We start from the raw sequence: 72,089 nt of genomic DNA, 5'->3' as shown, positions 1-72,089 counted from the left end.
ATTAAAGTGCCTATTTTTGGATGAAAAATGTAATCAGTCATAGCTTAGAAATTGCAAATGCTATTAACAGACCATAAACCTAAGAGTACATTATGTCCTGAATTAAAGAACCTTAACAAATAAACAGAACGTTATTCAATTGAATTCACAAACGAATATTGTTAAATCAAAACAAACAACATAAACCTCTTTTGAGGCATGACCGTGGTTTTGTAGGAACAAACTATATATTGGAATGTGTTAGTACGACCGCAGTTACCCTTATTACAGGCCTAAATTAAATCTAAATGGAACATATAAATGTAATGAAGTACTTAATTAATTTTTTTCTCTTTCAGTTGATTGCATACATGTTATTTTTTTTGAAATCTACAAAAATGAAGATTCCTTAAGTATACACGAACATTGTTCACATTTATCTGTTATTCGATTTAAATATTTGAAATTCAGTAATACACTTACAAAATCGAAATTTATTTGTCCATATTCAAGCGGATTTAAACCTGACTAAAATGAGTTAATTTCATTTGCAAGCACTTGGTCGGTACCACTGCTGATATTAGTCTCCGAGGTTATCAGCAGCTTAGAAGTCAGTTGTTTGGTACTGACAGAAATTATATAGCTTATTCCTATTGAAAATCCCTCGATTGTCAATTAAGAAATTATTACAAAAACAAGCATTCCAACTCAATCAGGAAAAGTTGAATTTGGTTCTTCTGATTAGGTACTTGTTGATCTTATAGCTCCTTGCGATTCAGTTTATTGTCATAACATTGTTTTTAATGCCTAGGTATGAGCCCAGCTAATATAAATAAAATCTCCGGACTTATTTCTTTTATGTGTGGTCGGTGCAATTTGATTGGGGCTGGGCATTCCTGCTGAATATTAATCCAAAAATTGCTTCGGCAACACGTAACTTATGAACTTTTATTTCATGTAAGAGAAATTCTAAATATGCACTAACACACATGTAGACTCGGTAATAAATGCATGTTTCAGATTATATCAATGTTCAAACCTCATAAATCGAATGAGACGAATTGATATATTCAAAATAACAAATAAATCCCGTGGAAATCGCCTGATCTCTCACTAGTCGACAGGGAAAGAGTCTCCTGCTTTACATGCATAACCCGCCATGTTTGTCGTTGCATTATGTACAATGATGTAAGAGTGCGCAAGAATACTTTTCAGATTCGATACTGACTTAATCCTCATAGTTGAATAAAGGCAACAGTATTATACCGGTGTTCAAAATCATCAATCGATTGAGAGAAAATAATTCAGGGTAACAAACTAAATCCGAGGGAAACACATCAACTTTAAGAGGAAAACAAAGGAACAACAGGAAAATTCAAGTGTACCAAAATCAACCGACAGCATACATAGAAACGAACTATTTGATAACAACTGCCATATTCCGGACTTGGTACAAGAGCATTTGAAGTTCAATCATTGTTTACAATTAAACAAAATACCTTTAAGTAGATATAAGAAGCGCAAAAAAAGTATTTTATCCATTTCTCATCCCTAAGAATTGGTACGATCCATGACTAAATTCATTGCGGCCAAATATAATCGGATTTATTAAACCTGTACACATGTCATGTTGTTTAGAGCGTTTTTGTCATTAAGATATTTTCTAAGAAATTGTTCCTACACTTTCCTATATTCATATTCTGTAGTTGTTATTCTATTTACAATTCATTTGTTCAACTGACATTTCTTGGAAACAGCTCATATTTTGTATGCTCTCTTTCAGCTAATTATTACGTAAGTGATTTTTTTTTTCATAGTTGTTCTTATAAAATCTGGATTGAACATAAAACATATACGTCAAATATATATTAAAAAATATTTAGAACATAACTCAAACAAAACAGAGGATATAACAAATAATCGCTCTTAAACATATTTTCATAGTAAACAAAATGGATTCCTAACTTAGTCTAGTTCTTAATCTAAAACTTAAATATGATAAGAACATCTGGTATACTTGTCAGCTACACACAATCGTATAACCTTCAATATTAATCAACAGAAAAATATAAGAGGTTGAACATAGTACACATGAGGACCACGCCTATTGCATTTACACAGCTTGCACAATTATATAAGAGGTTGAACATAGCACACATGAGGATCATGCCTATTGCATTGACACAGCTTACACATCTATATAAGAGGTTGAACATAGTACACATGAGGACTACGCCTATTGTATTAACACAGCTTGAACATCTTTACATCTAGGTTATTAACTGTTTAAAAAAATTATCGTTTGAATTGATTTTAATTAGAATTGGATATGTCTTATTTGTGATTCTCTTTGCATGATTATTTTAAAGCGTGTTAAGGTTTAAGCTTTTAAAAATGTATGTTTATCTGTAAAATCATTTGCATGGATTAGCAATGTATAAGAACAACAACCATACATTTTGACCAACGCTAACGTCCACATCCCTCAAGTAAGGTGCATCGTTGTTAAATATGATTTACTAGTATATCAGACCTTTTAATTTTTCCTCTCAAATGTTTATTTTTTTGTAAAACTGTCTTTCATTTGATCTCGAGCTAAGGTAATGCAGTTTACTTTATAATTCAAATTTGACACATGGTTATCTTATCTCATTTAAAAATAAATACGGCAGTTGTATCTAAATCGATTGAGAGACATCAAATCCGGGTTACAAACTAAAACCGACGAAAATACATCAACTATAGGAGGAAATCAACGGAACCACTGCAACATTGAAGTGCAACAAAAAAAAAAAAAAAAAAAAAAAAAAAAAAACACACAACACCAACATACAAAGAAACCGACTTTTTGATGACAACTGCCATAAAATGTATGCCTGACTAGGACGAGCTCATTCGTGGCCTTGATATAGACATCTTAAAACAGAAAATCATTGTTCGAGTAATTGATAAAATTAATTCGAAAATTACAAAAGGCCAGTCTGCCTCCATTTTAACGATACGAAAAGTAGATGTAATTTTCATGTAATCCCAAAATAGAAAATTATATTATATTTAAATGTTAAATATAAAACAAAGTCAAACTAGTCAATATCAGCATGCCACCATTTATCGCCATTGAATAAAAGGCGCTGTGAGTTACGTAAATGGGATACTGAAGTCAATTCTTCATCAATAAATATATCATAAAATTTATCAATAATTCAATCAATGTACGTGGGACTACATAACATTAAATAAAAAATTGATACAGAATAAATCTAAAATAATAAACGATTCGGAAATGTGAATTTTTCGATTTCTTTTAAACATTAACCCATCCAAATAAAATACAAAGATTGACTAGCCAAAAATTAATCAAATATTTAATTTTAGATGATTGCTGTTGTTTATTATTTTTATTAAATGCGGAATTGTCGTATTAATTTTCAATAGAACTGGGAAGATATCGTATTAATAAAAATTTAAATCTTAACAGATTGCGTAATCCAAAACATCAGATTTTTTTTCAAAATTTTTTGTCCTTTTCAGTTATTTCAAACCTGAACATAATTAAATTTTCCGAGAAAAGTAAATAACATCTTCATTCATTTTTTAATCGTCAAGACACATGCTGATATTACTGTCATCAAGATTCGATCGTTGTAATAAGTTTAACATCGCAAACATGTATTGAACAATTTCAGTAGTAAACAAGTTTGTTTTCTTGATATAATATTGTTCCTAGTCTAGCAGACTTTCAAAGATAAGCTGGCTTTCGTTAGCTCTGTAAGGTAAACAATTATAGATACTTTTTACAGTCAACGAAGATTCCAGAAAGGGAGACGTTTTTCTTGAAACATTTGTATGATGTTGATAAACATGTTGGTTTTAATATTTGTTTGTAGGAATAGCTTTTACTTATCTCAATGTATAAATATACTATTTTTACTTTCCATACCTTGCACCACATTGCCGAAGAGAAAATATTACTGGAAATCGCAGGACCATGCACCATATCGTTGTTTTGAATATCTGATGGTATAGTTTATCCTACGCACAATGCATGTAAAAAACAAAAGAGGGGGGGGGGGGGGGGAGATACCAAAGGGACAGTCAATGGAATTTAACATTTGCTCCTCTGTGACGATCCAGGCATGGTCGTCGACATTTGCATCAGCTACTTTGTAACTATATACAATAAAACACATTTCTACGTGTACATCGAGTGTCCATCACATCCGCATGAACTGTTTTTAAACTATAATGTTTATTTTTTGTGCATAAAATGGTTGTAAAATCCCATGTGATCAAAACAAACATACCACTCATCCCAGATAAATCCCACGAAAGGCTTCTCAGACAAATCAAAACTTGAAAAGATTTATCGGAGAAACAATCATAGCCTTAATGTTAAATTTTCCTCAACACACAAGTGTTGCAGTATCTCAAAAGTGACGATAGGTAACCTAAGCATTTAAGAAAAAAAAACAACTTAGCTACGAATATGTTTGCCCAAAGATCGAAATTGCATGTGTCAAAATCGCTGAATTGGAAACACAGGTTCAAAAACTTATGGTTTCAAACAATGGACAACGTAGGAATTCTTTTCGAATGCGTTAATGCTATGTCATTGTGAATGAATCTCAAATAAAAATAATTAATTGGTCTATGAACACAGGGACTGCATCTAATTGTTGCTTAAAATGCTTAATATTGTGTTTTGCCCAACATAAAATGACTCAACCAAAACTGCTTCGGTTTAAGAATTAGATACTAACAATTCAATTAGAAACCCAATACATATTTCCATGACCCTTATTTTTTAAGGAACCCTGAACAACTGAAAATGAAGAACTAGTAAACATCAATAACATTATATTCTGTACAATATGAGGGTCCTCGAATTTCACGTGGTCTACGTTGTTCATCTACAGTATTTCTTACCTTAAAAATTAAAGATGGGAGTTCGAACACGCATTTGTCAAGTCGTTCGACATTGCTCTTGATTGACAGGTTCCTTCATAGTATTTTTTTCACATTTGGGTTTTTCCACCAATAGAAATTGATAACATTTACTAGGATACAAATGTTCAAGGGGTCGTTAATTCGTCATTATGTTACATTAAAAACCTTTCTGAATTTAGCCAGTTTGATAATTAATTTGACATTATAATTATCAAATCATTGAAATCATAAACACGACGTTTTATATCAATAGCAAACACAATGTGCAAATAAAAGTCAATAGCAAAGGGAACCGATCATAAAGAAATTGCATTGCATATATGTCACCAAGCAACTTCTATTTCATTCATAGTCGACTTTGGATGGATACTATTATCTATTAATGTCCATTATTTTCATTTAGCTATTTATCTGTTTTGTTTTGACATCGATCAGGGCTTCTGTCAATTGCCACTTCTAATCATTTTTCTAAATTTTTTTAAAATTGTTTTTTCACATGTTTGGTTTTGGGCGTTCTTGATGAAAGTAAATCCAGAAAAGCGCTGAAATAAATGAAAAGTAATAGCGTTGTAATCTAAATGTTGATAGTTTAATAGTTATCAAAAGTATCATGATATTCCATATGATTTTTTTCTTCATTTTATTACATATTCATTAAAAGTAAAACAAAACAAATACCGCACTTCCAGGAAAATTTAAAACGAAAAGTCCCTTAATAAATGTCGAAATCAAAAGCTCAAATTCTTCAAACGGATGGAAAACAATTGCCTTATTCCTAACCTAGAAAATAATCGTAGCCCTTATCCTTACGGCTAACAAACATTCAGCAGAATGTTTACGATTTTGCTGTTTTACTTTGAATAATGGATTCATTTAAAAACGAACAACAACCTTGGTTTAGTTTCACATGTGGAGACAAGTTGTATTTTTTACAATAAATTATTTTTAGCTGGTTAAAATCGATTTATAACTCACAAGTATAAAATGTATCGATGATAATGAGTGGGCAAGTTATGATGTTTTTTTTTACAAATAACTCCATAAACCTTTGCACAATTCATGAACAAGAATATTTTCAAAATTTTGTTAGACAGTACATTAGTATGAGAGATTCCTTGGCAACACGGTGCGTAGATATTAGTATATTAAAATGATTATTAAACAACAGGTAGTTTTGTTAGCTTCATTTTGGTATTTGCTAAAATAAGTTATGGGAAGAGGAAAAGATATTATATACGTATGGTCGGATATTATGGGTATTGGGGTCCGATCGATAAATAAATCGCTCATTTCAAAAGTAATTACATAGGATAGATCTATTATACACTGATGTTGACCCGACATGGAATTCTTAGAAATGTTTTTGTTAAAGGTAATCTTAGTATCACGTTGAACCATGCATTTAGAAAGTACAGCTCTATAAAGTTACTTACAAAAAATAGTACAACAAAACTACCAACAGTAAACATTGTAGACGTACCTTCCGAAATAAGGTAAATATAAAGCATCAATTATTTTCCCGTGCTATAGGCGCTGATTTCATCAATAATAACATAATAAATTTGATTTATATAAAAAAAAAGGAGATGAGGTTTTGACATTGAGACAACCATCCACCAAAGATCAAATGAAGAGGATGTCAGCAATATATGTAACTTTACGGCCTTCAACAATGAGGAAAAACAATACCGGAAAGTCGACAAAAAGGCCCTGACATAAAAAAAGATATATTACAATTCAATTAAGAAAACTAATGTTCTAATCAACCATAACACAATTCTCTCTTTTTTAATTGATCTATTTTCCGTATAATTAATTTTGTAACCAGAAGGTTTTTAAAAAATCAATATTCTTCTACTATAGCTAAGCCTTCAACTGATTAAACGACTTATTTGACAAAGTACATTAATAATTATCAATATTCGGTCAATCGCTTTTAATTACGTCGATGTCTAAGTGGCAAAACAGTTGTATACTATCACGTTTCTGTATAATATCAGGTTTCATGACTTACAGAATGCTGAACACCTACATAAATACAGTCTTATCTTCGACGTCATTTGGTCTCTTGTGGAGAGTTGTCTGAAATCATACCACATCTTCATTTTTATCATAGTCGTTTAATTTAAGTTGAATCTTAACACTCAATGACACGATCGGGGTATTGTTTGCCAAGAACTATAATTAAGAATATAATTCACTAATAAGGCTTTATATATCATTAATAAATGATTCCACATATTTTATTGCAATCTCTGACTTAAATATGGATTCGAATTAATTAATTAAAGTTTTAACAATATTTCTCGTAAAATGCGAATTATATGACTAAAATGACTTTGCATTATTCAATCGCAAGTTGTACTATAATTAAGAGATAACTGTATTGTATTTGAAGCTTTAAGGACGTCCATCGGTAGTTTTACTGTCGCAAATTTAGTTTACCTGGCGACGCGTAGCGGAGACAGGTAAACGTGTATTTGCGACAGTAAAACTACCGATGGGCGTCCACAAAGCTTCAAATACAATACAGTTATCTTTATGCTAATGCAAAACAAGTTCATAATTAAATTTCAATCATTATTTCAGTGTAAAATCTTCATCAAAGAAAATTCCGCGAAAAGATGTTATCTTCTTTAGTCCCTACACTAGGTGACGTCATAGGTATGCTTCCGGTGTCAAACATAAACACCGGGCGTTTTTTGGTTCTGTACCGCTTCAGAATGTAATAAAATTTGAGAAAAAGAAGATTTTTAGGTGCAACATGTGAGTTTTTTGGCTTATTATTGTAGAAATTACATGTCAATACATTCAGCAATTCAAAATGTCGGCTTCCTTAGTTACAGACAAGGATATAGAGAATTTTACGCTAACTGTCATCCAATCAAAACCATTGATACAAAATAATTGCATTAGAATAGAAAAATATAATGTAAATTTTTGAGTAAAATTTACGGAAGTAACACACACGAATTGTGAAAGAGATGAAATCAACTTTACAATTAAGACATTTTGGTTCAAGTGCATCCCCGTAAAAGACAACCCTTACCAAGCCAATTATGATAGGTAACACAAGCACTGGAACATCATATATATTAGAAGATAAATATTCATTTTTTTTTATTGTGCTTTTGTCCTTGCTGGAACTTTAACAATTGCAAAAATTGAAATCATATCTTATGTCTTAATGTTCAGTGTTCAACCGACCTGCACTTTAAATTTGTAGATAAAAGTCAGGATATGAAGTAGACTTAACTGCATATTTTGTATTGTTCATTTTATTGATTGATGATGGTTTTTGTCTAACGTCACTCTGCAATATCATAGTATCCAATTTGCATTGGTAGAGGAAACGGAGTAACCGAAGAGAATGACTTTTGGCTGATATATTTCAAGTTGAATTGGAAAACCTTGATTTTTTTTTGTCACACATAACATATCTATAGAAGAACAAGATATCAAAGAAATGTCTAAAGTCTGACTCCTTAAATTAAGTCAATTTCGTTCTCGAATTCGACATCAATAAATAAAATTTATCAACGAAATGTACTTACCATAATTAACGTGACGGGCAGCAAAATGTAAAACAGTATTTATTCTTTCTTTCCTACCCTCTGTTTTTGGTGAGGTATATGATGCCCCTCTGTAGTTTTCTATGTAATGTTTTGTGGAATTGTATGTAGTTTATTTATTTAAAATTAGTCCTGTCTGTCAGTTTCTCTTTGACATGAGTTATGAATAATTCTTTGGTATCTTTTTTAAAGAGTGTGTTAATAATACGTTAAGTGGACAATTAATATGTTTTAACATTCTTCTGTTGATGTTAAAATATTTCGCATTGCCATCGATGTGAAAATTGAACATTAGAATGACTTGAATTCGATACTTTTTACAGAGACAATAAATCACGATTATAAGTCGTTTTTCGTGTTATAGTGATTAACAATTTGTTTCGCATCTGATATATTATATGTATATATAATATGTTTACTTCTGTTTAGGACTGTCTGATTGAATTATCATATCTGGAAGGACATAACAATTTTACCAAAGCTTCAATGAACATCCTAGACAGATTTAACCGATAAGTGTATGATAACACACGAAGAAAATTTGCTTATGTTATTTGAAATCAATATTGAAACGTTAACTGTAAAAGATGATTAAACAAAAATGTAATAGGTTATTCCCCCCGCCAAATAAAAGGCAATAATAGTTATAATGCTAATAGCTTTTTACAGTAATTTTATGTGCCAAATTGTTTTTGTTAAAGTTAGCCTTGAAAAGTTTTAAATTTTATAATTTAAACAAAAAGAGACACTGCTTTCTTTTCGTTCTGATTCCTGTTTTCAAGAAAAGAAAGATTACGTTCTACTCAAAATAAAGAGGGCTATGAAAAAAATGTCGTCGTAAGGTCTCAAAACACATTACCTGACGTGTAACAGTTGTTCGAGGCAAAACATGTGCATTGCTGTTTTGGGAAGAATAATTATGTAACAGTATAATAACCCCAATCCCATTTGGTAGAAACTGCAAACTGGACGTTAAATACTAACCTTCATGTAGACAGAGAGAACCATAATCTCTCCATTTTTAGAACTATAGCAACAATTATTTGATTGGTCCATGAGAACGTCAATCTTTGAGAGACTTTCGTGTACACGTAATCAAACGTTTGTTTGGCTTTTTATCTGGTTCATTTTCTTTTGTCAAAAATAATTAGTTGGAAACTAGACATTGAATGTTGAATTTATAATATATCAGATATTACAGTTATAATGCTATATGTTATCCAGTAAACAAAAAATGTACTTTCACTATGAAAGATATTTATAGATTATCGTTGATTATCTCAACGACATTGATTTTCTCGCTTGAGCCGCGACGGCGAAAGCGAGAAAGTCAATCGAGTTGAGATGACCAATGATAATCTGTTTATCGCTATTTTACCTATGACGACGTGGTCAATTTCATGTCAATTTCGTTAGCAACGCCACGTGCCTGCTTAGTCTATAGCGATAATTTTCCATCTCAAGCGAGTACCATGATATGAAAAATTATCACAAAAAAAGATCAAGGAAAAAATGCACAAAATAGCTATAAACTATTTTATAGGATGTTTTTATGCACGAAGAAATTTTATTTATGGTATGTGATGATTTTTTGCAATCTGTTTATAAATCATATTATGTACAGTATGCATGTACTAAAGATCCTGTCTGTTACCTAAATCAGAGTAAGTTGACATGCAAGTAAATTTCTGAATCGCAAATCATTATTTATTGTCAACGGTCACGTAATTGTTATTCTTTGTTCAATCTAATTTACTTTTCTCCTTGACATTTTCTTAGATTCATTATAAATTACGTATCTAAAATCAGATAAGGCGAATACCACGAATGTCTTTCCTTTATATCTATCAAACAGAATCACTGCTAGCTATTCTGATGACTAAAGGATGAAAGTTTACTTCAAATAACGCTTTTTTGTACCATAGCATTACTCATTTTATAAGTCCTTCTTATAAGAGCATATATAACCTTTAAGTCTTAAACACTCAATCTTTTTTATAAGTCGTTATTGGCTTTTAACTAGCTGTCGGTTACTGAGAATACTCTCAGAACTGTACATAGTTTCTTTTGGTTGTGGGGAAATATAAGTATCGGTCCACGCCCACTCTGTGTTTTGGTTATTTATCCATCTGTTACAGTAACCCTTTACACTTATTTTTATAGTTTGTTCTTATGTTGTTCTAGTACACTAATGTCTCGGTTTAGGGGAGAGTTGACGCCTTCAAACAAGTTTAACCCCGCCACATATGTGCCTGTCCCAAATCTTGAGCCTTTAATTAATTGGTTGCCGTTTGGTGCTGTGTAACATATTTATTTTTCGTTCATAATTTTGTACATAAATTAGGTTGTTAATTTTCATGTTTAAATTGTTCTATAGTTGTCATTTATGTGTCTTTTATAACTGACTATGAGGCTTTGCTCATTTTTGAAGGCATTACGTTGTCATTTAGTTGTTCATTTCTGTGTCTTTTTGATTTTTGTGGAGAGCTGTTTCATTTGCATTAACCATACCTACATCTTCTTATATCTACATATATTTTGTGCAATCTCTTTTCTACTATAATCAAATACCAGTTCATGGGATAGGCAGCAATAGTATACCGTTGTTCAAAAGTCATAAATCGATTGAGAGAAAACAAATCCGGGCTATCAACTAAAACTGAAAGAAACACATCCATTATAAGAGGAAAACAATGAAACAACAGAACACTTAAGTGCAAAATAAAACAAACAACAATTCATTAAGGAGTGAATTATTAATAGTACACGAGAATTTTAAATAATACACAACTTCCAGCAACGAAAAAAAAATAATCACCGAAGGACAATTTTTTATTAAAAGTATACTGACAGAAAATGTCATCCCACTAATGAAACGTGTAAGTAATCTTAGTTACCTAGTAATCTTTTTTTAATGTTGTTCTTTTGTTCCCTGTATACCTCTTTGTTGACGTATGTTTTCGGCGACTTCATTAGTGTTTGCTAATGTTTGCCCTATCTTTGTCATCATCTGTTCTCTTTTCTTTTTGGTTTATTTTAGTCTAACGGCATCATTACTTTAATTCAAATTCCGTGAAATGTGAAAAGTAGCAATATGACTTAAAAACTTTGTTTGAATTCTTGGACTAAAACAACATTGTATCGAGAACAGTCTACAAGAGATAGGTTAATAAGTGGCAAAGAGCTTTGAACTAATGCAACAATTTTTATATATTTGACTTTTCATAAGCAAAATTTCTCTAACACACATAATGTCTTTTCATAAGTTGTAGATCTAGGTTGGTCTCCTCGATGATGTGTTTAACTGTAAAATATCGGAAACATAGTCGTCCTCTTACCATTCAAGTTTCTATTACTGATTACAAGTTTATGGCATATCAAATTTGAAATACAGATTTTTTCCATAAATATGTTTATTATTTATTATAACAAAAAAATAACAATATCACAATAAAATAACATAACAACGTTAATTACACCGTATTTTTATCTTATCCATTCTCGCTTGATGAAGAATGTGTACTTGTCCTTACGTCATTCACGCTTGATGAACAATTTGTTATTGTTCTTTCATCATTAATGTTTGATGAAGAATCTGTAATTGTCCTTCCATCATTCACGCTTGAAGAAGAATGTGTTCTTGTCCTATCGTCATTTACGCTTGAAGAAGAATGTGTCCTTGATCTAACGTCATTTTCGTCTTCTTTTAATCGGTTAAGCTCTAAAGAGTTATTGTGAGTATATTGTAGTTTCCAATGATTACTTGAAGTCGTGTCGGCCTGCTTGGTATTCTCAGAGTCATCGTGTTCATTGTTATTTGTATTCGCTGTAGCTTGCTGTACTGTATTCAAATCACTTGAACAGTTCATTTTCTCTGTAGCTTCTTGTTTTATTTCAGTGACATTATAATCACGGCTGGATTTTCCATTTATTATTGTTTCTTGTGAAAGATCTGAACTCTATAAACAAAATTATTCAAAGTTTAAAATGTATAATAGTTATTTATTTAAGTTATTGTCAGTAAATTTTGCCTGCTGCTACTGTTTTGAAAGCACTTGGTTCTAGTTCTTATTTTTGTAGATTATCATTTCATGTATAGTGAGGATAAGACACAACCAACCAAAACAATTCATCTCGTCGTACGAATTCTAACCGCTTAAAGATTTTGTATTTTTCATATCCGACATTGTTGCTGTGTGTCTGTTTTACTATTGGCTAGATATATAAGAAAAGGCAAGAGATCACACAAAAAAAAATGGAACCCCATTAGGAGCCTCTGGTCATTGTTAGTCCTGAATAATTTTTGATTTTAGTTCATTTATATTATTGGAGTTTAGAATTAAGTCCATTTTCACTGAATAAGTACACTCCGGGTGCGGGATTTTTTCTCTTTGTTGTAGACCCATTGGTGACCTTCGGCTTTTTTCTGCTCTTTAGTCGGGTTGCTGTCTCTTTGACATATCCCTTTTTTATATTCTCCATTTTATTGATTAACATGATCAACACTGGAAAAAATCAAACCTAAACAAATTTATCCAATTGATAATGAACCTTTACGCATTTAATATGCAAATCATGTTAATTCCGCCTACAAATAGATGAACTTACATTTCCTAATTCGGATTAATCTGAATTGTGTAGGACATCAACATTCATACAACATAATATCCTATTCAAAATGTGATGTGATAATTCTTATGTATTGTCTTATATAACTAATCCATTATCTACCTTTTGTATTTGAATAAGTTCTTCTGTAATGTTTCTGAAGTTTGGTCTGTCTTCAGGTTTGTCCATCCAGCATTCAAACATTAACGAATACCTGAAAATTTACGCACATTTGAAAAGTCTTTTATTAATTAATTAGATCTGTTTATCGCAAGCTTATATTTGTTCTGGCGACAATTTGTTTCGGGAGTTGCCGTATCAATATAGAATCTTTGAGGTTCTGTGTGTGCCTGTCAAAAAGTTAATTGGCTGGTGTTGTGTTTGTCATGTAGGGAATTGAATTAGCTGATGTCAATCAATATTCACATTTTTTTCGAAACTCTCACGGATTTAGTGCTTGCTAATTTTCTATTGTATTGTTGAAGAATATTTTATTGAATTTACTATGCATTTGTTTATTTTTGTTTGTGTAGTTTATTGGGTTTCCTACTCAATTACTAAGTCCCTCACCTCTCTCCATTCATTCGTACAACTGCTATATTTTTTGTCAGATTTTTATATCAGAAATATACCAAGAAGTTTGTTTCAATTCAAAATGTATTCACAAGCTTGAGATTTATCATTCAGGTCAGCAAGGTGTAGCCTTCATCAAAGTAGCAAACTGATCAAAGTACCACTAGTATGTCTGACGATTTTGCTGTCTTGCTGGCTTTTCTAAACATTTCATTTAATTTGATGCGATTGCCATACAAGTGAGAGGCTTAGTTAGCTATAAAACCAGTTGTAGTCCACGATTTTCTACATAAAGTGAATGCCTGTACCAAGTCAGGAATATGAAAGTTGTTATCCATTCGTTTGATATGTTTGAGCTTTTGAGTTTGTCATTTGATTATGAACTTTCCGTTTTGAACTTTCCTCGGAGTTCAATATTTTTATGATTTTACTTTTTACCAATAAAACTTACGTTTCTTGAGAACACTGATCAGGTTTATCCAGTCGGCCTCCTTTAGCAACAAACGTCATTACTTCATTATTGGACTTTCCAGGATATGGAATTCTGCCTAATGTAAACACTTCCCAAAGAACAATCCCGAATCCCCTATAATTAAACAGATATATCTTTTATCCCAAATTCATGTATTTGGTTTTGATGTTATATTTGTTATTCTCGTGGGATTTTGTCTGATGCTTGGTCCGTTTCTGTGTGTGTTAGTTACATTGTAGTGTTGTGTCGTTGTTCTCCTCTTATATTTATGCGTTTCCCTCAGTTTTAGTTTGTTACCCCGATTTTGTTTTTTGTCCATGGATTGATGAGTTTGAACAGCGGTATACTACTGTTGCCTTTATTTATCTACTGAACACAATTAAAACTATATATATGCCCATTTATCCAAACTGTATATGCTGACTTATGAATGTCGTTTATTTTAAAATGGTGGTTAATTGTCTCATTGACTCATACCGAACATCTTTTATTAATAATTATAATGAGAAATTTTGTTTACGTTGCCATTCATACAAAATCATATAAGACTATTCAAATGCTACTCGAAGTATGATGATAACGTGTTTTTTTTGGGCTTTTGCGTCGTTTATTTGCTGCCACTTTGAAGTATAAACACATATCCTCTTGTTTGTATCAAACAATATTTAGAATAAATTTCATCTCACCATTAGTGCTTTCAACGTTGTACTTATCTTATATTTCATTCAAGAAACGTAAATTTTGTTAGTGATAACAAACCTTATCAATTTTACAAATAAAAATACCAACAAAATGGCACACTTGTGTGTATTGAATAAGAAATTTCATTTAAAAAAAAGGGTCTTAACAAAGTTGCCAGTAAAGCCACTTATGACGTCAGAAATGTTATGCCTATTGATTTTGTAGAATTAGTTCATAACGGTGCGTTAAAGTTGAGTTGCTTTCTTTTGATAGTTGTTTTACATTAAAGTCATTTTTCGATATTAAACTACTCATAAGAAATATACATACCATACGTCTGTTTTTGTTGTAAATACTCCATCGTGGAAAGCTTCTGGTGGCATCCATTTAACAGGAACCATTGCTTTACCATTTTTACGATAATAATTTGTTCTAAAATAAAGTATTGTAAAAATGTTTTAATCAATTTACAGTTTATGCATATCTTATGTAGACGAACTGCGCGTCTGGCGTACTAAATTATAATCCTGGTACCTGTGATAACTATTTACACCACTGGGGCGATGCCACTGCTGTTGGACGTTTCGTCCCCGAGGGTATCACCAGCCCAGTAGTCAACACTTCGGTGTTGACATGAATATCAATAATGTGGTCATTTTTATAAATTTCCTGTTTACAAAACTTTGAATATTTCGAAAAACTAAGGATTTTCTTATCCAAGGCATAGATTACCTTAGCCGTATATGGCACAACTTTTTGGAATTTTAGATCCTCAATGCTCTTCAACTTTGTACTTGTTTGGCTTTATAAATATTTTGATATGAGCGTCAATGATGAGTCTTATGTAGACGAAACGCGCGTCTGGCTTACTAAATTATAATCCTGGTACCTTTGATAACAATTTCAATTAACCGCCTTTATTTGAGATTCGATTTTTGTTTTGGCAACAGACTTAAAACTTAAAAACTGTTATTCAACATGACATTGGACAGGATGTTTTCTTATGAAGTTATAATAATACTATAATATATATTTTTCAATCGTTTTATTTTTTATTTTTTTGTGATAATGTAAGGCGCTTAAATCATTTTAAATTACATGATAAATTTAAAGTTTTGTTCATATATACCTGAACACATTCTTAGTCATTCCAAAATCAGCAATTTTAGCAACTCTATTTGGTCCCTTTTCACTTAAGAGGCAATTTCTAGCAGCGATATCTCTGTAAATAAATATTATGTCACTATGTATTCTCTCATAAAAACAATACAGGAAAATGAGTTCACGACATTTGTTTCAATTAATTTCACAATTTGTTGTTAGCAAGTTCTGTCAACATACACTTTCAAATGTCAAAGTTTAGACATTTAATCAATGATACAATTCAATATTAAAGTAGTCTGGAACGAAAAATGACTTTATATGACTTCATGTAAGAGTCTGTATTTTTTTCATAATATATTGTAATATAGCAATAATACATCTAATAAAGAAAGCCTTGTAGTCTATCAATTACCCTTTCTTATTTTATGAGTTGATTGGAACAAAAAGCAATAAGACACCAAAATATCCAGACTTGACTTGATCAAGGAACGGTGTATTGGCAGCTGCATTAAACGTTAAGTGACAAATAGTTTATGCATATCGTTGACTACCACAAGTAAGTGAGATCTGATAAACATACACGGTTTTGTACTAGACCAACACTCTGAATCGAATTTGTATTGTGCTAGATAACAGGGTAGTCGTCGACAAGAAAACTATTTGTCTATTCGGGCACATTATTCTGACTCAAAGTCGACCATCCTCGAAGGTAATTTCTTTTATACTTCAGGTAAAGAAAAGAAGAAGCACACGTCAACATCTAAGATTTATGTTAAACAAATCTACTGATAGAACCAAAGACCTACCACACTAGTGAAATCACAAAGGCAGCCAGAAGACCACATAACAAAAGACAAATACAACAAAGCACTACATGAAACAGTATAGACTGATTGAACCATATGAACTTTACCTTGAACCGAGAATGAACTCAGGTACTCCGAAAAGGTTCGCAATTACTGTACTTAACGTCACGTGGCTTTCATATATCACATGTAATTACAGGTAATGATCTGCATTCGGAGATAGTAATAAACGAGGTAATGATTGGAAGTGTGAATATTTTAGATCGAAACTATTTCTTTACTTTATAAAATACATAAAATCTTAACAAAATGTACATAAGTACTGAATTTTTGTACAATACACACATGTTTATCTATTTTAATGTCTTATCAGGTTATACAAAACTTAAGCTTGTTCTGCAATTAATACTAATTAAAATTACCTATGAATAAATCTGTTTTGCTCCAAATATTCACAACCTTTTGCAACATCTATGCAAAGATTTAGAAGGTCATGAATTGAAACCTTGGATGGAACTTCGCCCTGCAAAATATAAAAAAAACAGTTTACAAGTAGGTCAATATCTATCAATTGCAAGAGTCTATTGTTAAGTTTTCATTATGCAATATATATCACTTAAAACTTTGTTCGATAGCTACATGTACTTTTAAATCTCTAGATCAAATTCTTTATACTCAAAAAGCATTGGTTTTCAGGGTCAACAGTGTCACAAGAGTTCGAAAATTTATTGCACTTTGAAAAACAATGTCATAAAGAGAACCCTCACAAAAAGAAGCATTACTAGATATAAGTATTATCATATATTTGTAAAGTTATATATGTTTTTACATTTAAAGAATACATATATTTAAACTCACATTTATTCGACATTCACGTACAAAACTTTTTAAATCGCCCCCTTCCATTAATTCCAGCAGTAGATATAGCGAATTTTCATCAACAGAAATACCTAAAAATTTCACTATGTTTGGATGACGAAGTTTACTGAAAAAAAAGAATAATGCATTTATAAAATGCCATTTTCAATCAAATATTTATACACTTATACAGTAGCCAAACTTGTTTCCAACTTAGAAATTGTTTCTTTGTCTGAATGCATTTTTTTTCTATACTTATCGAATGAAAAGTTACACTTAGGATGCACAAACCTGTAGGTCGATGATGTTATCAGTACATTCTATAAATGATATATATTCAGAAACCATCAACAAACACCGTTTTGTTCTTTGTTTGCATTGAAGAATTACTAAACTTACATCGTTAGTTTATTCTGATAAAATTACACAGTAATATAATATACTAGAAATTTGGTTATTTTGTAGACGTTTGTACTGTATGTCCTTCCTCAATTGCGTCATGATGCAGAAATTCTTAAGTTTAAAATACATGTGATTGAATAAAACTATCAAGTTGCAGTAAGTAATGTATAATCATACAAAGTAAAGTTATCACGGCATGTAAAATATGGAGTTTGATAGCATCCGACTCAATCAGTAGGTTATACGATTCTGCCTATTGCTATAATTAAATGCGTTTTGTGTAAAGTCAGCACTATGAAAATTAATTACCAAGAATTACTGTTCCCTTTGGATATATATTTTATAAAACAACTGAACAGTAACCAGAATATATGGACATCGATGATTTCGACCTTGAAGTACATTTGTTATGACCTCTTCTAGTTATAAGCTTTTCTATATATATTTTTGATTGGTCCGGAGCGCATATATAACCTAATCAGAAACACTCAACCACTAAAAGTGGAACATCAATGATGTATAATAACTCAAACACGTGAAATATTACGAACAAAAGGACTAAAAACATTCATCAAGTCCTTCTCTTAAATTATTATTTCTTTTATTTTGATCGATGATATTTTAGTTGTTTCAATACTGCATTTCTTTGTTTTGAATAAATACAAACCTCAACAATACAGCTTCCACAAAGAACTCTGATTTCGATTGCTCTGAACAAAGCGATGGTAACATCTGTAGAAAGAATATGAAATAAATATGGTATGTTGGTATTTTTACTGTGTTTTTTTATTTGTTCGTTGTTTTTTTGCATAGTGTTGTCAATTTGTCTTCGTCTTATGCTGATCTAGTCACTTTTTAATCTTATTTTATATGCTTAAATATTTGAAAGGTTTTACCTAAATGTCTTTTGATTCTGATCTTAACTATTTTTGATCGAATGCTTTAAGACCTTAACCGAGAACTTTGTTACATTGTGTATACCTCTTTTACTCGTGTGAATTCGTATTACGACATTGCCAGTGCCTACTGACATGAACTATTTTGTGTGTGTATAAGAGGTTGCTTTGTGTTATAATTAACACATACTTTTATCATCGGTCACAATTTAAAATCATTTCACAATTTTATTCACTAAAGTAAAACTATTCGCATCTATATATATATATAAAATATGAGATCAACAAAAAAGAAAACCCACTTGATATACATTGTAATATCAAAGGTAATAAAACAATTAAATCTAAGCAAAAAAAGAATTTTAATAAGTCTTGTAGTTAAAATGCCATTATCATGATTATCAACACTTGGCTATATGTTTAACTGAAATGTTAGATATACTTGTCTTAACATTAATGTGAAAAGCATGCATTACTTTTATTGCGACGGGAAGTGGTGTCTGCTGTCTGGCAACATCTGCAAGTAATCCATAGTAAACTTCACCAAAAGCTCCCTTTCCAATCATTCTGAAATACAAGTTTTGAAGAGTGGCATAAAATCGATAAACTTGCCATTTACTCTTGCCAAGTCCTATTTACTATGTCAGAAATCTAACAGTTGCAATTTAATGTTAGGATGATTGTTTCAACTATTTGTTCTCGATACTGTTAGTTTCAAAATCTTAGAGTTTTTGTTGTTCAAACTTGAAACAAAATTATACTTCATTCTTGCATACACAAAACGGTAACAACGGTGAAGACCAGGTAGCTCATTTCGACATATTATGTCAGTTCATTAATTCTGGAGATCAACATAGAAATTTAAGAATCTAGAACATAAAACAAAATATCTAATATATACAAATGATATCGTTATATATAGTAATACCGACCATTTAATTGTCAATTTGAAAGATAAAAGTACTGTACATTATCAAATTAAATCTTGTCAGTTCTCACTAAGAAACAAATTAACATTTTCATTAGAGAAGCACGACAGTTTGTAGTCTTCTTTAGCGTTATTTATACTTTTAAACATAAAGCAAATTAAATCTTACATATGCAGCTGTTTAAACAAACTTATTCGATGTTAGATATGATATCAGCTTGTTAAAAAAATAATTTTATGAACACATCTATCTGTACCTTTTTACAGTGATTTTGTTTCTTGGAATGATATGTATGATATCATTTATCTGCGACCAGTCATAGAGTGGTGAAATACTGGAAACTCCGCCACTTCCGCTAAGAAATGGGGTCACAGTATCGTTGTCGTAACAGGTGTCAGTACAATCGTTTTTACGTACACTAAATAATGTACTACTTAAGGTGGAGTTAGTGGATATTTTACGATAGCTTTTATGGTCTTCTTTTCCACGTTTTCGTCTGCATACTAGAAAATAAATTTTGTTTTGAAATCTCATCATACTTAAGATACGTGCAAAAAATTATTAAAATAAAACGTTTTTTATGCAAATTAAAATCATAGAAGTTTCCTTATCCATAAGTTCAAACATTAAAAAAAAAAGGAACAAATAAAGCGCACTAAGACTTAACAGATGTATATCTGAACGTTTAGTGTAAGAAGCTTTTAAAACTTGACATATACACAAAAACAAAGTACACACATGGCAAGTTCAAGCGCTAATAATGTCATTTGAGATTGTAGAAAGAGATCTTTGATTGGTGAAGACGATTTTTATAAATTCAATTCCAGGAAAATTTTAACCAATAATGATTTCTAAATAATAAATAATGTACCTGTAAATGCTATAAGCAAAATAAGACAACCAGTCATTGAACCTAAGACAGTGCTGACAATTAATGGAATCATATCTTTTCTTGTTAGCTTTTCTGTTTCCTGTCTACGGAGAGCCGAATGGAAATCATTATTTGTATAATTGTCTGAAAAACAAATTAAATACATTTAGGAAAAATTGATGAAATGGAAAAATAAATAGCAGTTTCTCCAATATTTGTTTTAATTTTGTATAAAAATGTTGAATCTGGTATATATGATATGATATCTGAACAATATTTATAACTCTGGATGGTCAAGTAGTTGTTCTGTTAACTACCAGGAAATAGATATTCTCACAGATATTTTTAATTTTCGCAAACTGTGATATATTATACCAGTAATTAATATTGAATAATTAATACATTTTTTCTGTTATATCATAGAGCGACTTTTGTTTTTAAAAAAAATATTTATTTGTATAGAAAGATTGTAAAATCGTAAAAATTATCTAAGAATTGTAAAATTTCCTAAAAACATTGATATGCGGTTGCTACATATATTTCTGCTTGTTTGAAACATAATAATCATAGAGCCACTGACATCATATTTGACGTATTTCAAAAATGATCTCTTATCGTGTTCGTAGGGAAAAACGTAAAACAAAACGACGTTTCTGGTTTTACAACACAACCACGTCTCGATTATTACGGTGTTTTCATATATTTTTCACGAAAACAACGCTTTGATAAAGGGATTAGAAATTACAAAGTAAGTGATTATACATTTTGATGAGTTGTAAAATGAAAATTTATTTGGTGAACAACGTTTCTTGCTCAGAGTACAGAGAACGGGATTTTAAATATGATTTGACAAAGTTTTTGACATATCATACGTACATCGTATACACATGCTGATTTTTGTTCTATGGATTTCAATTCAATAATGTTTCAGACCATATGAATATTAAACCAATCAACTTTTAATTTTCGATTAATATACTGTCATTTTAATTTTAAGGTCAAGAAACAGTACATTTGCTTACTACATAGTATGTATAGTTTTAAAATACAACATTGTCGAACCGATACACATGTCTGTTGACTACAGGTTTGAAAGAAAACTGTATGTTTGTGTGTGATATTGTTTTGTAAAGGTAAAAATTGATATTTAACGTTTACTTTGTATTAAGTTACCAAATTATTTATTAGAACACAATAATTGTATATATCATGCCATACATTATTTTCATTGAATTTGTAAATCAAAAACAGTGTATTTTTCCTGATTGTATCAAATAAAATGTACTGTGCCAAACTGTCTGCCAATCAGTCTGCAAGTGATATTCGGAATAATGTGAAAGACAAACGACATGACAAAATCTTTCAAATGGAGACAAAAAGACGAACACCAGTCTGAAAAACACTACTAGAAAGTTAATCATTAACGTGACATTTGAAAGATTCGTTCTGCATTTAAAACAGACGGAAGTAGATGACAACAGACAAACGCCATGACAAAAACTGAAAGAGGAAGACCAAACGAAAAACAACAGTCTGCATAAAACTATAAGAGATTGATCATAAACGTGACATTTTACAGATTGGTTTCTGCATTTTGAACAGACGGAAGTAGATGACAACAATGAAGAATCAATTTAAAGTGAAGTGGTCATTAATACATACCATAAACAAAACAATCTCCGCTAAAAGATATGTTATCCACTGTCAAAGCATTCTTCATCTTGTCATTACTGTCACTGAATGTTCCAAAGATTAATAAGGTAAATCTGAAAATAATATTCAGAATAACCAATAATACATGATAATCGATATAAATAATGCAATCATACAACACATCAATCTGCAGTCATATTTTACGCAGTAGCTTCAACTCTGATGATACCATTGGATTACAGTGATTCTTGAAACAGACTCATCATGTATACAAGGTTTTAAATGCGAAATTAATGTAGGAATTTAAATTAGGATACAACAAATTTAAGTTAGACACAAAAAAAGGAAAACTATACTTTATAAATTTAGTGATATTTTTTTTTATCTTGATGTATCTTCATCAAGAACGCTTAAAGCCGAATATTAAAAAAACAATGATGTATAAAAACGGAGCTAAATTAATTAAAAGGATTTCAATAATAGTCAAATTTACCGAAGGTCAAACAACAAACAATGTTCTACCTTTATCACCGTGAATATGTAAAACTGTACTGTTAGCACATCTACTGTAGCAGTATTATGTTGTTTTTTTTTATGTATTTTGTAGAAGCTGAGGACTTAAGTTCTAACAAGCCTCTAACTATTTCTTTTCTCTTTGGTAAACAACAATTATATAAAATGCTTATTGAAATATCTAAGATATTTTATCACTAGTTCAATACTTTAAAGAAACGTCTTTTAGAGTACATGCATATGTATCTTACTGAATAGCAAGAACGTACGGTTTCCTTTTTAAAATCATTACCTTTTGTTCTAATCGTTTTTGTAATGTCAATAATGTTGGTATTCACAAGAACGAAATTTTCGGAACAATTTCAGCTTATAACCTTTTTATTTTACAAGCAATCTTTTTAAAATGTTTTGCATTGTTTAAAGATTTCAAATATTTGTTTTTGCCTTCAGCATCACCATAAAGACATCAATTGTAAATCTGCCATTCCTTTCATTCGACGAGTTAGTACATATTTTAGAAACATTTGTTGACTTAGGTTCACATTTTTGTACAGCTTAGGTAACCTTACCGTCCTTGCACACTAGACACATTTATCGCTGCAGTCATCCATTCAACTTCTTCCGAATCGCCGTTAATTTCTTTTAGTACTGAACATTGGTCTGCTGTGCACTTTTCAATAAATATCGAAGCTTTCCCTTGTACAATGTAAGAAAGACGCATCTGAAAAATCAATCGAATGAATAGTATATGTGAGAGTTGCAACTTGAATGCTTTGAAATTTTTTTGTAAATTTTAGAAGTACACATACATGACAAAAACAAATTTCCGACCATAACAACCAAGGGAAAAAAGTAAAAACAACTGTTAAATATCATTAGTTTTGAAAATGCCTGCTATAGACATATACAATAAAATATCACAATTTTAGTTTTTAGGTTTTTACATAAGATGCAATACAGTTTATAAAATACAGATTAAATTGAGACAGGTATTGAAGGTTTTTATGAATACTGAGTGTCGATATAAACGCCACATATTATATTCCGACCCCCTTTTTTGGTTCCTTCTTTTTTATATCAATACACATGAGAATGCATTCCACAAAGATTGTTACTTTTATATCTATAGTTTGGTATTGCATTGACGATAAAATACAGATTACATCCGAAACCCAGAGACCGTGTTTTCTTCAAACTCTTTGGTGTTTTTGGAATCTTTGAATCATTAGGTTAACTTCCAAAGAAGATCTTTCTGTTATAAAATACCTATAAAGTTTGTGTTTTTTAATCAATTCAGAAAATGAAATTTCTGGCGGTACATTAGTGTTCTTGAAATTTCAATTCTAAATATAGAAAGATAACATAATATTGAGAACATATTTAAAATTGATATCAACAGGTACTTTTGAAAATCTAAAGAAGAGATCAAATAGGAGAAAAGTTAAAAGAAATGAGCATGTATTTCAAAAAAAAAAGAAAAAAAGGGAAAAAATAGAGTTACAACATTTTAGTAAAAGTTAAGACACTATCAGTAAACATTTTAGGTACGCGTTTCGAGACAAATAATCTTAGAAACCGACACGATAGCATTGAAAGATAATTACTGCCATACATATTTTGATTTGTTCTCCGGTAGTCTGGTTGCAAGTCTTTCATTTGCCCTTATTTTTTTGCGAGAAACAATCAGACTTTTTTCGATGGTAACATGTTCATCAACACATTCTTTACCTGCTCATCCAGTGGAAGTCATTTGTTTTCATAGTCTCATACAGTTACTATACTTTGTGAGTTTTGTTGTCTCATTTGCAATAGAACTAGATGTGTCTTTTTTATATCAATACTTCAGTGAGAAACGAAACAATTTAGATAAGTGTATCTCTATACATATTAATCGAACTCGCAAAGGTCTATTTAAAAGTTCCAAATTCTTTGTGTTAACTTTTATATACATCTATATAAAGTGTATGTCCAAGTGTACATGTGATGGAATATATATTATGTTTTAGAAATCATCAAAGATACCAGGCTTTCTATTTGTTACGTCATTTACGGCTACAAAATATTCATCAGTGGCGCTCTTATCATTTGGTAGGCCAAAACTAATACATATACAAATTCGATTTACATACCATGCATATTGACGATATATTTTCCCGACTACGTAAAGGCAACTTGAGCTCAGCAGAGCTGACATCAATGCAGTCACTTTCATTCAAATGCCATGCATTGCCTGAAAATAAAATGTTCCTGAAAATGTAATTCTACAATGAACATTAATGTAGATTGGCTAGCAATTTGGAATTTAAGTTTAAATTTCCGAAAAACGGTTTGTTATTTTTTTTTTTATAAACTTGATTCTACAATACTTTCATGGGACTAATTTTTAACCCTTAAAACTTATCGTTTCAGATATTATCACTAGTTTACATGAAACTAATGTGGTGAATTCCTATCACTTTCCATTTCTCTTTATATTGTCATAAATCTGACCACCCTGACACACATACTTTATCTTTTTGTCCACATGACCTGTCCTTACCTCTATAAAAATTAACAATAAGGAATACATTTTTAAAGCAAATACATGCAACCTTTAGACAAAGGCTGAATAAGTTGGTCATTATTGAAAGAGTTATTGTTCATGTGATTAAAGAACATTTTTACATATGCATGCTTATTTGCCGCTTGACTTTAAGCAACTGAAAAGCACTATTTTTTTCTACAATCTATCTAATGGTATTCAACCCATTACATGATGAAACTCTTGCCTAGTATGAAGTAATAAAGATCAAATCCTTACAAAAAATCATTTATACATAGTGTTTATGTCTTTTTGTCACATTAAAATCCTACCTTTAAGGTCTAATCTGTCATTTGTGTGATTGACACTCTTAAGGGACCATCTGCACTCTGCATCTGGGTTGGAAACTGTCCACCCACAATCACCTTGATTAAAATCACACCTACTGAAAACAGTTTTGTCACCTAAAACAGATATATAAAACCAAAATAGTCCACGTATGTCAAATGTTTTATGATAAAAAAAGTTTTAATGCCAAAAAAGCATTACATGTGATTTATCTTATCATTCAAAAATGATTAGAAATGACACTAGAAGTTATTTCGATAAGAAACAAGTTTTTGCAAAAGCCATCAGAGATTTCAAAATACAAATCCAGACATCACAATTGTTAACTTGTCCACCTTCAAAACTATGGTCGTAATTATCAAAATTGTTAAAATAGACAATCATCTTGATTGACCTACGTATGAATTGTACTTTTAACATGATGTTCATTGAGATATTCATAATTTCTTCATTCACTGTATATCTGATCGTGTAGAAATATAGGTGCAATTGCTTGTTTCATGTACAAACGTTTTGAAAAATATACATTCACTTTCTTTTTGTTTATAAAATATTTAATTTTTCGAAACACTAAGGGTTTTTGTCGCACCTTTTTACTGTACGGTTCCGATCGTCACCGCTGAGTCTTATGTAGACACGTTTGGCACACACAATTGCTACTGTATCTTAAAAACCTTCAAAATCAATTCAGGGTTCTTGGTTGATACACATTATAAAAACCCATAATTTCTTGTTAATCACTACCAATGTTAAACGATACGTAATTTGCCAGCAACATCACTACTAGCAAGCAAGCAGACTCCATTTTTTACCCTTGTTTTAAAAACATAATTGTTACAATCAGTCGTATGTCGACGTCGGTCGAAGATTCAAGTGGTAATGACCAGTATACAAAATTAGTCACCATAGAAACTACTTCAAAATGTTTTTGAATAAGAAGCTGCACTTTCTAAGTATGAATCACAAAGAAAAAAAAACCGTTGTTACTCGAATGGACTTCCATAATATTATAGGCAATCATGACACTCTGATTATAAACATACTTGTCCAAAGGACGACATGTTTTCGTCAATCAACGTGTATTTGACGTTACACCTTAAATCCTGAACAATAAAATCATCTATATTGCGCACCTACCTTTTGCAACGCAAAATTGATTAACTACACGAACTGTTAGGTTATTGAAATAGTGATGGCATTTAAAAACTGAAGAGGAGGAAGAGGAGGAAGCGAAAGGCGGCGGAATGTGACGTTGATTTGTCGAAAAGTAATAACGAGGACGATCGAGATGATTGCATAGCTATTGCTAAATTCAAAAAATGCGCATGAGTTTTTTTTATAATTTGAGGAATTACATATCATTTAGAGAATCGCCTGTAAACAAGACCTGTTCGAAAGACCTTTAACATTCGGCCGTAACACGGACAGAGAAGTTAATTCATTGTGGTGTGCTACACTTCCCAAAGACTAATCACATCGAAATCATCAATTCCATCTAGTAAGTTTATCACAATCCGCTTCAAGAACTAAATGATCGTCAATACATCAACGTTTCGATCCAAATTCGTGCAGACGACAACGACAAAAGTGCAATTTACTGCAACCGTTTTGCCAAAATGTGATTCTTTGATTTTGCAATTAAAATTTAGAAGGGTGTCAAATGATGTCAAACTCGATGTACTGTACACTGGAATTTATATGACCTCTGAAAAAATCTTTCTAACTGTAACTAAACTACTGATATTCAATTGATTCGTTACTTAAAAAGAAAACTCTCAGTGCGTAACACTTCATTTTTCAGACTTGAACATAAATTCATTTATTATCTATAATTATCAACTTCAAATAAACTGCATACAGATAGATTTTACAAGTGCACAGTACTACTGTCTGGTACCAATCAGATATCATGATTGTTTTCAATCAAAAAGCAATTCAAGTAAAGACCTTGACCCGAAGGATACAAAAATCAATAAAGTTTCTATTTTCAACAGCTGGGAGTTCGACTATGAGAGTGTCCAGATATAACTTTTGTACGCTCAAAATCCTCGAGTGTTCTTCTATTTCGGCATTATGATTTTTTAATGTTTTCCATTCTAAAGTTTCAAAATGTAAATTTTTCTTCAAGTATTTAATGTAATTATTCTACCTAATCTCTCTGTCTTCTTTCAACAAGGAAACAATCCCCCCATCAAACTGATATACATCTTATACACTGTAGTTATATTTTGATATAAACTGTTCGATATAGATTTGACTTCCCGTCCCTTTGTCCAACGTTCTGATCAGGTTCTTATTATATATCATTAGAAAAATATATATCCTCATCAAGTCTTATCTTTTCGCTTATTTAATGACATGTACAAATTCGCTATAGATGAATCTGATTGGTTTGTGTTGAACATTACTTCTGTATAACATGAGAAGGGGAATCTTGTACAGTTGGACAAAAATACTTAACGAAAAGGCGTTAAAATGTATTTACAAAAGGAAAAAAAAAAGAGAACAAATGAGAAATTTAGGAGACAGGGATTTTAGTCGTACTATATGTGTCCTCAAATATTCATGCATTTGCTAATATTCTTTGGTCTTGAGGGTCTTACAACGGTACGTATGAGAAATGTGACATACGTCCATTTAAAACTTTCATGATAAACTGGCATGCATGTTCTCATGGACACACTATTGATGTCAGACTTAAGTAATCACGAATAAAGCCGTATTATGCAGGATTTTAGACCGTTTGTGTTTCTATTTGAATTGTTTTACACTAGTAATTTTGGAGCTCTGTATAACTTGCTTTCCGATGAAAGCCAAGGCTCCATGTTGAAGGCCGTACTTTGACCTATAGTTTAGCCTTTAAGACATTGTGACTAAGATGGAGAACTGTCTAATTTACACTCTAACCACAGCTTTTTATTTCTATTATAATTTAACTATCACCCTCATGACATAAAGTAATAGGCTAACATACCACATAATGCATATTTCTCATCATCTCCATATAAACAGTCCTGGTGAAGGTCACATCTCTGCTGTATGTCTATGCATTTACCAGTCGAACACGCCCACTGTTTACTATTACAAGATTGTAGTTCATCTTCTGTGAAATGATCAAGAAAATTAATTTCTAGTTGAATAATTAAAACGTAAAGTTTTGTTTGTTTTTTTATACAGAATGCAATATATATTCGTAGATTAAATCTTACACAGATAGCACTAGAATACAAGACTAACTTTATGCGTGTTTGTATAACGTATCCGTGAACTATCAATACGCATACTGTGGATTCATTATTATTCATGGGATATTCATTTTCGAGGATTTCACTAATAAAAGTAAACCACAAATTTTATAGTTCAACTAAGTAAACTTTTATTTTGGCCTGTATGCGACTCTGGCAAAACGACGAATTCAAATAGTCACAGATATAACGGTCTTCTCAATCCATAAAAGTTGATACATAAGAAAGTAAATAAATCAAAGCTTTTTATTCAAGGATTCATACACCTCATAAAATCGATGTACAATAGTAACCATGTAGTTATAACAGGTAAATGGTCTTTTAAATTCATTTTTATGTCACGAATGCGTGCATAAGTAAAATCGTTTGCATTTTTTTTAGAGTGCAAACAGAATTGACAAAGGGTTTAACTTCTTTTAGAATATCAAAACTCTTCCGAAAAGGAAATTAATATCCTACCTAGACTCTTCAAATTGTTCAATTGAATTGTTTCAACCTAGTTCAAGCCAGGAAGTAAGAGCACATCTTATTCTATGCGGCTTTCATACAAGTGAGAGATTTAGCTATCTATTAAACCAAGTTTAATCCACCATTTTCTACATATGGAAATTCCGGTTCCAATCAGGAATATAACAATTTTTCCCATTTTTAGATGTGTTTGAGCTTTTGATTTTGCCATTTTATGAAGGACTTTTCCTTGGAGGTCGTTATTCTTGTTATTGTATTATTTTTAATAATAAGTGTTTGAATGTTACTTGCACGTGAAAAGTTATTATGATTTTAATGTCATTTCACATCAATGCGTAGCTGAAAACATTTATGTGTTATATGTAAAACTTATACTTGAAGCAATTTTTATGTTAAGTTTTTGATATCTTTTAATTAAGCTACCTTGAAAAATAACTAACCGATTTATATATAGCTACTTAGTTTCTCATCACTGACATGCATTAGTATTTCAAATCTTCTTCTTTATTTGTTGAACAAAGAATTTATTTCTAAAGAATTGATTTTTACACAAAAAAAATGTATATGATAGAAAGAGAATATGATGGTTTTACCACACTGAATTTCTGGGAAGCAAATCGGAATACATTTAACAATCAATTAGTCTTACTCGTACTTAATCTCAAAAACGAATTTTCATGTTTACGGTAATTGTTTTAATCCTAAAATATATGTGTTTGTGCAGAACCAGTGAAAAGGGCATGCATAGAGAGTGTATTATGATCACTTTAAACATCTTTATAAAAAAAAAAATACTTTTGAGAACTCCAATGCAAATCCGAAATAAAGTAGGGATTTCTGACTACAAAAGGTTCGACATATCTTGAAAATAAGTTAATTATAATAGACACGATAGCCTTTGGAATACACCACAGTTATGTTAACAACATTATCAAAGATGCAGAGAAATAACTTTCAACAAAGAAGTTTCAGACATAAAATATTATTTTTTAAGATAAGCTGACTTTATTTGAAGGTTGAGGTGTTCATACACAGTCGTTAACGACAGAAATAGTTTCGAATGAAGGACGTTTTGAAAATTGCACAAAACTCTATAACTCTGAAGAGGAAAAATACGGATTTTGTACGTGAGACACTCCAATTAAAATTGCAAATTAAAAATCGATATCAGCCCTATATCAGAACGCTCTCCCGTTTATTCAATATACATGTAGTACATAAAATGGCATACCAAGTGGGTCTTTTCCGTTTAACGTAGTTAACTATACAAGTTTATTTTTCTAATAAATGTATACCCACATCACACTTACTTTTATCACAATTGTATAACATCAAATTGTCCATTGCAGTGTAATAACGTGACTGTACTTCCAAACTTATATAAAAAGGTTCATCTATTTTTCCGATCGTAACATTTACGTGTTTCCATTTCCTGAAATTAAAATTTAGAAAACTATCAGTATAATGAGGCCACTTATTCAGTCCCTTGAATTCAAAAATCAAAAGGTTAAAGCTAATAAAATCCTTTTTTTTCTAAATTGATAATTAAGAGTAGGCTGAGATCATGGCTCTTATTGGACCTCTCCAGCAGTAATCCTTAGAATAATAATCCAACAAGTACATATTTTATTATTTTGTCTGTTTTTGACTTTACAATTATGGAAAGATATAAATGAGTACAAATTTTGTAGCATTTATTTTTGTTAATTTTTTTTAACTTACTTTTATTGGTACGGTTTCCATTTAATTAATTTATCATGCCCATTTTATGTAAATTTTATTGTTTGTCAACGCTATATTTTTAGAATCTGTTTGTTTTAGGAGTTTTTATCATGGGCTTTCATATTCTATTGTGATTACTTATATATGTGAATCTATATATGTTGTAAAGCGCTTAGGGTAATTCTAATATTATATAATGCGCTTTTATAAATACTGTATAATAATAATAATAATAATAATAATAATAATAATAATAATAATAATAATAATAATAATAATAATAATAATAAAATAATAATATTAATAATAATAATAATAATAATAATAATAATAATAATAATAATATGATTACCACTAGAGAAAAAAGTAATTATATCACTTAAAGCTAAGACATATACATCTACTACACGAGGTGACCTCATATATATACTTTACATGCATGTTTTTTTTACATCACGAGTTGTTGTGTTTAAAAACGCATTATTTGCTCTTCACATTTTCTGTACCAAGTCAGGAATATGACTGTTGTTAGCAACAGTCTATGTATGTTGGCGTTTTATTTTGTTGTAGTTCTGTGATTTTGTTGTTCCGTTGTTTTCATCTAAATGATGATGTTTTTACCTCGGTTTCATTTTATTACTCAGATTTGCTCTTGCGTAATCGAATTAATGTTAAAGAACAGCAGTAAATAGTTATCAAAGCTACCAGGATTATAATTTAGTACGCCAGACGCGCGTTTCGTCTACATAAGACTCATCAGTGACGCTCATATCAAAATATTTATTAAGCCAAACAAGTAAAAAGTTGAAGAGCATTGATGATCCAAAATTCCAAAATGTTGTGTCAAATACGGCTAAGGTAATCTATGTCTGGGATAAGAAAATCCTTTGTTTTTCGAAAAATTCAAAGTTTTGTGAACAGGAAATTTGTTAAAATGACCACATTATTGATATTCATGTCAACACCGAAGTGTTGACTACTAGGCTGGTGATACCATCGGGGACGAAACGTCCACCAGCAGTGGCATCGACCCAGTGTTGTAAATAGTTATAAAAGGTACCAGGATTATAATTTAGTACGCCAGACGCGCTACATAAAACTAATCAGTGAGGCTAATATCAAAATATTTATTACTTTAAACTATTGTAGCCTATTGTTGTCTTAATCATGACTTGATAAATGAAATTGAAAATAAATAAAAAGACGTAATTACTACTGCCAAATATGTGAAGGGAAGTCAAAGGAAAGGTTTATATTATAAAATTAAGTGTGAAGGGCTGTACTTTTTATAAGACAATAAAACATTACAATAGTTGTTTTAAAGCCTCTTAACTCCGGAAGGGAAAAGAGATGGCGCTATTCGATGGCGTATGTATTTATGTTGAAATATGTCTTTCTTCTTCTGAATATGTTCTGATGACAAACTTTATTGACCAAAAAACAGGATTGATAGATTAATGGGCATTCAAAATGTTTGAAACAGATTTTTTTAAATTCACAATAGCAATTGTTATTTGTCAAAATATAGATACATGCACTGCGACTGTCATACAAGTGAGAGGTTTATCTTGCTTTAAAACAAGGTTCAATCCACAAAGAAAATGCCTTTACCAAGTCATAATATGACAGCTGTTATCCATTCAGTTGATTGGCTTAATCTTTTGATTTTGCCGTTTGATTAAGGACTTTCTGTTTTGAATTTTCCTTTGAGTTCAGTATTTTTCTGATTTTATTTTTTTTACACAAAAACGGTCGCCATCATCATCTTAACATATGCCATAAAAGTTTTTTTCTCTAGTATACGTATCTTTTCAAACCTAAGAAATTCAATATTTTTCAAAGATATATAACAATCATTTCGAAAAACTAATTGCATTGAATTTGGGACACAACTTATTATTAACAAAGCCAGTGACACTGATTGTACTTGATTTCTTGATTACAATCCATTTACATCGGACCCTTGTGATCATTCATGCATAGTTTCCATGAGACTTAAAACAAACATTATAAGAATAAGGACGAAGAGTTGTAACATGGGCCTAATTAATTACTGCGAAGTATTCATTTTATGAGGTGACATCTTAAACCTATATTCATCCATGCTCATGCATATACACAAAACCAGTCCTAATGTTCATTAAGGAGGTGTCATAAAATACAATATGTTTGTGATTCACAATGGTTTTGGGTCCATTTTAGTGCATTCCTTCCTCTAATGGAATCGTAAATATCCACATGTTTGGGATTTTGTATAACGCTCAATAAACAACATTATATATATCTATTTAATATAATTATTATTTAACTTTGCTTTTGTTTATGTGTTTCATATTTTTTTTTTGACAGTTATTGTTTATGCATTAGTTTTATATCTAAAGTTATAACATAGAATAATGGTATAACAATGCTAGTAGGTTTAGTCAGATGTACGCTCTGTTTTATTACATTAGTTACATCCTACATTTATAAATTTTACGGGGATATTTAATTGGGTCTTTTTAAATTAATATACTCGCATAATATGTATTTGATTTTATCATTGGACCTCATTTGTTTAACAAATTATCTATAGTATGATCGATAAAAAATTGATTCACTTAATAGGCGTCTATTAGTTGACACGTATGCCTATTTCTGCACTGATGATCATCATGTTGCCTTGGTAGAAATGAATTGACTCGCCCTAATTGGAATTGTCTTATTCAGAAGTTATGCCTATTGCGCAAGAATACTACGTCACTATTCAACATTGTTATTGTGTTGTTCCCATCAAATTGCAATTTATTGAACTGTGCAATTGATATTTAAGAGTGTCTTGATGATATAAATTGCAGGGTAAACAAAGATATCCAAAGACGTTATTTGATCGCTTGTTTGATTGCTGATGCCTTAACGTACTATATAAAATGTTCCTATGCATGTAAATTAAGGAATGTATTTCCCTCATGCAAAGCTCTGATTCCTTTCACGGATATGGCTATACTTTTTTGACCTTTTGGATTATAGCTCTTCATCTTTTTATATAAGCTTTGGATTTCAAATATTTTGGCCACGAGCATCACTGAATGAATGAATGAATTCTTTTTTTGCAAAGCCATTGAAAAGACATGTATTGTCGAAATGCGCACCTGGTGTAAGAAAATTGGTACCGTTAATTTTATTACTACCACTGGGTCGATGTCTCTGCTGGTGGACTATTAGTCCCCGATGGTATCACCAGCCCAGTAGCCAGTACTTCGGTACTGGCATGAAAATACGGATCTTTTGTGTTATTAAAATTTGCTGTTACAAAATGATAGAAATTATTATAAATTAAGGAATGTATCTCCCTCATGTATATCCTGGTTCCCGGTACTACGTTCCAGGTATTAGCTATTAGCCATACTCTCTCACGAGGTCCCGGTACGGGGTTATTATTTAAATTTCAAAATGGACCGGAAGTCGGCATTTGGGAGTCCGCCTCAAGTAAACAAAAGCTTTAAATTTTGGCCTTAGGAGACAGGAAATAACAAAACGACTTTGCACATTTCTGCAAAAAAGTATTTTCTTTGATTTAAGATATTACTGATTTAAATTGGGACACAGACAAAAAATGTGCAAACGATTTATTCCAAGCACATCCAACGACAAGGACTTGTATGTTGGTCAGACCAATGTCAACCTATAAATTACAACACCCTGTAAGACTTAATAGCAGTAGATAAGTATCGGACAAGAATGAATAAAGAAAAAAATCAAATTTGTTTGGCTGAATCACCGCAATAGTTTAACAATAAATGTATGACGGCGGGCTATAATGTAAGCAGTAAATTTTGAAGCAGAATTGTATCATACATTTATGACCAGATATGACATATATGTGGGGAAATGTCTATATTGTACTTATAGTTATACAAATGAAAAACATGAAGACCATCTGTTTACTACAGGGAATTTACACATATGGTCACATTTGCACCTGAAAATTTACTATGGGTGTAGACAAACTGGTGCATGACTAAAACTAAAAATGTTTTAATCCATCAGGTTTAATCATGTAAAAAAAAGAGTGACATTTGATATCTCAAGAGATTTGTATCCTCCCCCCCCCCCTTCTGATGGTTTCATTTGATATATGGTTCACTCTATCATGTCTATATATTGTGTGTTTGCAGTCTTCATAATTTGACATAAATGAGTTAAATGCACATGTAGTAAACTAAATATTTTATGTTTATCTGACCACCAATTATTTTTAATGATGAAAACAAATTCATCTGTTTATTGATTAATGATACCATTAGATCAATCAGCTGCTGCTACAGAATGACAGAACTTATTAGTTTTAAAAAACAAAACAAGAACTGAATAATTTTAATATAAATAAATTATAATAATAAAAATTAGTTGTTATCTTATTTAAATTAGTTCATATTATGTTGTATTGTATACTTTGTTTTGTAATTAAAATGATTATTCTGCAAAGAAATGGGCAATAAATTTAATGCTGTATCTGGATATACATTGTAGACACAAGAGACTACAGATTTCATATTGATATTCTAAAATTTTGAAATATTTCTGGAATCACAGGTTTAAAGATGAATTGCAGTCTTCAGAGGGTTGAGTTTTAATTTCTTAATGTTGATTAAAAATTCTGAAGAAATTAATTGCACAATTAAACAAAGAATTCAGTATTATGTAGTCTGTGGAGAGTCCATCATCACATGTTTAAATATACAATGTACCTCTATTTTCTTCCCAAAAAAAAACTGTTTAAGTATTACTATTTTTAAAAATTTCCACCACTAATTTTTTAACACCTAGCTATATAGATTAAGAACAGTGAAATTGTGATCGCAAATAATAAAATTTTACTACCTTATATCATGTGTATAAAACCTTGAATTTTACAGCAAAATTTACTCCCACTACTGGGAAAAATCTGTAACGAAAGTATCGGTTTATAATATAAAGCCTTCATTTTAACATTTTTCCAGCAAATATGGATTTTAGACATAAATGTTTGCATCAAAGGCAAAAATTAACCTTCAATGCCATTATGCTATTAAAAAGCAGTTTTTCCAATTTTACAAAAAATAAGATATAATCGATATCTAAACCTATATGTTAAAAATTTTGGTATATATTAAACTTCAAAATCACAATTTGTGACGAAACTGTAAATTTGCTACTTAGATAAGTGATTTTTTTTATTACTAATTTCAGTAAGTCCCTGGGCTGGTGTTTGGATCTAGGATTTTTAAAGCTGGATCTAGCAAACCAACATTTATAATAATACAATGAAAGACTATGCATGAACCATATATTGTTGTCGTCGTAATCCGGCGTCATCATCCACGTCGTCCAAAGACACTTAGTTTCCAGACAATAGCTTTAGTTAAGTCTATGATTTCTATGAAATTAGAACACATGATTCGACACCACAAAAGGAAGGTTAGGATTGATTTTGGGGGTTATGGTTCTAGCAGTTTAGGAATTAAAGGCCTTAAAAGGGATACAAATAGGCATTTTTCTAGTTTCCAACCATGTATTTAGATTTTTTTTATTTTTCGGCCCTGTAATCAAATTGGTCCATATGAGGTCAAAAGGGTCCAAACTTAAACTTTGTTTGATTTCCTTACAAAAATGCATTTTTGAGGTTCTTTAAAATGCTGAATCTAACCATGTATTTAGATTTTGGATATTGGACCATAAAAGATAAATGTCCAATTTAAAAAAAAATAAGTTCTTTAATAGACCACATTCATTCTGTGTCACAATCCAAATTCAGAGCTGTATCAAGCTTAAATGTTGTGTCCGGTGATACTTGACCAAACTGTTCAGGGTTCAACTTCTGGGGTTGTATGAAGCTGCGCCCTGGAGCATTTTATTAAATTTTGTTATACTTAATTTGTTTGGTTGTTTATTCTTTGAGCAAATTTTAATTCATTTAAAAATATAGGACAACAGAGTTGGTGTATGTGGGTTCGATTCCCACCCTAAGCATTCATTTATATCAGCTGGTGCAAAGCGGGCAGTTTAGCTTAGTGGCCCCACACTGACTATGTTGTTCCAATGTAAAAAAAAAAACACTTGAAATTTTTGTTTCTTATCAAAGACAATGAAAAACAAAATAATGGTATACCTTTGAAAATAATACCAAAGAAAGTGAGATTTATACTCGGGTTGCATTCCGATAGGTTTCTTATACAGCTATAGGAAGCTATTATTAACTATGAAAATACAATGACTTTTAATAGGTATATACATAATTACATATTACTTTGAAGTACACAAAATGAAGTATGTGGGTTATATCAATTGCAATTCAAGCTGCTGCCACATTATTTGGATGCAATTCAATATACATATCTGACTCCCAAAGTCCCCTGTATATGTCCTTTTACATTGTATCATAGATCAAATTTATTCATGGATTGTTTTACAATAGTATTTTTTGTGGTCCTTTTTAGCTTGCCATTCCGTGTAAGCAAAGCTTTAATTTACCAACCTCATAATTACAAATTAATATTCATGACCATGATGACCAAAAGAAAGAAATACCAACCAAAAAGCAAATTAACTTTAAAAGAAAGAGTGCCACAAAACTAGAGGCTCTCAAGAGCCTGTGTCGCTCACCTGACTCTACTTGGGTTTTTGAAATTTTTTTTTTAATCATAACAGGTACTTAAATAATGATTGAGACCAAATTTGGTTTAATATTGCATTCCATTCTGTGGTTCTCTAAAAGAAGATTTCCCTATGTTAAACTAAGTCCCCTGCTGGTGGCCATCTTGGATGATGGATCGGCTACAAAGTAATAACACTTGTTCAGCACCTCACAAGGAACATTCATGCTATGTTTGGTTTCATTCCATTCTGTGGTTCTCTAAAAGAAGACATTTGTATGTATTTCCCATAGGGTCCTATGTTAAACTAAGTACCCCGCTGGTGGCCGTCTTGGATGATGGATCGGCTACAAAGTAACAACACTTGTTCACCACCTCATAAGGAACATTCATGCCATGTTTGGTTTAATTCCATTCAGTGGTTCTAGTGTTGTTCCGATGATCGGAATAAGTCGGAAATCAGTTGGTTGGGCCTGGCGATGTCGATAATCGATTGGGATTTTGTTCAATCGATTGTCGTTAAAGTTTCCGGACTTTTAGCTTGTCAACTTCCGGTCCGTTTACGGTTTGCATTTTACATGCGCAGTCAAACAAATAATAACAAAAATACCAGTCGATGACAATAACAATGTCAAACATCCTATAATTACCAATAACCAATTTCCTTCTCTATAAACGTGACAAAAGCATTGACTATACATATTTGCAGATTGAAGGAATATTATTTAAGATTAATAACTTTGAATGAAATACTTTCTTTCAATACTGGTTCTTGTTACTTGAGAGCGTACAAATCATTCTGATTTTAGACAAAATAATTTCTTTGCTTCATTAAAACGTATTGCAAATTGCCTTTTATTAATGTTTTATCCATTTGTAGCATAAAAAACGTCATATTCCTTTCCAAATTGCTTGCCAAACATCGTTTATTTTTGTAAATTTTCCGAAATTTGTCCGCCATTAATAAATATAAGAATCACGAATCGGATACGGTTTAACTATGTTTTAATTCCGCATTCTTGCAATCATAAGTTCAGACGCACAAATGACACAATTGACAGAAAATAATGATCACAAAAATGAAAAAAAAAGCATTCTACACGAATTAACAGACTTTGGCTTAATCCCTTTTGTTTACTGTAAATATTATAATGCAAATGCACTGTTTTATTTTTTCTGTTAATTTTAAATTTTTTAAAGTTAAAAACTTAATATATCTTTTCCTAATTAGAAGCATTCAAATGTTTATACAGCTATGTTATTGAAATTTTATTGACACCATTGAAATTTAGAAATGTTAGTGTCACTGTTGGTAATTAATGTTGTAATTATGAGATAAAATATCTTTAATATGAATCTTGATTCTTATTAATTCATTGTTTTAACTGCTAAATAAATAATTATCAAAGGTACCAGAATTATAATTTAGTATGCCAGAATATGAAAGGGAAATAAAAGATCATAAATATGAATATATAAACTCTGCAATGATATTAAAAATATACACATTAGACATGTACAATGAGACTAAATGCATGATTTCATTTAAAAAACAAAAGGGCAAGGTATTATGAAGCGATTATAACCGATAGTCGGTTGGTTGCTGTCATCCGATTGTAATAGATAATCGGTTGGTATTTTCAACCGATTATCCAACACTAAGTGGTTCTCTAGAAGAAGTTCAAAATGTAAAAAGTTAACGACGACGATGACGGCAGACGACGGACGCCAAGTGATGAGAAAAGCTCATTTGGCCCTTTGGGCCAGATGAGCTCTAAATCAGCTACAAACCAAACATCAAAAAATTACATAAAACTGAATCTAAATTGATACATGAAATTGATGTAAAAAACACAAACAGAAGATAATCAAGAAATTGGAATACATTTATACTGCTGAGCAGTGTCCTCCCCCATACATTTCAAATAGAATCCCAGATAAGAGACCTCAACACATATGACTCAAATTATTCAAATAACAATTGATGCTTTTTTTCAATGGATTTTTTCTTCAAATAAGAATTCTATTAAATGAACCCTACTTTATCAAAAATATGTTTTTTTTCAAATAAAAAACAAATATTTGATGCCAAAACCTGGACTAGTAAAGAACAGAGAAATGATTAGACCTGAACTGATCTGAAAATCTATGGTCAGACTTATTTAAACTTCAATAATTTTTGTAGTATTCAATGTATTTTCTTCAACTGTAGATTTTGTAAAACGAAAAACAAATTAAAATTTAATCATGAAAAATATGTTTTGGGAACCAAAACTCTGACCTGAATGGTGAATTAAAATCTTAAATGGATCTGAAATTTCACTAATAAATTCCATTCATTTATTTTCTCGAGTAAATTCCTTGAAATCTAGATTTTTGTCAAAAGCATTAATTGAATATACTATCAAAAAAAAAAGATTTGATCGAAAATTATCTGGTCAATATAGGTATCATATTTTAATTGGCAGTGGCTATTTTACAGGGTCTGATTAAAATATTTCAATTCAAGCCGGCAAAATGGCCTATTTATCTAGAAAAGGCTGTTTTACCAGCTATATAGTTAATTTGTTATTTTGAAGGGTCTTTGTATCAAAGAGTGAAATTTAATATTTACTTTTGAAAAGTACTATGAAAGCCGTGCATGGTCGAAGGGCTGATCCCGAAATCAAGGGCTTAATAATATGAAATCCCGAGGTCCCGAATTTAAAGAAATTCCGAAATCCTGAAATTTCGAAAACAATTCCCGGATCCCGAAAGGATTGATCCCTAATACCAAGCTTAAAAACACCTGATCCCGGCCCTGGAGTCCCGATTTGTCATATAACATATGACCTCGGGGCATTATTCACTATTTCTATTTACTGAGTGTTCTTGCGATCAATGTGCCACCTTGAATAAGAATACGAAGTCATATGTTATAGGACTAGAGCCCCGATAAATGCCCGACCCCCCTATATACATTCATTATATGAAAATAAAACACAGATTTATTAATTGTTGGTTAAAAAAAAGTTGAAAATATATCATTGCATCATAAATTTGATAAAAGAGGGACGAAAGATACCAAAGCGACAGTCAAACTCATAAATATAAAATAAACTGACATCGCCGTGGCTAAAAATTAAAAAGACAAACAATAGTACACATGACACAACATAGAAATCTAAAGAATAAACAACACGTACCCAACCAAAAACTATGGGTGATCTCAGGTGCTCCGGAAGGGTAAGCAGATCCTGCTCCACATCTATAATACTAAAATAACGAGGTCCAATTTGTCAGCCGTCATCGGGTAAAAACGACTAATCAAAGAATTCAACTTTATATATAGCTAATATAGGACAATGGTGTAGATTAAAAATTACACCACTCCAGACCCTTTTGTTTTCCACATAATTAATATTGTCAATAATTAACAAGTTCCGGGTCGAATCCGATACCGATACCAATAGTATATTCAACTGTTACCTATTACCTTATCTGTACGTTCCGCATCTGACAGGCGCACCATCAAACGGTGTATTTAGGATTTTGCTATATACACGGGTCACAATCACAAGGTTTACACTACTAAATTCAATCATTGTCAAATTGTTCCCTATTGTAGTATTTTAATCATTAAGACTTTCTAAGATAACAATAAGAATACTAAAAATCTGGACTTAAAATAAGGCGTATAGGTACAGCTTTCAATTTGTTAGCGGGTATGACGTAAAACAGCGAATAAAAGAATTCAACTTTATTTATAACTAATATAGATAGACAATGCTGTTGATTAAAAAATACTCCATTCCAGGACCTTTCGTTTTCCAAATAATTTATATTACCAATAATTATTAAGTTCCAGGTCGACGGGTTCAAACAAAGATTTTGAAAGCAGATAAAACTGCATCTTATAATCGGCATGACTTTATCAGATGACAATACCAATACTAAAATAAGGCTTACGCATAGTTATATACTTTAATTCAGTCACGGACCCGCGATATTACGGGTGTGTTCTAGTACAATATAAGAAAGTCAATCACAGCTTCAAAAATCTTTTTTTTTTAAATTAAACTTGCTTTTGAAACAACGGGTCAGTTATTTGAATTGCATACACATGCATGTATGTGTAAACAGAATAGTTTTTAGTTTGGCTTCCGTTTACCACATGCCAACACAATAAACATATTTTCTATTTTTCCAGCACCCGCAACACAGTCACGATATTGCTGTTGCCGATAAATTAGCCATTTCAGAGATATATTATTCAGAGCCGGCAAAATAGCCTCTGCCACTTTGATTTCCTCGCTAAGGTCCGAGTTTTGACAATGGTCAACAATATTTTTCATAATTTCTTATTAAATATTATATAGAACTTTTTGATAAAGTTAAAGAAATTCCATTGAAATATAAAACAGTAAAAATTAAAAGTTAGAATAACTGATAACTATGATTTCAGGTACGTTCAGGTCTCATCATTTCTCTATTCAGATCGAAGTTCTGGAATCAAAAACTAGTTTTTTTTATTCATAACATTTCATTTTTTCTTTTCATTTGTTCCTGTTTATCTTTTTAATTGTAATGTTCAAATAATATCTTCTAGAGATGGATCTCGGAATTCATCATGTGAGGGGCGTCTCCTAAGACGCCAAAATTAAAAAGTTCGCCAATAGACGACGTTTGGTTTGGAAATACCTCCGATTTTGAAGAACGTTGTAAACAAGTTCAAGGTAACGTTAAGCTCGTCCCGGTCGTTATATTGGTATATGTGTAACATACTGAATATTGCGATCGGGAACCAGTCTACCTCATGTAAAGCTCTGATTCCTTTCACGGATTTGGCTATACTTTTTAGACCTTTTGGATTATAGCTCTTCATCTTTTATATAAGCTTTGGATTTCAAATATTTTGGCCACGAGCATCACTGAAGAGACATGTATTGTCGAAATGCGCATCTTGTGCAAGAAAATTGTTATGGTTAATTTTATTGACGACGACGTATGCGATATGAAACAATTCATTCATGCTTTTCCGTTAAATCCTACATATTTTTACAATTCAAGAAGTATATTTATTATACTTGACATATTTCGTAGTATTTCATGACAAGGTATTTCTTTCTTGATATAAACTTGTTTTACATTTATTTCAATTTTTTTTCATACTTTTACATTTTGGGATAAGGTAAAAAAAAATCGTACTTTTAAGGCAAGATATTCTTTTCTTTTAATCTTGATATCACTTATTTTACATTTATTTCAGCTTTTTCATAATTGTTATTTTGGGATTAGATAAAACAAAATGTATTTCGTTTTAGTATACTTAAGTTTAGCAAATTTTAACGACCAATCTACGTAAAATTATGTATTTTTACGACCGAATCTGATTATAGGCAGCTGCTCCTATCACTTCGGAAGCCAGAATGAAACACAATCTTCCTTTAAGCTTCGAATTGAATATTGTACATGAAATAAAGTACCACTGTATTCACTTTGCATTAATGATTAAGAAAACCAGCTGAAAGTTTTGTTATGATTCCTGTCATGATGCATGGGGATAGTTGTGTGTTTTTGCAGTAACCAAAACAAATCATTAAAATCAAATATTACTCGATTATTGTTTGACATATTATCAATAATATCACCAAAGAGATTCAATCTGCTATGTGACAATTGGTCGTGTCTGCAATAATTTATACTTTAAATGGTTTAAGTTTAGTTTATTCATGCGCTACATGCCACGTTAATAAGACACTAGAGATTCACCTGTTGAGGTTTTTGTGTTGCACTTCTTAATTAATAGAATCATCATCAGACGTATGCACTATCTTATTTTGTATCATTACTTATATCATACATACGTAGAGATTTAATGTAGCATATTTATTTATAAACATAAAAGCTAGTTTTGTTTTATTTATTGATATGCATAAATGATAGTTTTGATTTAATTGATTAATGTTAACTACTAATATAGTTTATCTAGATCAACGATTAGGCTACATAGAAGTATTGGAAACGGTTAACTGGGTTTAACTCAAGGTTTCACAATATTTAACTTTGTAAAATGTACCCCTTCATTGACGACTATTATTAGTATTATAGTACACTGATGTAAACAGGAACAGTGATGAATAGAATGCATTGTTACAATGGCCATTACATAATTGAGAAATTGTGTCCATTATACTGGGATACTACGTTCAATATAGATTTGTTAGTGTATTGTTTCAGGAATATTACAGTTAATTAAACTGATCTAAAGATACTCTGATACAAAGTTTTAAAACTTACGTTGATGTCCATATACTTTAGAGCACCGTTGTTTTTAAATGCCTTAGAAGAAATTAGGTTAAAATGCCATTATATCAATTATCTAATAACGAAATGATATCCATTACCCTTGGATACTACGTGACGATTTAGACTGGTTAACGCCATAGGAAAATGAATTATTTAAATAAAGTACGACTGAGGCGATTCAAAAGCATTCTTTGTGTATTACATTAATGTCTTTCAAAACTTTGAATCGGTAATTAAAGTTGTATTCATTTAATACATCGGCTATTTCAGAGTATTTCATCCCACGATCTGTATTCTCATTTACAGTATTCTTCGTTTTTCTTTTAACATTTTTCTGAACGGTTATTTCCTGGCATTGTACTATGTAATGTTTTTGTTTCAATTTTGTTATTAGTTTTTATTAGTATTTGGTTTTGATGTTATATTTGTTATTCTCATAGAAATTTTTCTAATACTTGTCCGTTTCTGTGTGTGTTACATTTTAATGTTGTGTCGTTGTTCTCCTCTCATATTTAATGTGTTTACCTCAGTTTTAGTTTGTTACCCCGATTTTGTTTTTTGTCCATGGCTTTATGAGTTTTGAACAGCGGTATACTACTGTTGCTTTTATTGAATACGATTGAAATTAAGAATTTCCCTTTTTTGTTGTTGTTGCTGTTTATGTCACTTATCATTCAATAAATTCTAATTAAACAGCAACGCATCATTGTGTATTTAACGGACTGAATCTGATCATAAGCAGCTATTTCAAATGTTTTTGAAATGTTCGGAAGCCAGAAAATAACTGTTTTACCCCAACTCTGTACTAGACATTAAACTTGTCTTATAGCAGTTTATTGGCCATGTTTTAGGGACAATGAAAGACATTTCCAAGTTTTGTTATCATTCTTTTCATACTGTATTTACAAACACTAAATTGATATAGGTGTGTGTTTTCTCATTGAAAAACATGGTATATATTTAGATTTTATTCAGATTTTATTTTAGATACTTAAGCTAAAAGAAAACGATTGGAATTTATTCAGTCCATCGTTTGTGACTTCAATATTTCTTATTTTGTTTAGGTCAGGTTTAGTATCATGCGTCACAGGACCACTTAAACAAACATATTTACGTTTTAATTTTTCAGTGGAATGGTTGGTAATAAACGCAATCAATTACATTCGAACCAACTTTTTTCTTTTTTGTTGTTATTATCATTCATTTACCCCCCTTTTTTCATTCGTATTGTCATTGCAGTAGACTGTGAAGAGGTTTGGTCAGACGTATGAAACGTCTAATTATGCTACAAGATCTATCTTCTACACTGTAAGTTTTTTGTGGAGATATAATGTAGTAGTATCTAATTAAGATTGTTGAGTGATATTCTATTCAATTGATTGATTATTGTTAATCATTGCTTACCATTAAGCACGATAGAACGTTGAAAAAAATGTGATCTCCTTAAGATATGTTTTATACAAGAATAAATATCTTATAATTATTTGTTGCAAAGCTGTAAAATTCACCCCTCCATGACGTCTATGTTTTTTTTTCTTACATTGCTATAGATATGTAGCTAGCAGGGATTGCCCATATAACAATTATCTTATAAAAAAAATAAAGATAAATGTTCCTGGATAAAAACGGCTACCAATTAGATTATGTTATTATATAAATAAGGCAATATGGTATGATTTCCAAGGACTCAACTATATATACTATGTTGTTCAGTTCACTGTTTTGTAATTTGCATTAAGCTACAGCAATTAGGTGACAACATAAAACGTTTTTAATTGATTGCATAAAGGCGATTTGAAAGCATTAAGTATTCATTTGACCGTGCATAGTTATGTACTTGAAGCTAAAGCAATGTTCCTTTGAATATGAAATTAATCAGTTTTCTATGTCTTATTGAATTTGTCCCATTTTTCTTTATTCAATATCTTAGTTGTTTTGTATTTATTTTGTTTTTAATCGTTGTTGTTTAAAGCGAATAATGTTAATTCAATGTCTTTACAAAACAAGTCCATAAAATTTCATCACTTTAGATGATTCCAGCTATAAAAAAATATTACTCAGTAAAGAATGAAAAATAAACTATTTATGAATTGTATGTGTCACGCTTTCTTGATTTACCTTTATCAGAAACGTTCAACCCTCCCCCCCCCAAAAAAAACCAAAAAAACAAAAACCAAACCGTGAAAGCAAAGGATTTATGCGAACCGAGAAAGTTACACTGCTCAATGACCAAAAGTACCTTAAATTAGTAGCAACATTGTGAATTAGTTTCTTCATTGTATCTTAATCCGCAAATAAGTAATAAGAAAGGTTTGTTATAAATCCTTTCAGTACTGAAGTTCTGGCTACTTAGTTGATGATACCCTCTTACTAAATCAGACATCTGTGTAGTGATAGATTCTGAGCATTTGCTTTTATCGTTTGGAAGTGTTAGACGTCTGAATAAGAAAAGCAGATACTAGTATTCAAATTGGTGATTAATATATCAATGAAATCGCCATGATTTGTTTGTTATGCTTGAATATTACTGGCCATATTGTAGCTATGTTGTTGTACGTGTACAATAATATGAGTCACGGTGGTATAATAACTATATCCTATACAATTATCGTATGATCGTATTGAATCTTACTTCTACTTTTATCTATATATTCTTGGCTGTCATATTGTATGGCTTCAGCTTTCCTATAGATAAAAAATCCAGAAAAAAGCTTGGGACCCACAAATTTATAAATTATTGAACATAATTTCGATAAATATCACCAGTTTAATTTTGATTTATTATTTTATTCAGTTAATAGAATAAGCAAACATGTAGTAAAAAGGCAAATCCATATTTCTTTCAAAAACAATATGTTTCAAAAAGTCTGAAATTGTCAGCTAGGACCAATTGCAGATATCGGTTTAAATGCTGGTTTTTATACACATTGTTCACTTGTTTAAAAGTTGTTACATCACAGGTTGCATATGTTTATTCCTGTTATCACTAAAACGTTGTACATGATCACTTAACTTTGATTATTAGATTTAACATCAGGTGATTTTTCTAAACGTTTTTGCACTTGTATTAAACATATGAAAGCGATTTTAGGTGACTAACAACATGGTTGTAGAACTTAACCGTCATAAGGTACATTCGATACTAACACTTTTAGAATACAATTCATTGTTTCAGAATCTAAAGAAGACTTCGTAAAAAGCGGAAAATATTTTGTTAATATTTATTCCAAAAGGAAAGTCCTTAATTAAATGACAAATTCAAAAGCTCAAACACATAAAACGAACGGATAACAAATGTCATATCCCTGACTTGGTGCGTTATGTAAATGGTGGCTTAAACATGGGTTTAAAGCTAGCTAAACCTCTCACTTGTATGACAGTAACATCAAATTCTACTGTATTGACAACGATGTGTGAACAGAACAATAACTATAGGTAAAAGTGATGTCTTTACATCCTTATTAGTTGTCCTAAAGGTACATAGAAAACTTAAAATTAGACAGGAAATAATTTTTTATAAAGGGATAAGTTAAACTTTTTATTTACAAAATAATTAATAATTTTATTAGGAAAAGGTTTACGATAAAAATGCAACTTTTTGAGCAATGTCTCATTTGCAGCAATGCTACGTTTACGCCACTTTTTAACAAAAAACAGTGGTATCATTTGCGCCATGAAATCAAATCTCACTTATTAAAACAAGACATCGATATAACATATTAGGAATATAACACTATTTATAGCATTATTTTCGTTCTTATGGTTTTTATTCTTAATTGACTAATTATTTCATCTATTTAAGAAATAGCACAATTAAAGAATTAACGTCAAAAACATTAATATTGATTAAAATATCCCGATGTCTTTATTATAAGGTACAGAAAATACAGCAGTTATTAACAATTAATGCATTCAAGACCGTAAATACGCTTCAACACATGTCTGTGGTACAATCGGTTGTTTCATCGTTGATTACACTCTACGGGGTGCAACAGGCATATCATCATTATTTTCAAGACCTGATACCATCTCTTCATTTTTGTTAGGGTTCGTGTTTTGCAACAGACTTTTTTTAGTTATGTTTTATCCAGTGCATCAAAAGTAAACATTGCCCACAGAGAGTAGAAAGACATTAAACCTCAATCATTTATCTTATGAGAATGTGTAGAATTTAGAATCGCTTTTAAATATAACGTCATACAATGACGCAAAACACAAAACAATACATTTACCAAGTTAAAGTTCAGCACTATTAGAAAGAAAAACATCAATGGCATAAATCGATCAAAAATTAATTGTTACTTTCGGGTACTAAAGTTTTCTTTAATGATTATTCTGTCTTTTAATTGTAAACAACTAATGCAATAAAAACAGTTCTCATGGCATAATTAGAATGATACTGTTGCATTGATACAATACTTATTCATTAATATTTATCTAGAGATTGCTTTTATTATTTGGTTTAATGATTCACGTGGATCAAAAGATTTATCCTATAATTGCAACGATTGATCCAAATTTAATAAGAAACCTAAGATAAATACTTATTTGTAAGTCAGGGAAAATAAATATAGCTGCATATTAAGAGTCTTTGCTTTTTTAATGAAATAACAACTTCGAAGATGACAAGGAAACATGACGCCGCACTTCTCTATAAGCATATTCTCTTGTTTGACTTCGTTAAACAGGAACGGAGATTCATTGTTTAATGCTCTTTTACTTCAAAATGATAATTTGTCACTGGAAATTTTCTTCTAATGATCATATTATATTGTTTGAAGTTTATATTCCTCGTGGGAATAGTAAGTGACATTTATTAGCTATAACTTATATAAGTATTATTACTTTTGCTGCAAAAACAGTGATCTAATTTATAATTCATAGTATTTGCTATCTTTTGAGCTTCAAATAGAAAAACGAGGGTGAATGTTTTAATGTTCTGGGGATAAGGTTGTGGAATCGTAAATTGTTCAGAGAATTAATCAGTGTAACTAAGTTGGAGCCTTAAACAGATTGCACATAGGGCTTTAAACATATATCTTATAGTTAAACCATAACATCTGTTATCATGGTGGAGTAATTATAACTAATTTCATTCATTTGTTTTCTGTATTCAAATCATACATTATTTCAATTTTGGTATTACCCAATATCATAAGTTAGGTACGGTGATGTATGCAATCTCTTTGAAGTTGAGCCTACGTTATTAGAGTATGAAGCATGATTCCAGAGAACTTTAAGTTTACTGCGAACATTCTTTAAAACGGTATAATTACGCACTGATTAATGTATATATATTTTTTAGTCGATCATACATAAAAGATATAGTTCCTTTTGGAGTGTCAAAAAGTCGTTGGAAGTACTTGATAAATTGCATCCTTATATTAGTGATTTTGAATCTGTTCAAAGTTTCGATTTTTCTACTCTATATACCACATTGCCTCACATTCTCATTAAGTAAAAATATGTTTTTTTTTGTTTTAACTTTGTTATTAGATTTTATGAGTATTTTGAATAAGATTGAAATTTAGAATTTCCTTTTTTTGTGTTGTTGTTGCTGTTTTATGTCACTTATCATTCAATAAATTCCATTTTAATAGCAACGCATCATTGTGTATTTGAAGAACTGAATCTGATCATAAACAGCTGTTTCAAAAGTTTTTGAAATGTTGGTAAGCCAGAAAATAACTGTTTTTTCCCAACTCTGTACTAGACATTAAACTTGTCTTATAGCAGTTTATTGGCCATGTTTTAGGGACAATGAAAGACATTTCCAAGTTTTGTTATCATTCTTTTCATACTGTATTTACAAACACTAAATTAATATAAGTGTGTGTTTTCTCATTGAAAAACATGGTGTATATTTAGATTTTATTCAGATTTTATTTTAGATACAAAAGCTAAGATAAAACGATTGCAATTTATTCAGTACTTCAACCATTGTTTGTGACTTCAATATTTCTTATTTTGTTTAGGTCAGGTTTAGTATCATGCGTCACAGGACCACTTAAACAAACATGCAGACTTCTTATACGTTCAGGTATTTCACATCCAATTTTTTTATGGAAATATTCTTTATAAAGCACAAAGGTGTCAGTATTCACCTCAAAAACTAACAAAACCTTTGAATAGACTTATTAAGAAGGGATATAGTTACGATACTGTTGTCAGGTCATTAAAGATTGCATATTTTGGTGTTAATATTGATTCACTTATAGGGTCTTTGCATCGGAACTAAACACATTTATTCAAAAACCAGTTGTTGGCATGACACGGGTTATGTTCTTCTCATATATGTTATGATGGTATGATACTAAACCCCTAACGGGAAGGATTGTGCCTGGTGTTCATATGATGAAATCATAATCTTTCAGTCAGTTTAATTGAAGTCTGACAATATATATTTGTTGCAAAGCTGTAACATTCACCTCTCAATGACGTCTATGTTTTTCCTTATATTGCTATTAACATGTAGCTAGGAGGGATGGATTTGATTGCCCATACATGTATAACAATTATCTTATAAAAATAATTGATTCCAGATAAAAAAAAGGCTACCAATTAGATTATGTTATGTATATAAATAAGGCATTATGGTATGATTTCCAAGGACTCAACTATCTATACTATGTTGTTCCGTTCACTGTTTTGTAAATTACATTGAGCTAAAGCAATTAGGTGACAACATAAAATTTTTTTATTGATTGCATAAAGACAATTTGAAAGCATTAATTATTCATTTTACCCTGCATAATTATATACTGGAAGCTAAATCAACGTTCCTTGGAATATGAAATTAATCAGTTTTCTATGTCTTATTGAATTTGTCCCATTTGTCCATATTCAATATTTTAGTTGTTTTGTATTTATTTATTTATTTTTTTTAATTTTTTGTTGTATAAAGAGAGTAATTTTAATTCAATGTCTTTACAAAACAAGTCCATAAAATTTCATCACTTTAGATATCATTCCGGAAATGATTCCAGTTATAAAAAATATTTCCTCTCAGTAAAGAGTGAAAAAATAAAGTATTTATAAAGTGTATCTGTCACGCTTTCTTGATTCACTTCCATCAGAAACATTCAAAACCAAAAAAAAAAAACAAAACAAAAACGTGAAAGCAAAGGATTTATTCGATCCTCAAAAGTTACACTGCTCAATGACAAATAGTACTTTAAAATAGCAGCAAAATTGTGAATAAGTTTCTTCATTGTTTCTTAATCCGTAAAAATGTAATAAGAAAGGTTTGTTATAAATCATTTCAGTACTGAAGTTATGACCAATAAGCTGACACTACAAACTGCTCAGAGTCTGAATTGACCAGTTTTTGTGCTCGACCAGTAAAATTGAGCACATATTTTACTCGACTAGTCTCGACATTATCTCGCCTGTACTTAACTGTACTTAAGTGTACTCGACTATGTTTCGACTTTACTTAATTAGTCTGATTCAGTACTTGATGATCTTTGTGTAGCCTGGAATGGTCTTGACCAAGGCTCGACCTGTCTCGACCTGTCTTAACTAGTCTTGATCTGTCTCAACTAGTCTCGACTCAGTCTCAACCATTCTTGACCTGTCTCGACTAGTCTTGACCTTCAAATTTAGTTTTGCCTGGTGTAAATCAGCCCATCAAACTAAATTAAATATTGATCTTACAAAATTCAAGCTTATTAGGTAGTTTGATTTATTGCTGTGAAATAAAAGAATTTAATTTTACAATATGTAGAAATAAAAGCTGCATAGTTTGATGAAAATCCAAGTTGATTTGAAAAAGTTATTAAAAAACTTAAAGTGTACTATCTCTATTTTGTTCGAACTGCAAATTCTAGCTTTTTTTTACCAAGATTACTTTAATTCTTAAATTTTACAAATATACAACAAAAAAGTAAATGACAGTGGATTCAGTAAGCTTGATATATATCTAAGATAGCTGCATAGTTTGATGAAAATCCAAGTTGATTTGAAAAAGTTATAAAGAAAAATGAGGATGCCTATCTGAAATTATATAATAACTTTTATTTTTACCTAATTAAATTCTTTCATTTCACAGCAATAAATCAAACTACCTTAATAAGCTTGAGTTTTGTAAGATCAATATTTAATTTAGTTAGATGGGCTGATTAACACTAGTCAAAACTAAATTTGAAGGTCAAGACTAGTCGAGAGAGGTCGAGACTGGTTGAGACTGAGTCGATACTAGTCGAGACAGGTCGAGACTAGTTAAGACAGGTCGAGACAGGTCGAGCCTTGGTCAAGACCATTCCAGGCTACACAAAGATCATCAAGTACTGAATCAGACTAATTAAGTAAAGTCGAAACATAGTCGAGTACACTTAAGTACAGTTAAGTACAGGCGAGACAATGTCGAGACTAGTCGAGTAAAATGTGTGCTCGATTTTACTGGTCGAGCACAAAAACTGGTCAATTCAGACTCTGAGCAGTTTGTAGTGTCAGCTTATTGGTCATAACTTCAGTACTGAAATGATTTATAACAAACCTTTCTTATTACATTTTTACGGATTAAGAAACAATGAAGAAACTTATTCACAATTTTGCTACTATTTTTAAGTACTTTTTGTCATTGAGCAGTGTAACTGTTTAGGGTCGAGTACACTTAAGTACAGTTAAGTACAGTCGAGACAATGTCGAGACTAGTCGAGTAAAATGTGTGCTCGATTACTGGTCGAGCACAAAAACTGGTCAATTCAGACTCTGAGCAGTTTGCAGTGTGATGATACCTTCTTACTAAATCAGACATTTGTGTAGTGATAGATTCTGAGCATTTGCTTTTATCGTTTGGAAGTGTTGGACGTCTGAATAAGACCAGCAGATACTAGGATTCAAACTGTTGATTGATATATCAATGAAATCGCCATGATTTGTTTGTTTTGCTTGAATATTACTGGCCATATTGTAGCTATGTGGAAGTGTTAGACGTCTTAATAAGACAAGCAGATACTAGTATTCAAATTGGTGATTGATATATCAATGAAATCGATTTGATTTGTTTGTTATGCTTGAATATTACTGGCCATATTACAGCTATGTTGTTGTACTTGTTCGAATACCATTACGTGTACAATAGTATGAGTCACGGTGGTATAATAACTATATCCTGTACTTTTGCAACTGAATGGTTTAATGGTGTCAATTTGTCAAAAAGCATAAAACTAAAGGATTTAAACTTTTATTTGATAGAAATCTGCAAATATTTCCGATTTTGGCATTACATGGTCAAAATGAGCATTTCAAAGCTTTTTAAATTTTGATGCATAAGTGGCATTTTAACTTGATATCTGACAGGTATTTATGTGTCAATATGTGTGTTTCTTTGCTTTAATCCAGTTGTATAACTCATTTGTGAACTCTTAATCTACAGAAAAGAAGATTATCTCAGATAATGTGTGCAAAATGTGCTGTATAAATGACCCTCGTCTAATGCCCTGTTTGGATCAAGGTAAATGTGAGGAGCTTGGATAAAAGTTGAAGTCCATATTGAAGATTTCACTAAATTTGTATAAAAAGCACTTTGTAATGTCTTTTGAACCTGTCTCATTTCACATAATATCTCTCTTTTCTTCTGTAGGATAGCAAGTGGTTCAAATATAAGCCTGTTTGGGCTAAAATTGCATGCAAGTTTTTCACTAAAAATTGAAAAATCTTTGCATTTGACCATACTGTATGCACAAAAAGTTGAATAAAAGAGTCCTTGTATGATCAGATTTATTGTATCATGTAACTTGAGTATAGAAATAATGAAAAAGACACAAATTTTTATTTCTTATAGCTTCAGTATGCATTTTTAAATGTAAATAAGTGCTACGGCCTAAATTGACCCTAAACTATTTTCAGTCTTACTTGGCCTAAGACCCTTTTAAATTAATATGATATGCTATTTGTAATTTTTCTTTCCATTTAAAGTACAATAAATACATATGTAAGGATTATTTATAACTAAAAAAATTTCACAAATTTAAAATTGCTGGAAAATATTGCATCTTCGTGTAAGGCCACCCTTAATTGAAAAACCTCCATTTTTAGGCACAGGCTCATATAAATTTAACTTTTGAATAATTATGCTAAGTCTGATAAATTAAATGAGTATTCTCTTGCTTTTGATACATAATATATTATATATTAAGGCATTTAAAAAGGTTTTTTTTGCAATATTTTGATTTTTAAAGCCCCAAATGTTGATAGTTGAAATTTTTCAATTTTAACGTCAAATTTTAACACGCAATGTTGAATATAGAATTTATCATATTGTCTTTAATATATATCCTATTGCCATGAAACTTTGTAAGCAGTCTCATAGTTTATTAAGCTTAGGTCATATTAAATTCTATTAAGATTGGTCAATTTTTTCTATCTTATTAGGTCCGAGTACACAGTTATCGTCCCTTGATTTTCGTTGTCCTCAAATATATTCCCTAGTGTGGACAGTGTGTTACTTGTCAAATTTTTGTATACCCCTTCCAAATTTATTTCTTTATGTTTTATGCCTCAAGTAGCAAGAAGGGGGATAAAATTACACTGTGAAAACATTTGATTCATGAATTATAATGTTAAGTAGTGATTTGGACCAGTTGAAAAAGGTCAAAAATTTGCATTTCGGAAGCTGTCAAAAGATTTCAAGACCCCCTTTACATAAAATTGTCCATATTTTGAGTTAGAGCTGATGAAGTTTTCTATAATTTGGATACAATTTGTCCCAAAAGTAGTACAACACACTGTAAAAGTATTATTGAGAAAGCGCAGGTGGGATTTTTTTTATTTCCATTTATTGTCTAAAAGAAATGCACTACGAAATAACTTTGTACTCGGACCATATTGTATGGCTTCAGCTTTCCTATAGATAACAAATCCAGAAAAAAGGCTTGGGACCCACAAATTTATAAATGTTTTAACATAATTTCGATAAATATCACCAGTTTAATTTTGATTATTTTTTCTTATTCAGTTAATAGAATAAACAAACATATAGTAAAAAGCAAATCCATATTTCTTTCAAAAACAATGTGTTTCAAAAAGTCTGAAATTGTCAGCTAGGACCACCTACAGATATTGGTTGAAATGATGGTTTTTATACACATAGTTCACTGGTTTAAAAGTTGTTGCATCACAGGTAGCATGTTCATTCCTGTTATCATTAAAACGTTGTACATGATCATTTTACTTTGATTATAAGATTTAACATCAGTTGATTTTTTAAAACTTTTTTGCACTTCTAGTAAAAAATATGAAAGCGATTTCAGGTGACTAGCAACATGGTTGTAGAGCATAACCGTCATAAGGTACATTCGATACTTGTTAATATTCACCAAGAAAAAATCCATATTAAATGGCAAATTCAAAAGCTCAAACACATAACACGAATGGATAACAAATGTCTTATCCCTGACTTTGTTCAGGCATTTTCTTATGTAGAAAATGGGGGATTAAACATGTGTTTAAAGCTATCTAAACCTTTCACTTGTATGACAGTCACATCAAATTCCATTATATTGACAACGATGTGTGAACAGAACAATAACTAAAGGAAAACGTGATGTCGTTACATCATAATTAGTTGTCATAAACGTAAATAGATAAAAAAAAAAAAAAAAAAAAAAAAAAACACTCAAAGTTAGAAAGAAAATAATTCTTTATAAAGGATAAGTTCAACTTCTTTCTTACAAAATGATAAAGTAGGCAAAGGTTTACGATAAAAATGCATCTTCTTGCACAATGTCTCATTTGCACATATGCTACGATTACACCACATTTTAACATTTTCTTATAATATATATTTTTAATAAACCAATTAGTATCTTCAAAATAAGAAACATCAGTTTAAACTTGATTGAACCCTGAGGTAACCAATGAACTACAAGACGCCATGAAATCAAATCTCACTTTTTAAAACATGACATCGATATAACACTATTTATTGCATTATTTTCGTTCTTATGGTTTATATTTTTAATTGACAAGTGGTTTCATTTATTTGCTCTTCAATCTATTCAGTGTGGGGTAACTTTGTAAAGTGTTGACATTGGAAAAACAATTAGATAATTATTTACACTAATTTAAGGGCTATGGATCTTTTACGGCTTTCTCCATTTTTTAAAAGAAAGAAATAGCACAATTGAGGCATTAATGTCAAAACCATTGATATTGATTTAAATATCCCGGTGTCTTTACATAAGGCAGAGGAAATACAGCAGTTATGACCAATTAATGCATGCAATACCGTAAATACGCTTCAATACATGTCTGTGGTACAATCGGTTGTTTTCATCGTTGATTGCACTCTACGGGTGCAACATGCATATTATCATTATTTTCAAGACCTGATACCATCTTTCCGTGTTTGTTAGGGTTCCTGTTTTGCACAGACTTTTTTTTGGTTAAGTTTTATCTAGTACATCAAAAATAAACATTGCCCACATAGAGTAGAAACAAATTCAAACTGAACAATTATCTTATGAGAATGTGTAGAATTTAGAATCTCTTTAAAGTATTATTTCATACAATGACGCAAAAAAAAAAAAGCAAAACCATACATTCTATCTTTAAGTTATATTTCAGTACTATTAGGAAAAAAAACATAAATGGCATATATCGATCAAAAATTAATTGTTACTTTGGGTACTAAAGTTTTCTTTAATGCCTATTCTGTCTTTTAATTGTAAACAACTACTACAATAAAAACGATTCTCATGGCATAATTAGAATGATACTGTTTCATTGATACAATACTTATTCATTAATATTTATCAAGAGATTGCTTTTATGACTTGGTTTAATTATTAACGTCGACCAAAAGATTTATCCTATAATTGCAGCGATTGATCCAAATTTAATGTGAAACCTAAGATAAGTACGTATGTGTTAGTCAGGGAAAGTAAATATATCTGTATATTAAGAGTCTGTGTTTTTTAATAAAATAACAACGTATAAGATGACAAACAAACATGACGTCTTACATCTCTATAAACCTATTCTCTTGTTTGACTTTGTTAACCAGGAACGGAGATTCATTGTGTAATGCTCCTTTACTTCAAAATGATGATTTGTCACTGGAAATTTTCTTCTAATGATCGTACTATATTGTTTGAAGTTTATTTTCCTCGTGGGAATAGTAGGTGACATTTATTTGCTATAACTTATTTAAATATTATTACTTTTTCTGCAAAAATAGTTATCTAATTTATAATTCATAGTATTTGCTATCTTTTGAGCCTCAAATAGAAAAACGAAGGCGAATGTTTTATGTTCTGGGGATAAGGTCGTGGAAATCGTTGCATCTTCCAATGATTGTAGAAGGTACTTCATCAAGATTTAAATTGTTAAGAGAATTCATGTGTGTAACTTAGTTGGAGCCTTAAACAGATGGCACTTATGGCTATAAACATATCGTATAGTTAAACCATTACATCTGCTATCATGGTGGAGTAGTTAGAACTAATTTCATTCATTTGTTTTCTGTATTCAATTCATACATTATTTCAATTTTGGTTCTAACCAAATCATAAGGTAGGCACGATGATGTGTGCAATCATCTTTGAAGTTGAGCCTATGTTATTAGAGTATGAACCATGGTTGCAGAGAACTTTAGGTTTACTCTCCGTTACTGCAAACATTCTTTAATACAGTATAATTACGCACTGATTAATGTGTGCTTGTATTTAGGTTTTTTTGTCAATCATACATAAAAGATATCGTTTCATCTTTTGCTATTTTTGTCCACTCTTATTGTCATGTATAAAGATAGTTTCCATTTTGTTTATCTCCCGATTTATTGAAAACAGTTTATCATTTTGTACCGCTACTATATATATGAAGATCCAACCTTAATGACATATCCTGCTAACAAAACATACTGAACAAGAATGTGTTCATAGTACACGGATGCCCCACTTGCACTATCATTTTAAATGTTCTGTGGACCGTGAAATTGGAGTCAATACTTTAATTTGGCATTAATATTAGAAAGAACATATTATAAGAAACATGTGTACTAAGTTTCAAGTTGATTGGACTTCAACTTCATCAAAAACTACCGTGACCAAAAACTTTAACCTGAAGGGGGACGAACGGAGGCACAGACCAGAAAACATAATGCCCCTCTTCTATCGTAGGTGGGGCATAAAAATACAACGAGAAGGAATGGTGAACTACTTACTTAACAAAATCTGTAAATTCTCTATCATCCCATTCTTTCCGTGTCGTAGGAGTATTGATAAAAATCCTGACCGTCACTTTCGGCCAAATCCAAATTGAGTACTGAAATTGGCATCCGTAACCACTACCAAAAATCATTTTTGTTTGTAAACTAGCTGGGTGACTCCATGATGATAGAGATAAATACCCGTATCTGCCTGCAGCAACAACAAAAAAAAAAAGAGAAAGGATTATTCTTCATAAAATTTATGGTATGCGTTGTATTAATAGACATGTTACGAAAAGGTATATTCTCGACGCTGAGGTTGACAAATTACACTTAAAAATTGGGGACGGTGTCAAAACATTGATTCTAGATTTAAACAGGTAACATTTGAATCCTGTGCGTCTTGGTTAATTAAAATCACATTTATCTAGACCATTGCTTTTGTGATACCATAAGACATAAAAGGTGTACACGTGCCGGATAGGGTGGGCTAGAAGACGGGGGCTGAGAGATACAAGTTCATTGGATTCTAGTTAGATTGATAATTAATACATAGTAAGCACGTTAGATATAAGTTTTATTGTTGTATTACAGTTCCTGAAAAAGCTCAATCTGTCGCTACACTAATCCCGCACAAAGCTCTGTCTGGTTGTTCTTTTTCTTTCTCGGGTGTCTCCATAAGCTTCCTATGACTCTGAAAGTTGTTAAGCGTCTTATAGCGTGTTCGACATATACCCGCCACTCTGATATACGCAAATTCATATTTTTACATTTTCTTCTTTCTGCTCTTGGTTTAAGCTCACAGTTGATGACATCTGTAAGGGGTAACGAGGTGCGATCGACATGATGACAAAACTTTAGGGGAAATCTGACTCCAAATCTGGTCCAATTAAAGACAATAGATTATACTGTTGGGCATCATTTTGGTGTCCTAGGAAACAACTTCGAATAAATCTTATATAATTTCTGTTGTCCTAAATAACCTATGTATGAATGCAATGTCTGCATAAGGTGTTGTTAAGGTGTAAATGCAAAGTTATTATGCAATGCTTTTGAAACTGTAGGGATGTTCAACCGGAGAGTAGTGAGTCATATTTTACTCAAACCTCTTATCGTTCTGAACATGCATGAAATATTTGCCACTGTACGTTAAGCAAGCAACAATCAATCAATCAAAAAATCCCATATAAGGAAACAACAAATTGAGTTGAAACTGTTTAATTTAAGATAAACTTGAAAGGAAATAAAGGACGCTATATGGCGGGGAGTAAATTTTCAAAAACTAAAATTGAATTAAAATCGTGTTTTATGTGTTTTAAAACAGACCCCGTTAGACAAAAATTTAAGCGGCAAACGACTGGATCAAAATACACGCACTCCTTTGTTTGTTTTACGTCACTATATAGAAATGACCGTTATATACATATATATTCACGAGTAGGTATAAAACAAATTATAATAATTAAGATTATTGGCAAGTAAATATAGGAAGATGTGGTATGAGTGCCAATGAGACAACTCTCCATCCATGTAACAATTTATAAAATAAAATTACACCATTATAGGTCAAGGTACGGCCTTCAATACGAAGCTTTGGCTCACACCGAATAGCAAGTTATACAGGGCCCAAAAATTACTAGTGATTAGCTATTAAAAATTAAGATTATTGGCAAGGTCTATCAAGGGCTCGCCGAAGAATTCACACATGTACATGTATGTACCCCCGTACCCCGTGTCTCCGATGCCCCGCACATCTACTGCATTATCATGATCCCCTCCTCCTTCCATTTTTTTTGCATTATAGTTTCTTAAAAATATTATGCGATTCGTTAATATTTATTTCTTATATTTTTCTTATAGTACAAATGCTATTGAATAGTCGTTCCATACGGAATTGCCTCCAAAAGGATCAATGCAGGTTTTAAATCATATTCAATGTTAATTTTTTTGTGTTTTGACACAGTTCCCACATTTAAATTGTAATTAATCAACCTCAGCGTCGTGAATATAACTTTTCGTAACATGTCTATGACCTCAGACGACGTAACTATTATAGCATACATGTTTACACGCCCATGTTAATCCTGTAAACATACCCTTATTGAATGTCATATGATTTATTCCTTTTGTTTGTTTGATGACCAATACTAAATTACCTTTGATCTTTCATTCGTGAAATGTCAATTTAATGTTTTTACAAATAAGTATTTTTTAGATGATTCTGTATGCCAAACACTATATTAATAACAAAACAAATGTTAAACTCAACAGAATATGATTGTGAAAAAGACCCCATCTCCTTTACCCTTTTACGAGGTTCATTGAAATGCATTGTAGAGCACTGTTTCTCATTTTTAGCTTATTCTATGAGTGTTAAAAGTGTCAGACACCTTAAATACAAAATGAATCAAGTATATGCATACAAATCAAACACCTTCGAAACAATTTTCTGAATGTACCTTCATCAGGAACGCCTAATGCCAAATATTCTAAATCCAAGAATGTATAAGAACCGAAACAGTTGAAGTGCTTCGTAACCATATGCATAAAGGATAGTCAAATCAATCGAAGGTCAACTTTGCCAGAAGGAGTTGGTATCTCAGTTTCTGAATAATTTCAAAATTGTTCAAAGTTTTGTTTGAAATCATACCTCGTGTCTGATAGTCCACCACTAGAGGTATAGACATAAATACATCTTGGATTTCAACATAGGAAGCCCTGCAGAATAATAATTACCTGTGGTTTGGTCCTGTTTAATATTGGGGAGTGGTTTGCAGTTTCCTTTGCATTCAGTATCATTGTAGTTTATCTTGATTTTTGACTCATCTTCAAACATATTGCATTCTTCGTCAAAATCACAAATAGGCTCTGGAATAGAAATGTTGTGCTGAATTAGAAATGCAATACAATCAGTCAGGAAACTTATAAACACCAAATCGAGTAATTACCGAATTCTTATAACAAACACAGCACAGTTGGGACTGGTACAATGCACGAGTTGGACATGTTTAAAAAACTAAATGTTACGGTGATAAAAGCTAAACAATTAAAGGAAAATACCACCAATCTCTGACTAGACATTTCTGAGAGCCTGATATGTCTGAGATTTTCAGTACTTTACACTTTCAATGCTACTTGGTTTCTTTTTACCTTTCTCCTTCATTAACTTTTAAAATCTTTTTAAACATGAAAAATAAACTCATCATAGAAACCAGGCTTAAAAATTGCTTTGAACTTAATATTCTATCAACATTTACATTCAACTTGTAAATTACATCATATTGAATTTGACATTTGATGAATAATGCTTCAAACGATAGTTGGTTTTTTCTATAGTATTTGCCAGTTGTATAATTTCCTTGACTTTAAAATTACTCTTTCGGTTTAGTTTACTTCTCTGTTTTTATTTTAATCTGTGTTTTTAGGAGATTTTTTTATCATAGTTAGTCTTCTTCTATAAGAGTAGAAATGAAACTACAAGTTATACTCTAAATTAAAGAAGGGAACAGAAAAGTTTTTACGTAATTGAATAACATTACAATAATTTCGATATTTTATCCAATTTCGGTAAATCTTGGGGAATGTTTAAAACTATATCATGATTTAAAAACTATTTTCTAAGTGAAGATGTTTAAATTGCCTGCCATTCTTTTAGGTGAGGGAAAAACATCCATTGGATGATTTTAAAATTGAATAATTTTATTATTAACAAATAACAAATTAATCAATTTTCAAATTGAAAGCATAAAGAAAAACTACTTCTTCAATATTGGAAATGTAATTGAAATATAATCAATCAATAAAGTTGCATTTTAGAAAATAAATCGTTCAATGAATAAATACACTAACTTAATAATTTAGAAGTAAACAACATTTTTACAACGAAATATTGACGATGACACGGTTCTCTAATACTTATATTAAATGTCATTTCACTGAACAAGCAAAATAAGAATAATAATTATTTCAAAATCTTATAAAGGCAGAATTTAAAAAAAAGAGTAGTTAGCTGTAATCAACCAGTTTGGTTTTCTTTCGTCAAAATCGTAGTTTTTGTTGAAATGAGTCTATATGCATTGTTAATTGTATCATCTGGATATTATTTAGATTTTAATATTCATGCTTGTATTTTATAAATCAAATATACAAAAGGAGAAATCGCTTGATTTGTTTACTTCGATTCGAGTTTAAAACCCGGATCTGTTTTTCCTCAATCGATTGATGACTTTTCAAAAGCGGTATACTACTGTTACTTTTATTTATTGACATTATTGGAACACATTTAAACGTGTTGCAGCCTACCAATAAACTTTCAAATGAGGGGGAAAAAAACACTGTATTAGTGTCCTGTATCCGAAGGAATGCTCTAAACTAACTATTTGAAAACCAAGAGTGTATAATATACATATGAATGTGGAAAGTATACAACAAGAAAACTCAATATTCTCTTGTTCATAATGCCTTGTTATAATAAGGCTTAAATGTATCAATGTGTGATTTGAAAATCCATTATACAGATGAAATCGCATAGTCACTAAGCATTTAATAAAAATGTATGAAAGTCTTTTACAGCTTCTTTTCTTTGTATGTGTCATTCGTCATAAGCCGTATGTTGCATCGGGTCACATTCTCTCTGGACCAACCTACAACACCTGCACCCAGACCAAAAGTATGAAACCTAAACTGTAATAACTTAAATAGCAGAACAAACAAAACTGTGTTTTAATTCCAGAACATTATGTTCTATATATATAGTGTCGGTTACAAAACACTGTCTACTGGGCAGGTGTTCCAAAGAAGACTAGCAATCTACCAGCAGCAATGTCAACCAAAGGCTGGAAAACGAAAAACCATATAACAAATTATATTTTAGTAGAAAAGTAATGAATAACAAAAAACAACATTAATCGAAATAAATTATAACGGAAGTAAATACGGCGAAACGGATGCAATCAAACTAAAAAAGCATGATGCTGAAATTGATATTTCAGATAAAACTATGAGGGTAAATAATTGATTTGTCAATTGAGGAAGTGTGCAAACATCAAAAAATGTATAAGGCGTTATCATATACTTGCCACCGCTGTTAGTTTAGTTTTATCTTCTGACACTTTGATGTTTATAAATGAAAATCACAAGAAGGTTAAGGTCAACTTTGTACTTGTTTTGTCGAACTGTCACGTTGCAATTAAACAAGACAAGGATAACATGTTTTGTGAGCTTTTCAAAACAGAGACGTCGTCTGATCTGAACATTTACTGACTACGTTCTAACCATGACTGTTATAAAGTGCCGATTACCAGGTTGGGTAATGTGTACACAATAAACTCATCATATACGCCAGGAATGAAAATTTGTATATACGCCAGACGCGAGTTCGTCTTTAAAAGAATCATTAGTGTAGCTCGAATCCAAAAAATTAAAATGCAGATTTTTACTCTGTCAACGCATTTGGTCTCGTTATTTTTTTAGTTCCATCAAACTCCCTTCCTCTTGATATTCTTTTATTCTTGTGTTTTTTTTTAATTATTATTATTACCCTGATTTGTATCTTAGTATTATATTTGTGATATTTGAACATCTTTGAACTACTATTGCTTCTATGGCACAACTTGACTTTCCATCTTCCTTTTTTGTATTCGAATTAGTTTAATTGAACAACATGTATCATCAATACGACACATTTGCGTTCATTCTTGCACAACGAATGATCATTGTTAACATGACTACTAATAATAAATATACTCATCAAAGATACCAAGTCGGATTTTTTTTATCTGCGTCAGACGCTCGTTTCGTCTACAAAAGACTCAGCAGTGACTCCCGAATAACAAAAAAGAGCTGAAAAGTCAAAACTAGCAAAAAAGTACAAACTTGAGGACAAAGATTCCAAAAAGTTTTGCCAAATACAGCTATTAAAGGTAATCTATTCCTGAGGTAGAAAAGCCGTAGTTTTTCAAAAATTTTAAAATACAGTGGAAACACTTATTATTATAGGAGATACAATGTATATGATATTCTCGGAGTTCGGTATTTAAAAAAAATAAATTATTGAGCTATCAAACAGGGGAAGAATAATACTGTACTGAATATTGTCGTAAATAACTTGTACTTTTCAAAACATGGCATATTTTCAACTAATTTTAAGTATTAATAAAAGTCGTGTTTGTTACTGAATTTTTATGATGAAAACACAATTCTAATTACATTTCTATTTACACTCATTAAATGTATGAACGTGTATTCGTAATCTATGTGTCATTGTGGGTTAAGAACAGATTATTACAATTATACTGAAAACATAAAGATAAATAAATTAACAATTATTTTCTTGGAAAACGTAAAATGAAAGGAATATAAAAAATTGTTATGATCGTAAAAGAACCAATTATAGTACATAGGAAAGAAAATCAAAATCATAAGATCAAAAGTAGACAATAGGGGTTCAAACATCTTTAACCACAACTCGTCAGATCCTATCAACTAAGTGCATAAAATGAGATATTTGAAGGCACAGAATTATCATATTGATGCATCTAAGGGATTTCTTTTGTTTTCGGTTGATGTGTTTGATATTGAAAACACATAACAGACTTCAATGAGGGACGAAGTTTGATTCACAGTGATTGCTAATGAAACTTGGTAGTGAACCGTAAAAAGTAAAATAACAAAAATACTGAAATCCAAAGAAAATTAAAAAAATAAAGTCTCTTATCGAAAATCAAAATCAAAAGCTAAAACACATCAAACGAATGGAATTGTTTAACTGAATTTTTCTGTAAGCAAACATCATAAGAAGTTCAATTCAAACTGGATGAAATAAAGCGAACAAATTGAATAGAAGAATAGAATTTGGCGTCTCTATATCATCGACCGATTACAAAAGCTTTGATTCTAGAAAATAATATGAAACGAAAATTCTGATGTAGCTACAGTTCAATCTATACGAAATGGTTTATCATTGTTTACTGTATACTGTGTATTCGAGTTCAGATATTTTGAGAACGGACAGATTTTTCTACATATCCTTCGGTAAATTAGTACAAATACAACAATTGTATATCTTAACTTATGTGGTTTAATGCATATCAGTCTGTTGTATTTTTACTTCGAAAAAATGTAAAGTTTTCTTAGCACAGTTTTGTAAGATTTTCTATATGCCTTCGTCTTATGCCTCTAAACTACTTGACGTCACATGTATATTCTTGGTGTCAAACATAAAAACTAGAAGTTTTCATACTTTTCGTGGACGTCTGAATATTGACAAAAGGATATTTAAATGCACAAATTGTGACGTTTTTTCGTTAATTTTCGAGATATTTCATCCAATAATAATTGTATTTAAATTTATGATTGAATAACATAAAAAGTTAATGTTGACAATTAGATGAGTTTTTGTATTTTTATTTTTGTGAACTTGATTGATGTCTAATGCAAATATACTGCAATCTTCTGTTTATGCATATCCGACTTATGGTTATTGATGTTTGTTGACAATGGAATTGCATTTCTTGTCAAAGTCTGAAATTCTAAAGGAATGAGAAACTACACTGGTTGACTGACAAATGACGTCACAAATGCACTTTTAGTTTACGTATCAATGTAAATATAACGGAATTTGACGAGACTGTCATCAAAGTGAGAGGGTTAGCGCTATAAAACCAGGTTTAATCCACCATTTTCTACATTTGAAAATACCTGTACCAAGTCAGGAATATGACAGAGCTTGTCCATTCGTTTTTGATGCGTTTTGTTATTTGATTTTGCCATGTGATTATGGACTTTCCGAATTGATTTTCCTCTAAGTTCAGTATTTTTGTGATCTTCCTTTTCATTTTTTAAAGCATTTCCGGTATAAAAAATGACTCGAAGCTTTCTTGTATATCATCGCTCTAGCATAAAACAATTACAATAGTCATTAGTCCGGATATTAATTGTGTGCTTTTTATCAATGCTATTTTTTCGATCGCAATTCATCAATTCCACAAATACTGATAGACTGTCTATTACTAAAAATATTGCTAAAGGACATTTACATAGAAAAATAAACAATGATCTATTCATATAAGATTGATATATTAATTCATATTCTATAGAAGAATGTGACGCGGTGTATAGAACTCAACAGTCTGAAATTCTTGGAAGTAGAATAATGAATGAGTTGTTCAGCTGGTTAATATTGTTATGATATATGTATGTATATTGTATAGAAAGTCTTGATAAAAAGGTAATCAGAATCAATTAATCAATAAGGGTGCCCGCAATAGCATTGTTTACTAATAAAGTGTTCAGACACCGCAAATTAAAGCAAGTATAGAATACCAGGATGGTTCACAGTTATTAACGCATGGTATCAGTCGCTGTTATAAAATAAAGCATGTTCCGGTACGATCAAACAGAACACTGCAATTCTGCATTTTAATACTAGAAGAGGCTTTTATATTTTTTGTGGCATAACTTTTGCATAGAATTATAAATCAAGTAATCTGGCTATGCCTTTAATAACTCTTCACTAAAAAGAGTTAGACGATGTAGTATGATTGACAGTTAGACATCAAAACATCCAATATCAAATGAATATGTAAGCAATAAAAAATAATATTAAGAAGTATTCTGAAGAATAAAGAATATTTATTTGTTTTTAGAAATAGTCATCATACGCCCTTCAACAATCACCCAAACCTATACCGTTAAGAAAGCTAAGACAAAAAAAAAAAGACATTACAAAAAGTAAAACAATTTAAACGAAGAAACCATGACATGATTTGTGAACAAAAATAACTTCTGGTTTGCTTTGAGGGAGATTTAAGTAAATCATTTATTGCATATGATCGTTTTAATTCTAATTCAAACATTGTTAACTTTTGAAAGCTACAAAAGCTAGTTACAATATGAAAAACACAATGAAAACATTTTGAATGTAAACATGATTGTGTTTATTTTGGTCTTTAGAAGTGAATTTGTAATATCGACAGATCTTGTAATTTGATCACCGTATCTTCCTTTTTTCACCAATACAACATGTCAGTGTTTTAGAAATTTTAACTCTCAAGTATACATTTTACGTTTACATGTACTTGAAAATACAGACAAAAAAAAATAACTAAATATCTGAGAAATATATCGTAATTGTATCTTAATTGTGTTTTATCTTACCACTCAATCACTTATACAGATAGTTTATCAGTTATTATAGCATCTATTATTCACGAACGTTCGTTCTTCTAACGTATGCAATTCATATATAAAAGATAAGTACTGTTTGATATAGCCAATACCATTTTTATTTGACATTGAAACAGTATATCATACATAGAACAATACCATTTCATTAATTACGAACCTATAGAATCATTATTATCTTAATGCTGACCGTGATGGAACAATATGATATTGAAGTATGCGACAGTTCAAAAATGCAATTAACGACACTCCCGCAATGCATTTGAAAACCCCTCAGTTCCTGTAAAATGTACTTATTTGACTCTAATATAATGTTAAAAGCATTACTTCATTGATACTACATGTATTATTGGTTGCTGAGCAAAGGGGTTGGGATAAATGAGTTGTTATTCATTCGTTTGGTGTGTTTGAGCTTTTGCTTTTGCCATTTGATTAGGGACTTTCAATTTTGAGTTTTCCTCAAAATATACATAAAAAAAGATATACACAAAACAGATATGTTATTGCTGTTCATAATCTCGACAAACCAGTTTGCTAAAAGTTTATTTTTTTCTACTTTATTTTTCAAGGAAATAGTTAAACATTCAAAGCACTATATCAAATATAAGTCGTTCGACTATCAAAACAGGTGTTAAAATGAACTTTAGAAATAGAAAGCCAGAATGAAAAAAAGATATACATAGACATGTGTAGGGTTTCACGATTGATAAGGTATCCTAAAACAACTAGGGAAGCAAAACTCAAATGACATACTCCTATATTGAAATCTTCGTAAAGTAATAAGGGAGTCAGTCAAACTATACGTATGTCATATTTGAAATGCACATTTATTTATATAGATCATTTAAATCTAATCAGATATCAATCCGTTAAAAAATTGATAGCTAACTTTTCTTAAACTATCTTATTATCAAAATTTGACTGAATTACTCTCTGTGGAATTGTTATCTTATTATGTCTGCAGTTTTATTTTTACGCTTTTATAAGATGCAGATTTTAAATTGCGAACTGGAAGTAATATAATCGAAAGTGTTCATATGAAATTAATACTCCTTTTTCCCTATCATACATTACACACAAATTCAGTGGAAGCAAAGCAAGTGGATCATCTATTGACCATATAGAGCCAATTGCATTGAGTGTGTAGATAAAGGTGATATCTTTGGCTAGCTTGCTTGTTAGCTGAACCGTGGAGTCATTATTAGGTAAGGTGTACTACCCTCCTTTCGCCTAGTCCTACAAAGATATATCTTCTTGTCTACTCTGGTAGTTTACCTAACCTAATAATGACTTCCCGGCTCATCTAGCAAGCAAGCTAACCAAAGATACTACCTTTAACTACACACTCAATGCAATCGGCTGTAACAAAAATGTCACTTAAATATATCTATATATCATGATATGCTGATAGATTTTGGGTCCCATTTATAAACATTAAAAAAAATTAACTGTGTTTAGTATCATTGGATAGAAGTGTAAACGTATTATTTGTTGATAATTTAAACAAAATGTTAATGAAACATAATTAACAGGCGATGCGAATATAAGCCCTCTCCAACCAACAAAGTACATTTATAACATATAAAAACACCACACACCCAATATATACAAAGGTTATAAGTAAACGTCAGAAATTGAAACAGAATAATATTTAGTATTATTAACATATCGACTACTAGCACCAAAATTAATGAGCGCCAAATCTTACCCCCCCTTTTTTCTCTTATTTTCATTTTTGGCTTATCAAACCATTTGTGGTAAAACAATAACACATGAATACCTGAACATTGCATCTAACACCAAACAAGATGATCTTATTGTAACAGGTCTATACATTCATTACAGACAAATTTCAGAATTGTCAGACTTTTGACGTTAAATTTTAAGCACATGTTATATATGATTAAAAATACATAACCAACTTTACTCTCATCTTAATGCGTAGACTATCTTTTTAAAGGATAGTACTTGTTTTCTTCTTTTTTGTATTTATCATTTTGTTAAAATGAACATTTTATCGGTTAATATGACAAGCTGCTTAAGATTATCAATTATGAATCTGAATATAACTACGTTAAAACAGGCGATTAAAAAAGGTTTGACACTTGATTCGTGAGAAGGGCTACAGTGTTACAAGATAATACAGAAAAGAATCTTGTCTTATAAAAGTAATAATTCATAATTTTAAATTAAATGTATGATGTTTATCTAATTCATCATTACTTGGCACAAGATCATTCAAGAGGGATGAATTTATTTATTAATAATGTGTGTTGTGATAATTAATATCTATGATACATAGCAGCAATCAACGACTCTAAAGTAGTAAAAATAGAAATAGTGCTCTAACTATATTAAATGCATCTATTGCATAAGTTATCAAATTTCTTTTCTTAAATAATGTATTTATATGAAAATAAAGAGATGGTGTGTGACTGACAATATAACACCTATCTAACAGAATTAAATAAAATGAAAGTAAGCAATTATAGGCAACTGTACGACCTTAAACAATGAGAAAACCTTATACTGTATAGTCGGCTATCAAACCGCCCGATATATATATATATAAAAAGTGGGTCTCAAATCAAAACAGAAATCTGGCGTTTTTGCTTACAACATTTTTTTTTTAAAAGAAAAACAATTTTGACAGACAGGAACTAACGACAACCCCAAAACTACAGGCTTCCGACTTTCACATGTACATAATAATAATTCATATTAAGATACATACCTTGAAACTGTATTGTAAAATTTCCGAGGGAACTTTGATTCTCTGAATAATTTGATGTACGGAAAGATACTTCAATTGTGCAGTTTTCTCGTAGAAAACAAGAATTGTGAATAGCACGTGTTGTGGTTATGTTGCCATTCCGAGTAACAAAGTTAATTTCTACTAACTGATTAACACTTTTTGGTCCCGCTGATTTACCTTCGGAAGTCTTTACTCTCAAACGTTTTGGACTTTCTATGTTATTTTGTATGTTCATTTTTAAATCTCCTAGTACATATCCTTTCGGAAATTCCTTGTCAAAGATGTCAAAACAGATACTGATAAGTCCAGATGTATTCCTATTGTTCGAGCATGTTCTTGACAGATATGTCAGATTGAAAGGCACTATGCAGCAACAACGTTCCACAAAAAATAAAATAAAAGATAATTCAAAAGGTTTCATTTTACATGCAGCTTTAGTTCTCAATGTATTTCACTTTTATCATATATAGCGATTGTTTTTTTTTTTTTATTTAATCAAACAGATCTATGCGATTGATAACGATTTTTTCTGCTGTAACGCATTATCATTGTATTTAGTAGTCTTTGCTTCATATTCATGTCATTAGTTGTATTTCAATACTATCCAGTTTTATAGATGATAGCTGTAAAACTGAAAGTAAACAAGATCGCTGATTGGATATTGAAACAATATTGATATATGTAATGTTCTTGTGGGGGAGTGAAAGAAAAATAATGATACTACTCAACTGATAAAGGTACCACACTTTAAACATTGATTATGAATATTTTAATCCTATATTTGCATTATTTCCAGCTTCTAAGAAACCGCAGAAGACGGCAGGAAATAGATAGAATCCTGAATGACAAATTCTCTCAAAATGCCGTCAATAATCAATGAGTAAAGTGGAAGCTAATGCGTGTAAAGGACGTAATAAATAACTTAAGCTTGGAACTTTTGATAATAAAATGCAATCTTTCATTTAATTTCTGATCACGCGATTATAAAGTGGGAAATAGTTCTGTTTACTTCATTTACTATAACTTTGCTGATCTCTTACGCATAGTATACACTGTCAGGTTAATTAAGAATAAGATGATTTTGTGATTAAAAATATGCCGTATTTCTTAACAAACGACTTGAAAAAGAATATCTACACATGTAAAGCCCACTATATATCCCTCCCTCTCCTTTCAACAGTGAAAAGAGATATATGCATGCTAACCAAACATACAATATTATAGAAGTGAATTCAAGTTTTGAAAGATTGTAACAAAACCAATTAGCATGCAAGATGGAAAATGTAAAGGCTCCAGGCTCGAGACAAGTACATAATGTATTTGGCTGAGTAAATTTTATCTACTCAACCGTCTAATTGACGTTGGCCATTATTGAAGAAGTTAAAAAATAATCGGTATATAAATTTTTCTAGACGATCATATTTGATCTTTTCCGATATTGAATATGAACACCAAAAAATAATGATTTTTTTCGGTTGTAGATGTGCCAGGTGCTAAAATCAAATCAGACAATCGGTCATAATGGTTTATAGAGGAAATTACTATCTCTGCCTTACTGAATTGGTTTGTGAGCTCTTTGTCGATAATTGCGACTTTTTATTGATATTTTCCCCCGGTTTATGTGATTTGGGCTTCATGTTTTGATCTTTATAATTCAGAAACTATTCTAGTTTTATTCCTTTTATTTGTTAGTTTTATTTTTGATTTTTCTAAAAATTATTTCCATTTTCATCCTCAATTTTACAGTCTACTGGTTAACCCTCTGTTTTTCTATTGCTCATAATGTATCTTAAAAATCAAACAGGAGGTGTTTCAACTCCTTGTATATTCGTGATAACTCCAAAAGTCGTCGAGTGCATGTGGTAACAATATATAACCGTACCATCCGCATGAGCATTTAAGGATGTTTGCTTGTCATGTTTTGGACTT

General features: G+C 30.8%; 1 protein-coding gene across 1 annotated transcript; it reads right to left on the bottom strand.

Moving 5' to 3' along the window:
• Nucleotides 1-11,902: 11,902 nt before the first annotated feature.
• LOC143047654 (uncharacterized) lies at nucleotides 11,903-70,780 on the bottom strand. The gene is made up of 20 exons (XM_076220840.1): nucleotides 70,140-70,780; nucleotides 60,959-61,090; nucleotides 58,238-58,433; nucleotides 30,757-30,878; nucleotides 28,708-28,836; nucleotides 25,718-25,849; nucleotides 24,994-25,094; nucleotides 23,434-23,585; nucleotides 22,361-22,464; nucleotides 20,699-20,842; nucleotides 20,084-20,330; nucleotides 19,375-19,465; nucleotides 18,670-18,734; nucleotides 17,601-17,727; nucleotides 17,165-17,265; nucleotides 15,962-16,054; nucleotides 15,163-15,264; nucleotides 14,131-14,265; nucleotides 13,230-13,320; nucleotides 11,903-12,457 (listed from the first exon to the last, which is right to left on the bottom strand). The coding sequence occupies exons 1-20, from the start codon at nucleotides 70,579-70,581 to the stop codon at nucleotides 11,990-11,992; spliced, it is 3,174 nt and encodes a 1,057-aa protein (XP_076076955.1). The 5' UTR covers nucleotides 70,582-70,780; the 3' UTR covers nucleotides 11,903-11,989.
• Nucleotides 70,781-72,089: the final 1,309 nt, after the last annotated feature.

Source organism: Mytilus galloprovincialis, chromosome 10, assembly GCF_965363235.1.
Source record: "Mytilus galloprovincialis chromosome 10, xbMytGall1.hap1.1, whole genome shotgun sequence".
Lineage (NCBI taxonomy): Eukaryota > Metazoa > Mollusca > Bivalvia > Mytilida > Mytilidae > Mytilus > Mytilus galloprovincialis.
Note: the sequence above shows the minus strand (reverse complement) of the source record. Positions and strands in the feature narration are given on the sequence as shown.

Bases quoted from the DNA above. Each gene is read 5' to 3' on its own strand.
- LOC143047654 (XM_076220840.1), bottom strand. From the start codon at position 70,581: ATGAAACCTTTTGAATTATCTTTTATTTTATTTTTTGTGGAACGTTGT. The intron at 19,466-20,083 runs GTACAGATAGAT...CTTGTATTTCAG, and splicing joins AACAAAATCACTGTAAAAAG to AATGATTGGAAAGGGAGCTT. The intron at 12,458-13,229 runs GTAGATAATGGA...TTTTGTTTATAG, and splicing joins AACTTATTCAAATACAAAAG to AGTTCAGATCTTTCACAAGA.